Consider the following 71,232-nt stretch of genomic DNA (forward strand, 5'->3'; position numbering starts at 1 on the left):
GCAAAAGGAGGGCTAGGACTCTTCAGCTGGAAGACCTGGGGTCTGTGAAAAGGATGAAAGCAATTCTTACTCGGGCAGTTGCCAAGTTAGCCGTGGTTGTAATTCCTAACAACCATGGAAAGGATCGCTTGCAACTTGGGCAGTCCAGACACGCTCAGTACACACTGTGGCCTGGAATTAGGATTTTTGGTGCAGTCCAAGTATGTCTACTGACACTGCTGTGAGAGAAGAGTTCAGCAGAAGCAAGAGGATCATGAAACGTGCTGAGCCAAAGGAATATCAGGAGAAGTCTTTGAGGACAAGCATGCCATATGACACCCCAAACTCTGAGGACGTCAGGATATAAGGGAATCACCCAGCTGACATGCCTTGTTCCTAATTTTTGTCTTTTGTTACAATAAACATCCTGCCTTGTCCCTGTGAAATGCTGTGGGCAAGCTAGTGTTATTAGCATTAACTGTACTGTTAAGAAGGTTATGAAGTATCGCAGAAGTTGTGACCTGTCTTTTGGGATGAGTAAACTTCCTATGAGCGTGACAGAAATCTGAAACATCACTTAGGTCTTGAGGATGAGATATTAGCTCTGTGCTCCACAGAAGCCGAGAGAGCATTGCATCTGAATTAGAGGAGATGGCTTGATGGTTGTCCCACTTCCCCATCCACCTCCTCTTCTTTGGTGTCTCGTTCTGCAGCCCCTGAGCAATGGGCTTGAAAGCATTTGCGCCGGCCCATCTCAAAGCTTTCTTCTGCTGAGAAAGGAAGGAGCTTTTGTTTTGTGGAGTAAGACATATGCACAAGCCATGGTCGTTTCATGGGATCCTGGACACCCTCTTCAAAGCATGGGACCTGCTGCCAGGATCTCTGATCAGGATAGGGTTCAATGGACTAATTTACAACTTAGATGAAGAGTGGGGTGGGTTGTGCAAAGCCCCTGGGTAGGTGTATTGTTTTTGCTAATACACGTGATCGATATCTGAGTACCAGAAATTCCTACGATGCCAAATTCCAGCACGTAGAAACACTGCCGTATGTGTCTCTTCCTTGCGAATCAAATAAAGTAGCAACTGAAATTCAATTAAAAGCTCCTTGACATGCCATAGATAAAAAGCTAGGCACACTGTAGGTATGAAATATGTACTAATATAGACACTTGCTCAAATGGCTTTAAGACAGTGAATAGAGCAACAAGCAGTTGACTAAGAAAACTACCTGGTTTAGAAGAAATATGGCCATTGTGCCTTGGCAAATGTCCCTAAAACTGCTTTCAAAACAGCACAGATCAAATAATCTCTGAAATAAAATACTTTGACTGGGGGAAGATCTAAAAGGACAAGTCCTGAAGCAACCCTACCAGGAACTGGGATAAAGCAACACGCCAGGGCAGAAAACAACTGTTCTTCTTTCTCCAGTCTTTTATGTGTTTTACTGGCTTACAAGCACCATGACAATGACTTAGCCTTGGCCTTGCCCTGTGCAGTGGAATGAGTAGAGCAGTTAGAACAGTCTTCTCACCCATACAGATAGACCCTCTCAGGTACCCTTGCTGCCCTCCTATTTTCTCCAATTTTCCTTCCCCCGGTTTTCCTTCCCCTGATGTCTTGTGCCCTTCTCCTCCCAAGTCCTCTGCACAGCTGAGCCTCCGCCCTGACTCTGAGAAAGCCTTTTCCATTCCTGCTGTCAGCACAAAGGGTTACTCGGCCCATGTGCTAAGCCACCCGCACCCCTACTCTTGGGCTTGCTTCATGCCCACCTCCACCAACAACTTGTCCTCCTCCAGGTCTGCCCAGTGTCTCTCCTGACACCTTCTTCTCTGCTTCAGACACCAACTTACTCTTCACTTTATCCTCCCTCTGACCCAGCTCTTCCCTAATCAACCAAACTCCTTGCATTTTTCCCCAAGAGTATCTCTACAAACGTACTCTTCACTCCTTTCATGAGGCACCTGCCTTCCATGCTTGGCTCTATCATATATCATGCCCTAGATAGAAATTATGGGAAGATGCCCTGCTACAGTGGTTCCACAATAAGCCACGAAGGAAGAGAGGTCGGGGGACAAGATAACCTCTCATGTTGTCCCCCTTGCTGTCCCTTTGACAACTCCTGCTGGAGACTTAATTTCCAGTTGCCCTGCCACTGTGGCTTGGGATGAGAAAAGCAATAGGTACCGCTAGGGTTGTCCTTCCTTAGCCCACCACCTCTCTCAAGTTGCCCTTTGCTGTCAGAAAGGGACAGGACCAAGAAGGACAGGGTGCCTACGTGAAAGACCAGGGTACCAGGGCATCAGAGCATGCTCAGCTTGCCCAGAACCTAGGCCTTTTCTCCTGACAGCTCTTCACTGTGGACTTTGCCTCAGCAGGACTGTAAAGTACACAATCAGCTGTGACTTTATGGCCCCAACTCTAACACTGTGAAGCATGGCTGCTCCCTCTGTCTACCCTACTGTTCCCACTTCCTCCCCAGAGGCTTACATACCATTTGAAATTCCTTCCTTCACACCAGCCAGAAGTCAAAATGTCTTCTGCCAACTGCAACTCTCCCAATATAAAGATATACTGTCAAAGATGTGAAAAATCTGTCTGTAGTTGTGGCCTCCAAAGTGTATGAGAAGACACCTTCCTCACATCACAGACACTTTCCAGGGGGCACAAGAGAGGTGTTTGTGTCCTCTTCCCCACCACTGCTTGGCAGCTCTCAGTAAGCTGGTCTTCCCTTGTGTATTCATAGAATCATGGAATCATAGAATCATAGTGTCATAGAATGGTTCGGGTTGGAAGGGACCTTGAAGACCATCTTGTTCCACCCCCTGCCCTGGGCAGGGACACCTCCCACCAGCCCAGGTTGCTCCAAGCCCCGTCCAACCTGGCCTTGAACCCCTCCAGGGATGGGGCAGCCACAGCTTCTCTGGGCAACCTGAGCCAGGGGCTCACTACCCTCGCAGCAAAGAATTTCTTCCTAGAGATCTTCCAGATCTCATCTAAATCTTCCCTCTTTCAGTTTGAAACCGTTACCCCGTGTCCTATCATCACACTCCCTGATCCAGAGTCCCTCCCCATCCTTCCTGTAGGTCCCCTTTAGGTACTGGTACTCTCTGTCTGGGACTGAGAGAGTCATACATCAACACATAACGGTCTACTGCTGGCACTTCTTTGCCTGGATCCTGGCCAGTCCTTTTCATCCTTCCTCATCAGGTCCCCGTGGGATTGCATAGTCCTATGGGGTCTACCACTCTCTCCTTCCTCTACTAGGCTTCGTGGCATGCCTAGGAAACTGTCTGTGCTTCCCAGGCATGCTTCATGACATCCAAGAACTGCCAGAACTGCTAGAAGGACCTTATCTGTCACAGCTTTCTCCAGGAGCCACCACCCCTCCTGCCCCATCTGAGCTACTGGCAGAAGTGCTGTGTGAACTCTGCTCTGCCCAACAGTGTTCATCAAGTGGACTTCCCTAAGCCAGTTCCCTCGGACTGAAGCAGGACAGGGAACAAACATCCAGGCAGCTCCGTTGATACCCTGAGGGCTACAGGCAGTGCTGAGCACCTAGGAGTGGCTTGGTGGTGTCACAGCTTCTCCGAGGGGCTGGGAGAAGGGACTTTGGCTGCTTTAGTACTCAAGGGCTTGGGGACTTCAGTGCACCAGAACACCCAAATTAGGAGAACAAGTCCCAGCAGGAGGACTGCAGAGGCTGCACTGTAGCTGCCTTTGCAAAGACATCAAGATTTGGTTGTGACTCTGGTGAGCATGGCATGTTCTCCACGTGTTTCCACTCTCAGATTTGGAGGCAGGTGGTTTCCTTCTTCCTGAACTGTTCCTATGGTCTAGCGATGTCTGGCTGGAGACATCTTGGTGCTCTGGATGAAGACTGCATCTGAAGAATATTCACAGATGCAGAATTGCGTTCTCTGGTCTGCTCTCAGCAGGTACGAATAACCCTGCTTCCCTGATGCCCAGGCTTGTGTCCTCTGAATGCTGTCATGTCAGCAAGAAGTGACTCAAGAAATTAGAGGGTTTTCAAAAGCAACCCCCCACCCACAATTTGGTGAAAAATGGCATCAAGACATTCTTATGCAAACACTCCTAAACAGGGGTAACAACATCAGCAAGTTGCTGTGTCGCACCTAAGGAGCCCTGCCAAGAGTGGAAAAGGAGAAAATCTTCTCAGAGGGGTAGGCAAAATGGAGCTGTGCTGCTGGAACTTTGCTTTTGAATATTTGGGCAACTGGGTTAAGACCTGAGACTGCAGCAGAGCAGGTTCAAAGGGAAGGCCATGGGGAGTCAGTAGTGTCCTAGGGCAGTGAGGAGTACGAGGTGATGGGGAGCTCTGTAAGGGGTGAGGACAGTTGGGTTGCCCTTCTTCACCCCATTTTTCACGGTATCTGAGACTCTCATCTTACCCTCTTCATGAAGCCCACAGACTTTCCTGACATGCAGCCAGCCACGTATGTTCCTCTGCTTCCTTTCCCAAACAACCACCGTATCCAACCTCCTGTGCCTCCATGGCTGAACTCAACGGCCCAACCATTGGGCCCTCCATGGCCCAACTCAAGACAGAGCATGGGAGGAGGACAGGGATTTCTCTTCTTGCTGTAGTAGGACTGGTGTGAGACAGTGACTGTTAATGTTGTCCCTACTTACCTTAATCCCTCTCCTAAAACCATCAGTCCTTGCAGCAGGGTTGTGCAGGCAGGAGGGGTGACAGCCCGTCTCTGTCATCCAGGCAGAGGCATGGTTATAGAAAAAAATAAATCTATATATATATTGGGAAGGTGCCATGAACCCCTGTGTAGAAAAACAAAAAGAAGCCCAAGTACTTATTGGAGAACAACGTAGGTTTCAGTAGTAGAGAGTACTCTCCCCATCATCAGACGGTTGAGGATACTGCTGCGGGGATGGGAGTAATTACAGATTCAACTGGAGTTCTTTAAGTTTTGGTCATTAGGAGAATTTTCTTCACTGAGAGGGTGTCTGGTCACTGGAACGGGCTCCCCAGGGAGCAGTTTATGGCACCAAGGCTGTCAGAATTCAAGGAGCATCTGGACAATGCTCTTAGTCATGTGGTTCAGTGTGAGGTAGTCCTGGGAGGGGGAGGGAGTTGGACTTGATGATCCTTATTGGTCTCTTCCAACTCGAGGTATTCTTGGATTCTATGATTCCAAGTGTCACTAGGAAGTGCTACAGTTCCCAGCCTTGCACACACCTTTACACTGTTTGCAAAGCAAACTTCGCAGATACGCAACCTGCTGGAGGAGGGTGTGAAATACAGCAGAGCACCACCAGCTCCGCAAAGTTGCCATTCTCATTGTCCTGGAATGGAATGGAATGGAACAAGGAGTGGAATGTCCTGGTTTGAGGTATAACAGAACCAGCTTTCTGTTCAGTAATTTTATTTCTTAGCCAGGCTTCTTCTTACTCTCTGAAATAAACAGCATGTTGTGTTGAAAACGGTTCATTCTCACGGTGATAAGACCAATGTTTACAGTTTGTGCCAAGGAATGGTACACAGAGAGGCGCTTGCTTATACTTATTGCTGTAACAACCAAGGTCATTATTTGCCCCGTTGGAGGGTCGGAAACGGAAAAGCGTAGGGTGGTCCCACCTGCAGGGAGGAGCGGACAGGACAGGTGACCCAAAATTGACAAACAGGGGTATTCCATCCCATCTGCCCCATGCTCAGTATAAAAGCTGAGGGATCAAAGTGTCAGCTCTCTTTCCTTCAATGGCCGATGTCCAAGGAGGACCCTGTCTGTTCATCTGCCTTTGATCCCGATCCGTGCGTTCCTGACTTCATCTGTGGAACCCAGTTCCCACCTGTCGCTGAGCCCAGTCTGGGACTTCCCCAGTGCCTGCCGGTGACATAATCCTGGGAGCTTAATACGGTTTTGTATATACTGTATCTATTTAATTATTTTCCTTTTTATTTTATTATTAATATTTCATTAAAGTAGTTTAGTTCCTTCTAAACTTGTAAATCTCTTTATCTCTCCTCCTCCTCTCTGTGTATGAGGGGCTGGGGGGTAGCATCTCCCATTGGCCAATTTGGCCAAAACCACTACACTCACTTATTGCCTGGGTAGGTTGGTTTCATGTGGCTATGTGCATATCAAGAGCCCTACCACATACGTGTCACCAGAGTCCTGTGACTTTATGGGAGTGTTTTCAGAGCATGGGGGTTGCACCTTCCTAACATTGGGCCCAACAGTCACTACTGGATTCTGGAAATTTGTGGCCGAATGAAAGTTTGTGTAATTGCAGTTGGGAGGATCAGGCTGGGCATTAAACAATGCTTCCCCTGGAGGGTTGTGCATCCATAGGACAAGTGCCCAGAGAGGTGTGGGGATCTGCATCCTTGGAGGTCTGCAGGACCTAGCTGGACAAAGTCAAAGTCATCCTTATCTAGATTTGACGGCAACCTGTCTTGAGACAGGAGGTTGGTCTAGAGACTTTCCAAGGGTCCTCCCCATCAACATTTCTACAAGATGAATGTTTGGTCATACATGTCCACGGGAGCATGCTCCAGGCCATGCCTTGGGATGCCCCGTCCATGGAGGTCTTCAAGGCCAGGTTGGACAGGGCTTGGAGCAACCTGGGCTGGTGGGATGTGTCCCTGCCCAGGGCAGGGGGCTTGGAGTAGGTGGTCTTTAAGGTCCCTTCCAACCCAAACCATTTTATGATTCTGTGATTCCATGATCTACCTGCTATGTCCATGAACATTAGAGCCATTGGCAGTGAACCTAAGAAAAGCAGGAATGTGTTGGGTGGGTGCTGGGTGCCCGGGCACAGCAGGTGCTTCTTCACCTTTTCCTTCAAGCGTCGGTTGACTTCCCTGCACAAACAACTGCCCCCAGCCGTGCGGCACCAGTAAGGCTTGGAAGCGGGATGTTCCCACGGCTGCATCCAACCGTTATTATTCCATGTAGCGCCGTCGAGCATCCCGGAGCCCGGTATGGAGACTGCCGTGGTCTGTGAGCCCACCGAGCCCTCGGAGGCCGCAGGGATGGAAGGACACGGTGGGACGCGACCCGGCACGGCACGACCGCGGGCTCCAGGGGCCGGCGGGTCCCCAGGGAGCCCCGGGGGTGCCCGGCGCCGTCCGCCACGGCGTCGCCGGCGGCTGTGGGACGGGACGGGACGGGACGGGACGGGACGGGAGGAGGGGGCCGCCCCGCCTCTCGCTTAAAGAGCTGCGGCGCCGGGCGGCCGCGCAGCGAGTGCGGAGCGGCACCGCCCGGCACCATGGGCTCGGCCGCCGCCGCCCTTCGCCGCATCCTCCTCCTCCTCCTCCTCCTGCCGCCGCCGCCGCCGCCCGCCGCCGCCTACTTCGGGTCAGCGCCGCCCGCGGGGCCCTGGCACCGCCTCCGCCCGGGGCAGCGCGGGGGGAGCGCGCAATGTCCGCGGGGCAGCGCGGGGGGAATCCCGGGAGGGAGCGCGGATTCTCCGCGGGGTAGCGCTGAGGGACCGCCGGGAAGGACCGCGCAACGTCCGCGGGACAGCGCCGGGGAATCCCCGTGGAGGGAGGGCGGATTCTCCGCGGGTGCCCTGCCGAGAGGAGGCGCGGAGGCTCCGCGGGGTTACTCGGACCTTGGGGCGGCCCTGACCGGCCGGGAGGCCGGGGCGGTGCGGGAGGGGGGGTCCCGGCCGGGCCGGGCCGTTGTAGGGGAGCGGGGGTGGGGGTGAAAGGGGTGCCGGGTGTCGGCAGGAGCCCCCGCCGCGGTCCGAGCGCCCCGCGGAGAGGGGCCGGGGGGAGCATCCAGGCTGGGACTGGGGAACGGAGCAGAAGATGCTGGGAGCAATGGGGAGAAAAACCGGCTTTTACTCCTTGAACTATGCTCTGTTTCTGCTCAGGATGTGAAATTAACCCCGGATAGTGGCTTTGCTCCCTCTCTCAGGCTGCTTCCCTGGAGGGAAGAAGGTGGGAGGAAGGGGATGGAAGAGGGAGCCGGGGCTCAGCAGGGAGGTGCGGGGACATGCGGGTGCTGCGGGGACATGCGGGTGCTGCGGGGCTCCCGGGGCCGCAGGGGCTTCACGCCAGCCCGGGGGCGAGGGTGCGCTTGGGCGCGGAGCTGATGCTCCAGCCCGGGACACTGCGCAGGGCCATATGGGCGCGATCGTCACCGGGTGCGTGTCCTCCCCTCCCGTTTTAGTTTTCTTGTGTCAAAGGTGAAGATGGGTTTGTAGCCGGTTAGATCAATGCAGAATTTCCTGTGCTTTTGTTTTATTTTGTTTTGTTTTCTGAGAAAGCTGCTTCTCGGACAGGTTTCCAGACTCTCTTATGGTAACCAGAGCTGTTAGTTCCTCTATCACAGTGCGTGCATCAGGAGAGACAAAGCCGTTAACACGTTCAGACACTGCTGTGAGTGAGTGTAACACTCAGGACAGATCTGCGCTGACTTACACTTGTGGAGGGTCTTGGTCCCTCTCTGCCCACCCTCCCGTCACATGCCGGACACTTCTTCCTACATTTGCTGGCAAGCGTCTGCTGACTTGGCACTGCTTACCTAGGACAGTGATTGCTATTTCAGTTCTGTTGAAAACTTCCCTTAAAACAGCTGGATTTGAAATTTATTAATTGTATCATTTAGCCTAACTCATGTCTAAGCTCCGGCTGGCAGGGGAGGACCCTTCCTCTCTTGGTCAGAGGGGTATATCTTGGTGTATCTCCACACACCCTGTAAAGGAGTTGGGCGGCAGCGAGTATTTGGCTTTCCAGGTACAGGGGCACGTGCACACGATTGGACTCAGTGGAAGTGAATGTGTTTGTGCTTCCCTTTGAGATAGCCAACACAAAGCGGTTACTGACTATTGCTCCATTGTTAGATGATGCTTCATTTTGTGGCAATGACCTCTTTGGTATGAATGGCTTTCTGGGCATATGAAATCTGGATGTGCTGCCTTTTGATGATGCCTAGCTTAGGGTCTGAGGCTGTAGTGTCACTTTTTAATGTGTTTTTGGTTTTGTTTTCCTTTTCCTTGGGGTGGGGGTTGACAGGGGGTGGGGGTTGACACAGTGTGTGTCCTGCATATTCATAGAATCATAGTATCATAGAATGGTTTGGATTGGAAGGGACCTTCAAGCCCACCCAGGGCCACCCCCTGCCCTGGGCAGGGACACCTCCCACCAGCCCAGGTTGCTCCAAGCCCCGTCCAACCTGGCCTTGAACCCCTCCAGGGATGGGGCAGCCACAGCTTCTCTGGGCAACCTGGGCCAGGGGCTCACCACCCTCACAGGAAAGGATTTCTTCCTCAGATCTCATCTCATTCTCCCCTCTTTCAGTTTAAAACCCTTCCCCCTCGTCCCATGGCTCCCCTCCCTGCTCCAGAGTCCCTCCCCAGCTTTCCTGGAGCCCCTTTAGGGACTGGAAGGGACTCTAAGGTATTTTCACCTCTTCATTTAAAAATCCCAAGAAGGGATAAAAGAAGGAAATTGAAATCTAAGAATTCAGTGGGTGTTTGGAGGTGATTAATAATGGGATACATGGGTGCTTTCAAATACAAATTGGAGTTGATAAACTAGAGAGGAACTTGAATATTTTAGAAGTTCTGGTGTGAATGCCTGATATGGCTCATTTTGGGAGAAAAATAATCTCACATCCGAACTACTACTGAATAGGAGAGGCCCTTAGACTCTGGGTCAGTGGTCTGCCTCTAAGGTTTGCTGAGTGGGAGAGACTGAGGCACATGAGCCAGATCTTGGCTTTCCAAACACTTAATTGAGAAAACCTTGCAAAGATGTAATAAAAAGTGAAGGAGGCTCTTTGGGTAGCTATCTGCAGAGAGAGGACTGGGGTCCTTTGTACAGTGGATTTATCAAAGGTGAAGTGTTGCTGTTTTTACGGCAGTGAAGAAAATACCAAGTTTGATTCCCTCAGGACAAAGGGAAGGCAAGATGTGTAGAGAGTAGTCCAGCAAAAATGGTCCAAGGGCCCAGGAAAGATGAAGATCACCTATAAATATGCAAAATGAAGTCTTGCCAGAGTGAACACAGCCTTAGAACGGGGAAATAACCACAGAATCATACAGTCATAGAATAATGGTGGCTTGGGCAGATCTCAGAAGACCACATTCCCAATATCTGGGGTTGTTTGGCGCTCTGGTGCCTTGGCTGTGCTTGAACAGACCTTGAAATGCCAGTGCTGGGTCTACAGAGGGGTAAATTACAGCCTACTTTTAAGAAGTAGAAAATAAGGTCTGCCTGAAATGTGGTGGGGCTGTTGTTCAGGTTGTGTTGGGCTTGCCTGGCTCATTAGACGCAGGAATCCAGGAGTGGCCGTCTTCCTTGCCTATAGACAGCGTACACCTCCTCATTTCCTCTGGGCTTGTTTTGTTTTGACCTCTGCTTCAGTCTTACCCCATGCTGCAGCCTCCTGTAAGGTGTTCCCACCTTGTCTTAGCCATGCTTTTTCTTTCAGGATGTGCAGCTCCTCGGGTGGGTGGGAGTCTTTCTAGACCTCCCCAGAAGCTCTCAGCCTCCTGTTGCCTTCTTAGGGGCTCTGTTTCACAAAGTGAGAAGTAGTTTAGGATGTGCTGGAGGGCAAAGAGCTCCTCACAGGGGCGAAGGGGGCAGTAACTGCCCTCTTCCTAGAGTTAGGTCAGGGCAGAATTCAGAAGAAACCCACCTCAGGCAGGACGTTGTTGGGTAAGCAGAAGCAACAAACTCAATTAAAGCCTTTTCCAGGGGAGACCTCCGGGGAGCAGGCTGCAACATGTCTTCTCCATGGGCCAGTTTGGCCTGCGCTCTGTGGGCAGCCAGATCTGCTGCAGCGTTTCTTTATAACCTGTCCTGAAATACCTGTGGTAGGTGCAGAGGCGCCAGGCTTCCTGCAATTTCACACGACGCGCCGTCTTGAGTCGCAGCTCCTCTTCATTCAGCCTCCGGATGTACTGCTAAGTTCTGCTCCCATCAAAGTCAGTGGCACAACTGCTGCTCATGATGGAAGAATTTTTTGGGGGCCCTTAGAGAGTAAAACCAACATGGGACTTGCAGGTCTGTTGAAGCTTGGGCTTGCATAGCTTTGAAAATAGCATAAAATGTCAAATGACATCTTAATGTAAATATGAGTACCTGTATGAGATATCTAGATGTATGAGATGTTCTAGAGATGTCAAGTAAGCTTTGGTTTTTATCCAGTTATTCCAGTTACTTACAATCCTACATTTACTTTGGTAACTTTTTTATTTTACCCTTTCCCTGATAAATCTAATGAACCGAATCTACTTCAAACAGGGACTCTGATGTCCAGTTCTGATTGCTCCTGGAAAGATTTCTGAAGATGTTTCTCTTCCTGTTGAGCCAATAAATTAAATGCCCATATGACTTATAGGCTGCGTAATCATTTGTCAAAGTACAGAATATCAGGAGGGTTTGTTACAGCATCTTTTTTTTGTGTTGTCAGTCACACAGAATACTGGGATATTTAAAAAGAGTATATTGCAGAAAGAGAGCAGAAATGGAGAGGGAAGGCAATGTTCAGCTGACGGAGTCTGTAGATGGAGTCAGATCAGCAGAGATGATGTGGGACTACAGATGCATTGAGTAGGTACGGGCTTTTCATGGGTGCTCTTTGATTATCTGCAGTTCCCAGATTCTCTTTAGTCACTATCTCAGGGTATCATATTTTCTAAAAAAATCTTCCCACTGGGTGTTGACCGTCTCCTGTACGCAACGCTCCAGGGAATGTGGCCAGTCCGGAGTTAGACTGAAAATCTGATCTCCCATGTAATGATTGAGTGGGCTGCGGGCCTGGGTCGGACGGTCAGCACCGGGGAGTGCTCTGCTCCCGAAATCAAGAGCTACACGGCGATATTTCATGTCATTGAGTTGAGAGGTGGAGGGATTTAAACCAGGTATGTCTAATAACTCATGCCTGAGCTCCTGCTGGCAGGGGAGGACTTTGCCTCTCTTGGTCAGCTGTAGCGTGTATCTCCACGTACCTAGTGGGAGGTGTCCCTGCCCAGGGCAGGGGGGTTGGAACTAGATGATCTTTAAGGTCCCTTCCAACCCGAAACATTCTGTGATCCTGTGATCCTGTGATCCTGTGATGTCCAGACTGTGGGAGCCCAGAGCAGATAAGGATGAAGAACCCGGTGCTGTTAGAGTGACCCAGATCAACTGGTGCATAGGCACTAATTGCAGTGGTTCCCAGCTAAACCCCCACACCAGGTTACACGTACCTCTCCTCCCAAAACAGCCAGCTCTTCTGATGTAAGATTTGTATATGCTGTTCTCTGTGGAGAATTCTTTTTAAAAACCAAGTCAGTATCTGGGCACAGGTGTTGCTGTTCCCGAAAAGGTTTTGCAGAAAGCAGAAGAGCCCATTTCCAAGGATTCCAACTCATAACCTCCCTTAAACCTCACTTGAGTTTTTAATTCAAGGTGCTTTTTTTTTTAGTGAGGAGCAGAAAGCTTATCAGAAAACCCGGAGGGTAACAGGTATAAAAACACCTGCCAGAGGGTCTGAAATGACAACTCTGATGGAAAAAAGTAAAAAAACCCAAACCTTGAGATCAATAGTTTATCCTGAGATGCTGCTTTGGGGATCTCTGCCACCTTCTCTGTAGACAGCGGGTGGTACAAAGCATGGCAGACCGTCCCATTTAGTCAAGGCAGTACAACCCTGCTCCTGGCGTCCATTTGTCCAGGGACAACTGCTGAGGATTAAATAGTGTTGCTTCTGAAAGGCTTAAAACTCTATTCCATTGAGCTGCCAGGAGAGGAGGGCTGAGGACCCGTCGTGCACTGTGGTGGCCTTGATTTGATCTGTCATTGTCCCGTATTCTCTCAGCCTTTCCCGAATACTCGCTGCAGCTATCTGTGGGGTGTAGGTAGTTCGGTGGAACATGAAAGGCCTGTGAAATCAGATATGGAGCACTGTTGTGGCTCCCTTTGATTTTTCTCCTTACTTGGGAGAGGTAGAAAAGGCATACTTTTAGGGGTTTTTTAAGACCTTTCAGATCCAGAGGACATTGGGCATTGCACAGGAACAGGCTCTCATTAAAAGTCTCTTAAGCAGCTGGAATGTGGCTGGAAGGAGATTAAAGGAAATAGATGAATTTAACAAAGTGCTTAGACAGAAAAGTAGAGAGAAATAAAAGTTTGAGATCCTTATTGTTCTTTCAGATTGCTAGCAGGTGTGCATTAATTCAAAGAGTTTACTTTTTTTGCCGTATGATCTGTAGATAATAAACTCTAAATCACCTAACAAGCGATGTGCACTTTGCCTGACTGCAAATATCTGCATATTTTATATTTAATCTTGTAAGAATGTTCTCGTACTGTGATCTCGATCTGATCCTGTGTTGGTTTTACCCTAATAAAGCACAGTTCTGGGTAAGAGAGTGAGAGCCTGCAAGTCTCTACTCATACGGGTGACCTTAGCTGTGCCTGTCATGACTCCGAGAGTGGCTTCTGCTCCCAGCTGTGCCACCGCTCAACCCCGGGCAACTCCTTTAATCTCTCTGCTGACTTCTCTAAATTGAAAGTTATGCGAGACGCTAGTTTTGAGAGTGGTGTCTGTGCACCAATCTTGTGCAATGAACCCCCATCTCTGTAGGAGCCTCCAAGCACAGTGGTATAGTTTTTGCATGCTGACAGTCGCACGTCTTAAGTAGCGGGTGTGATAGTTCACACGAGGGAGACCTTCACAGAAAGGTGTATTCCAGGTAGCTTTAGTCACATGTCTTAGATTAACCCATTTACTGCTTATTTTGTCTATTTCTCAATGCATTATTTCCATCTGGTTATTTCTGTCCTCCATTTCTAGAGGGAAACCAAGTTACTGTTTGTGTTGCAACTTTAGAAATTCATAAATAATGAAAAAAAAAAAGTATTGAGTCAGTTAGCCTGGTCAACCGACTATTTGGGTAGAATGATGTATTACCTCTGTAAGAATTTAAAGTATTGCCAGATCCAGTTTTAGAAAGTATTTTTCATAGAATACAATCATAGAATCATAGAATGCTTTGGGTTGGAAGGGATCTTAAAGACCATCTCGTTCCAACCCCCCTGCCCTGGTGTCCTCCCACCAGACCAGGTTGCTCCAAGCCCCGTCCAACCTGGTCTTGAACACTTCAAAGCTTTTGCTTTGCATAGTGTAAAAGATGAATTAGACTTGTGTGTGGCCCTGGGCTGTATTTGATGTGCACTATTTCAATTGCTTTGAAAAGGAAATCAGCTTCTTCAACCAATATAAGGTTGTTTTTATGGTGCCTATCATTATCCTATTTGAGTTTTCCACAAATATTAACATCCAACATCCTTCAGGGTCTGGACAATGGCAACACCAACTTCTCCCAAACTTATTGGTCACTGGTGGGTTGTGGGACATCCTTGAGATGTCCAAGATTGTAGGAACAGCTGTCCTGGGTCAGACCAAAGGCTCATGTATCTTCACGACCTGGTTCCAACACGGGGTAATAATAAGCATGAAGGAAAAGCACAAAAAGGAATAGGATAGCAGAGAGTGCTATTCTCTGAGAATACTCTCCAGCTTCTGACAATCTGCACCTTGACAATTTCCTGTGACAAAGTATCTTTGTGTTTAATGGTCTCTTATGAATTTTTCTTCCATGGTTTTGTATGAATACATGTATATTTTAATACCCTTAGTATCCTTCATTAAGAAGGGCTGCAAATTTAACTACTGCCTCTGTACCCCATTTCATTTAATTTTAGTCTATTGATTAATAAGTTAATATAATTCCCCCTGGTTCTTGTATATTAGAAGTAGGAATAATCTTTCTTTACTCACTTGCAGATTAGTCATTATTTTACAACCCTGTGTTCTCCTAGTATTCCTTTTTCTCCTAGTGGAAATTGTGGAAGATATCCAGTCTATCTATTTGTCTTCATACACAAGCTATTTTGGAAATATGTCAACTTTTCAAGTCCAATAAACTGTACATCTGGCTTATTCTTGGTCTTTCTGTTCAATGACTCCTTCAAAGACCTCTAGTAGGTTTATGCAGCATGACTAATTTCTACGGAAGCTGTGTTGACTCTTCTCCACTGTTCTGTATTTAATCTATGCCCACGAATTCTACTCTATTCTTAGCGTTTCTAACAACGTGCCTCGTACAGCTCTTTCCTCATCACATGTCTTATAAAAATTTGTAGATCCCTTTGCCACCTTTTCTCCCTCTTACACTCATGCAGTTTTAAGCAATATTTCTTTGCACCATGTTTTCCTTCCTGAGTCAGCACTCTGATGTGAATATTTTGGCATCCAGTGAGCTACAGAAGAGCACACAGTCTTGACTTTACAGTTGCTACTTGAGGAAATGCGTCAAAGCCCCTGACAAACCTGGAAGAGTTAAATTGCATCTGCTTAAGATCTGAATTTCGGAGTTGAGCTTTCATCCTATGGATCTTTCTTTGCTGTTTACCACTACACTAAAACATTATCTATTATGTCTTTTCCCCATGAGAAGGGATTAATGGATTTTAGGCCAATATCTTAGCCCCTTGGGATGAGCATGTATAATGACAAGAACAAAAAGTGAGCAGTTGTCTTGCAATTCTCTGTTTTATCTCCAGTAGAGGTCATACTATTGGACTCCTTTGGAAAAAGAGCCACCAAGCCTCTACACTAGAGCTCCTGCTGCTTCTGAAGCCCTTGTGAGAAGGAAGGGCTGATAGCTGATCACATCTTTCATAGGAAGGAGATGACTAGCCTAAATAGTCAGTGAAGGTTCTACTGCCCTCTCAAAAGTATGTGACAAGGGATGAATGCTGGTTCAGTTGGGATGGAGGACACTAAAATGAGGACGGAGGCTGGCAGGAGGGGAGCTGTCTTTGTTCTGAGAAGGGATTTTGGGGAGTTAGGATGCTTGGCATGGGTGGTAGTTCTGTTGGTATGTGGACAATCATCAGCTCAGTATACAGGAGTTCAGTAAAATTGCATGTGTGGCTTTCCAGCAGTGAGCAATTTCAGTGCTGTTATGCGAGGCTCTTAAAGTCTTCTTTCCAGTGTCAGTTCCCCTCTTCTTATTTCTTCTCTCTGTGCTGTGAACTTGGGAAACTTTGCTGCATCTGAGCACAGATACTGCACAGCAAACGGAGAATAACCACATCTCACTTTTAACTTGTTGACGAGGTCTCTTTCCTGGGTTATGAGTGCTGGAATCCCACCACCAAGCAAAGTCCAGGTCTCCGACTCTCTGGGCAAGTGTTGTTCCTCCCCCAGCTGACGTAATAGTGACACCTCTTCCTGAACCCAGCATTGTCCCGGTGAGTTAGGTACAGTCTGAACATCCCTGAGAAGTCAAACTTCTGTTGATATCTAAGCCTCTCCCTGCCCATGCTGGAGTTGGCGTATCTTGATCTTGAGCTTCAGAGCTTGTGCAGAGCATGTGCTTCTGCACCCAGGGAAATATAACTCCAACAAACCTGTATGTCGGTTTTTAAGCACCACAGTGAGTCAGGCTAAGCGGTCAAGCTTGCTCATCATGTGCTGGTCTCACTTGGGTCAGTCTCGTGTCCCTCACCACGGTTCCTCCAGCTCAGGATGGCCATACGCCTTGTGCACCAGCTGCTGCTGCCCTCTCTGAGCAGTGCTTGGTGCCAGGTAGGGCTTTGAACCATGCAGTCTGAATTGCCCTCTGAAGTTCATCAAGCTGTGTTAATCACTGTTTCTGGGGCTGAACCTGGCCCCAAATATCTGTCTCTGCTCCCAGTATCTAAGGGCTTAAGTATTTTTAAGGGCTACCGAGATGCTGAGGGGACTGGAACACCTCTCTGATGAAGAAAGGCTGAGGGATTTGGGTCTCTTCAGCCTGGAAAAAAGACGGCTGAGGGGGGACCTTATCAACGCTGATAAATACTGAAAGGGGGGGTGTCAGGAGGATGGGGCCAGGCTCTTCTCAGTGGTGCCTGGGGACAGGACAAGGGGTAACGGGCACAAACCTGCCCATGGGAAGTTCCATCTCAACAGGAGGAGGAACTTCTTTGCTGTGAGGGTGGCAGAGCCCTGGCACAGGCTGCCCAGAGAGGTGGGGGAGTCTCCGTCTCTGGAGACATTCCAACCCTGCCTGGCCGCGTTCCTGTGCCACCTGCTCTGGGTGACCCTGCTCTGGCCGGGGGTTGGAGGGGATGATCTCCAGAGGGCCCTTCCCACCTCGGCCAGGCTGGGATTCTGTGCATTGCTTGTTTCTCTCTTGGCTCTCACTGGAACATCTCATATTTCTGTCCCCCCAGTTCAGCAGTGACAACGGGATTAAGAGATTGTTCTCACTCACTTGGTTTCTAAAGTTTAATACTTGCTGTGTGATTCACAATGATTCCTTCGTTCTTGGTTAGTTTGCAGGTCCCTGGGTGGTTGCCATGTGTTAGTTAACCACATTTGTGGCTAATTACGGATGTGTGAGTGCATTTGGAGGTTGTAGGCTAGTGTGAGAATGAATGCAGGAGTGCTGTGGGGTTAGGTCAGCTGAGCTGTGCTATAACTCCCGTGCCTGGGTAGACTGGACTGATCACAGAAAGATCTAGACAACTAGCTCAGAAACATGTCAAGCTGCAGTGCTTGATTTGCATCCTACATAATGAAGATTATATCCCTTATAAGAACATGGTCTTGAACAGTTGAGTGTCAGGAATGTCTGTCTTTTGTGCAGACAGGTAAGTTTTTGGTTTGGTCACCTCCATCGGTTAAAATTCTTTACTTGGGAACTGGAGTGTGGTAGACAACACGAACACTTGTCATGTTCACTTTTCTCTGTCTCTGCCAGCACAGACTGGCAATTTGCTGTGCAGAAACGTACACCTGGGAACACGACCAGTCAGACCTGGTCAGATAATTGAGCTGCGAAAGAGTTGTACTTTTACGAGGAACCCAGAAATTGTGCCGAGGTGGAGAATCTCACTGCTGTGAGGAATTGCTTGTTTGGCTTTGTACCAATCTACTAACTGGTGTCCATCTCCATCTGCCTCGGCTTCCTCAAGCACTGGGCTGTGCAGGGAAGATGATGGAGAGTCGCTGGTGGGGGTCCAGCAGCCAGAGTCTTTGTAGACGTGCTCCAGAGATTGCTCCCGATGGCATCCCTCCCTGCCCAGCTTTGCTCGTCTGACTCCCACGCTCACTTGGTGGAGCAGCACAGCCCAGTTTGCCCGACTGGGGGAGAGCAACAAGAACCAGCTGGCTCACCTGTTTGTCCCTGTTCAACGACCTGCGGACCTGCAGAGAAAACAACGGGGCTTGGGGGAGGGGAGCCGTGGTCTGGAAATGTTAATGTTGGGGCCGAGATGTGTCCAGATGTAAAGGTTTAGGAGGTTTCCATTTATCTGTCTGGTTTTGGTATTTTTCGGGATGAGGGGGTTGATGCATTCTGTGACTCCTGCCTGTTTGGTAATGAGGAGTGGCACTCCTGAGCAGTGTTGTGCAAAGGCGTGACTCTTCCCAGTTGGTTTGCAGCCCTCAAATCTTGCATCAATGTAAAATAATTTCTGTGTGTTTTCAAGCACCCTAAAGATATTACGGGAGATAAATTGTGCACGAAAGATGTTGTCTTGCCACGAAAAGTAAAATGTTTTTTCTCAAAAGTGAAACCATTTGTCTCACAAATTAGTGACACTTTTCAGCTCAATCACATATAAACACGTTGCATTTGGTAATACGTTTTTAGTTGACCTTTCCTTTATTTTTCCACCAAGAAAATATTTTCCAGCAAAAGTTGTGCTTGCTCTGGAAGGGTGATCGTTGATAATGTCTCCTTAGTGGTCTTTCCTAGCTGTGGTTAGTGGTATGGCACCAGTGCGCACAAACCGCTGAAAGGACGTGGTTAGTACTTTACGGAGCTGGCGCAGAGCTGTGACAAACAGTGACGCGCAGCACCACGAAGTAAAACGAATCTCTGTATGTGATGGTGGATGTACTGCGAAGGAAACAAAACTGCAGGGATGTAGACATGAACTCTTCATGGAGTCGAGAAACTTCCCGCCTGAGGCTGCTGGTGACAACACACCTGCGTTTCTTGTTTGTCCCCACGGTGTTAGTCTCCTACTTTGCCTTGGTGGAGATGGGATACTAGATCTAATCAATCTGTATTGATTAATCTTCTGAGATGGTCAAGTACGCTGACCAGCAGCTTTTCGAATATCCTTCCCTCTGATGTTTCTTCTTAGAATCACAGAATTGCCCAGGTTGGAAAGGACTTTTAAGATCATTGAGTCCAACCATGAACCTGACACTGACAATTCCACCGCTGACCCATGTCCCTCAGCACCACGTCTGCCCGGCTTTTAGATACCTCCAGGGATGGCGACTCCACTACTGCCCTGGGCAGCCTCTTCCAATGCTTGACAACCCTTTCTGTGAAGAATTTTTTCCTAATATCCATCCTAAACCTTCCCTGTCACAACTTGAGGCCGTTTCCTCTTGTTCTTTTACTTGTTCCTTGGGAAAAGAGACCGACCCCCCTGGCTATCCCCTCCTTTCAGGGAGTTGTAGAGAGCGAGAAGAGATGATCTCCCCTTAATCTCCTTTTCTCCAGGCTGAACAACCCTAGCTCCCTCAGCCATCTTCCATAACTCACTGTTTTTTCCGCTTTCTTTCAGCTTGACTGGGAAAGAAGCTCTGACCCACTTCCCATCCCTGGGACCCTCCACAAACGCTGCCCAGGGGAAGGTCCACGTGAAGCAGTGTGACTTGTTGAAGCTGTCCCGCAAGCAGAAGAGGCTTTGCCGGAGGGAGCCTGGCTTGGCAGAGACCTTGCGGGATGCCATCCGGCTTGGGATCATGGAGTGCCAGTACCAGTTTCGCAGCGAGCGCTGGAACTGCAGCCTGGAAGGACGGACCAGCCTGCTGAAGCGAGGTACAAGGTAGTCTTTTGTTTGCAGTACCAAATCTTGCTCAGTGCCGAGCTCCCGGATTATTAAATTCAATTGATCATTAAATATCAAATTAAGCAAAGTGGGGCAGTGACCAGGGAGTGCAGAGATCATCCGTTTTGCCTCGGAATGAGACCTGTGCAATTTTTTTGCCACAAAATATGCCTTATCCTCATTTTTCATGCGCCGTTTGTCACAAATTGAAAAGCAGAAGGAAGTTCACATCCTTGACTTGTGGATTTTTGTCCGAGACCAGAGTTTCCTAGACTGACCATCTTCCTTGGCTGTCAATCAAGAATGATGCTGTGAAAAATAAAGGGTTAGTGCCTTATGTCAAGGGACTTATTAAGAAAATGCTCTTTTTAGCTCTTTTGATATTTTGGTATGTAAATATCTGTTGTTCTCAGATACAGAATTTAATCCTAATACACTGTTTGAAAAAGCTATTTATCAGCCTTAAGTCATTTCAGTGCATGTTTACAAATATCTCCTCAGACTCTTTCACGTGTATTCGGAATTTCTGCAGAAGTTCACACAGAGTGGGCAGAAGAGCCACTGGCTTCTGCTTCACAGAAAGCTTTAGAGGAAGAAAATGTCCTCTAAGTTCTGTATTTGAGGTAGGAGGGAGCATAATAAATCCTTTACATTATAAGAGCTTGGGAAAAATAGAATAAAGATAGACCCTGAAACTGTCTTAATAAAAGCTCCCAGAGCATGCTCATACACTCTGCTGAACCTATCCTCATCCAAACAATGCCTGACCTGCCTGTTACCGAGTTTCAGCCCTTTGATAATGTTTAGTAGCATCTACTAAGTTTCAGTCTTCAGTATTACTGAATTTCAGTCCTTTGATAACGTTTAGTAAGTTAAGGTCTTAAAAAAGGGGGCTGAATAAGCCAATATTAACTTTGATGAAATAAAAATGTTAATTTTTTTTTAAATGGGATTGAAACTTTCTAACATTTCCATTAAAAATTATCAAATTGTGTTAAAGTAAATATTAAGTTAATATTTTAGTAACCCAGCAGATACAAGATCAGATTTACTTCATTGCAAGGCTCTATTGTGCATTTTTTAGCACACTGTGGAAGAAGCTGTTTGTGATCATTTTTAGTGACTTTCTGACATCTGTACCTCCATCAACCTCAAAGAACTTGAAAATGACAATTGAATAATCCTCATCTTCAAATAGCTGGAAAACATTTAATTATCTCATGGTGGCATGCCTCAACATTTCCATGGACTCCTGACTGACAAAATAAAATATCACCTGTAATTTAAAACCTGTTTTGGCAGATGAGGATAAGTGTTTGAAAACTTTTATTACACAATCTTAAGGATCAAATGATGATTTAATACAGAAAAGTATGCTATATACATCTCCTATATGAGAGGACAGTTGGCTGGAAGCAATGAGTAGTTCTCATTTTCCTTTTATTTGCAAATAGATTAGTTTCTTTCACAAAGAACATAAACATTTTCAGCTGCCACTTTTGATCTGTTTCTCACATATTCCTACTGCTGTTTTGTTGCTGCCTTGGAAATTGCTGGTCAGACAAAGGACTATGCTCCTTTCACCCAAGTAGTGATGAAGAGTTTTAGAAACGATTAAATAGTTTTATATTGCCGTAGTCCTAGAGAAAATGTAAAGAAAAATGCACTCTTTTTATCAGTCTTTAATGGTCTTATGAGTGCAAGAGGGGAAAAAAGACTATGTCCCAGTGAGATCGTTCAATTTTGTAATAGGTGAAAAGCCACGCTTAATTTGCAGTGACAACTGAAAAACTGCTATGACTGATCGGGATCACCTATGCGGTTCCTGCTTCGACACACGCCAGCTTTTTTCTTGTATTTGCATAGTTTTAGTAAGTAAAAAAAAACAAAACAAAAATGCCAAGGGCTTTCTGGTTTTTGGAATGCCAGGTTTATTTTCGCAGTCTGCACCATTTGTTGTTTTGCGTTGACACTCCTCTGGATACAACTGGGAAACTCCTTCTGCGTAACCTACAATCCTTCTATGACTATTGCAGTCACTTATGGTGGCTGTTACTCTGCACTGATCCATGCAAAATCCTTCTGCATTCCTTCTCCACTTCTTGAAGAAAAATCCATGAAAAGGGGTAGATTGAAAAGTATCCTGGACAGACATTTCAAGCCACCTTGTTGCACAGCGACAGTTGTTGTCTTTATAAAAGGTTTGTAAAGCCATGGTGATCTTTCGGTTTCCAAGGTGTGCCATAGAGACAGCCAATTGCGCTGGAGGTGAGGTACGCAGTAGTTCAACTCAAACAATGTGGTGATTTAGGGAAAATAAATACCTATAGCAAAGACAGCTCAGATCCAGACACTCAGAAAAATCCTTCTTGAGAAAGGAGCACTCTAGAATCCTCCCCTCCATCAATCCATTCCATGTTGGTCAGATTCTTTGACCTTCAAGCAGTGGTTTCATTGATGTCATGAGGAATCTAGGAATGGTGCAGCACAGGAGCAGTGGCTCAGAGATGTAGAATTTCCAAACCGGAGATTTTAAAAATACAGTTGGACAAACCCTGAGCAACTTTATCTTGCGTTGGAGCTAGCCCTGCTGTGAGCAGGAGGTCGTACAAAAGACCTTGAGACATCTTTCCATCCTAAATCTTTGTACAATGCTGTATCTTTCTGGTCTGCTCTTTTTTGTTTGCTTGTTTGTTTGGTTTTGTTTGTTTGGGTTTTTTCCCCACAGAGATGTCTCTTCCGCTTGCTCTGAAATGCTCCCAGTATCTTTATTGTAGCGTTGAAAAATCTTTGACTTTGAGCATCTTTCCTTTGGCAGAATCACCACATGGCTAAATTCCTCCTATTATAGATTTCCTTGTGGTCTAGAACACACCACACCACAGAACAGTGTCTTGCCGTTGCAGCAAACGTTTTTCTGTATTTATAGGCTGCTGAGCTAAGAAATAATTCCAGAGAGCTCAGGGGAGGACTTGGACAAGTGCAAGGATGCACGTTGGGGTTGTTCAGTCTGGAGAAAAGAAGGTTCCGAGGAGACCTTATAGTGGCATACCAGTATCTTAAGGGGGCCTACAAGAAAGCTGGGGAGGGACTTTTTAGGATGTCGGGTAATGGTAGGACTAGAGGGAATGGATTAAAACTAGAGATGGGTCGATTCAGACTGGACGTTAGGAAGAAGTTCTTCACCATGAGGGTGGTGAGCCCCTGGCCCAGGTTGCCCAGAGCAGCTGTGGCTGCCCCATCCCTGGAGGGGTTCAAGGCCAGGCTGGATGGGGCTCTGAGAAACCTGGTCTGGTGGGAGGTGTCCCTGCCCAGGGCAGGGGGGTTGGGACTAGGTGATCTTTGAGGTCCCTTCCAACCCTGACAATTCTGTGATTCTATGATAAGGACCTACGAGGGGAAGCTGGCTTGCTTCAACATCTTGAAATTCAACTCTGTGATGGGTATTTGCACCAAACTGACTACTGCCCAGCAAAGACATGTGCATTTAGATGTTCCCCCTCGCACCAAGTGTTTAAGATTTCATTTAGTCACTTGCAACACAGTCAATGGGGTCAAGAGAGTGGCTCATGCCTAAACCAGACCCTGAGAGCCTGGGCATCTGCTCAGGCCCCACTGGCTCTTGTCACAAGAGCTCCATTGACATAGCAGGAGGATGGATAACCAGGACACGTGGAGAAATCTGTATTTAGATCTTCTCAAATCATGCTTGTTGGAGCTGATTGCTGCTCATTTGTGCTATGTCCCACTGAAAATCCAGCTTCAACAGCTGCTCTATTGCTGGTTGTTATTCTACAAGGGCTTAAGGACCATTCAGCTTTTCCTTTACTCCTTGATTTGTGAATTAAACAATTAAACGGATGGTGGTCAGTGTCTTATGACAAAGTAGAAGGAATCATCTTAGACTTTTCAAACAAGCATTTGGGAGCCTGGTGACACTGGACCTTTGCCATAAAAGGAGGTGGGAGGGGGGAGAAGAAGGAGACGATTTGAAAGTATGCTCGTTATCTTCAGTTACTGCTGTCTGCAGTGGCCTGACCACAAGCAATGGTCTCTGATTTCAAGTGGGTTGAAATCTGGCCAGCACTTACGTGGAGTGCCACAGAAGAAACCAAACCATCACTGGTCAGAAATAGCAGAAGCAGTGTGGTATTCCACAAAGTCAGATTTAGCAGGGTATGTGGAGCTGACTGGTACTGCTAGCTTTATATGGTATGGGAAAGTGTTTTGAAAATGTTCTCCTCTCTTCTGGTATCAGTATGCCAGATAGGATATTGGGAATCTTGCAAGCATTTGGAGAAAGCTACTGGAATTATTTTTCAGATTTAGAATATCAAACATATCTTACCCTCTCTTTGCCCCTTCTTTTGGGTTAGCCACTGGGTGAAAATGTGTGAGTCACATGTTGCTATCTGTAATCTGTCTTGACTACGTCGCATGTCAGCTTTTCCAAAGCTTTTGACAGATTTGGTGACATTTTTTCATTATTCTTCCAGTGGCCTGAGAGATTTTATAGAGCATCATCAACAAGAGAGTTTAGTTGCAAGTTACTTGTCCCAGTGATACAGCAACTAAAACAGCGAGGTAGGAAGCAGTTTGTTGATCAATCTCCTTGACTTCCTCCTCATTTTCTTGAGTCTTTCATCCACATCCATACTGATGCTAGATCTTTCCTCTAAAATTCTGTAATTCCAATGAACTCTTATGATGTCTGCCTTCCATTTGCTAATGCAGCATCTCCATTATCTTGATGATTAGTCAATTTTTCATTCTTCTCTCTGATATCCCTCTTCTATCAGAAGGACTCTTTTTCCTGTTCTCTGGTCAGATTTATGGTGACCTCACCCAGATCTCGGCAGTCAATGGTCTGATCTATTATTACAGCTGGATAGAAATTCTTTGAGGGAACAGAATGATGGAAAGATTTGAGGTTGGACTGGGTTAATTCTAGAGCTCCCTTCCAACCTCTGCTCAGAGCAGGGCTAACTGCAAGACTAGATCAGGTCTCTGTGGTTCTCTCTGTCTTCCATTTTTGGGGGGAACAAACTTTTTCCTTCTGATATGGAAGGAAATTTTGAATTTTCGAATGTGGAATATTTGTTTGCTTCATTGTGTTTCCTTCCATGCATTGTACAAGTGCTCTATTTATTATAAACAGCAATTTTTCTATTTTGGCCAATCTTACCCATTCCTGCACTCTGAGTTCCTGATCAGTTGTCTGTCTTTCTCTTCCTTGCCCTACTTCCTAAATTGTGGACTTGTTAAACAATTTCCCATTAATAGTTTTGTTTTCTGCAAATAAACTCTGGAGGAAATATTAAGATTTTCACCTGGATTAAACAGGAGAGGAGGAAAGTAATCAAAACAAAATATTTTGGGATTTCGGTCAGATTTGTGTGAATCAGTGTTGATGTGTTGTGTGAATCAGTTGTGTGAATCAGTCAGTGTTGTGTGAATCAGTTGTGTGATGTGAATCAGCCATATCAACATACCCATTCCTCTCTGATCCCACATCTTCACATTGAAGACATGATGTTCTTCAGCAGGGAGCATTTCCCATTCAAACTACATATGATCCTTCCATTTGAAATACTACTACTGTGACAACGCAGTCCCACTTAAACACATTTTTAAACAACAGGTCAGATTTTTAAAATATTTTTTCAGTCTCTACTAAATATTTCCTGATTTCAAGCCACAGCATGATTTTGGTTGACGGCTTCTATTCACACCTATCAGCTCTGTGGTGAGGATGAGGACAAATGGAGTTTCATGATTGTCGCTTTTTGCAGTTGAATATTTTCCCAGGGCTGTTTGGCTGTTGCCACCCATCCCTTGATTCATGAGTGGTCTCCTGTCTCCATATTGAATTGGTCATAGCCACCAGGTGAGCCGGGGGTGTTACTCCACCTCAAACCTGATATTGAGATTGTCTGCTAGGAACAGTGTGCAGGTAATGGAAGAGTTTCGTCTCTTTGTATTTCCAAGTTTTTGACTTGGGTTTAGTTCACGGACAGCCAGGAGAGCCAGTGAGGTGGATGAACACCTTATTTTGCCTTTCCTGCTCCTACCCTCTCCTAATCCTTCTCCTGTGCAGGTTTTAAGGAAACTGCCTTCCTCTATGCAGTGTCTTCTGCAGCTCTCACCCACTCCTTGGCCAGAGCGTGTAGTGCTGGGCGCATGGAGCGCTGCACCTGCGATGACTCCCCAGACCTGGAGAACCGCAAGGCCTGGCAATGGGGTGTTTGTGGAGACAACCTCAAATACAGCACCAAGTTCCTGAAAAAATTCTTGGGTCAGAAGAGGATTGGAAAAGACCTGCGGGCCAAGGTTGACATCCATAACACCAACGTTGGCATCAAGGTGAGGAGCTGCATCAGCAGGCCCAGAAAGAAGTTAGGACTCAATGCAAGTCTTCTAACCAAGGCTGTTTGTGAAAGGGGTGTTCACTGCCCCTACTCACAAACCAGACCTGTTTACCTGTGTGTTGTGGACCTTATGGTACTGAGCGCTCCCTGGAAAGACTCCTGAACTCTGGTGTGAGGAGCTGCATGTTTGGAGTGTCAGAGTAGCATCCTGTATCCTCTGGTGGTATCAGAGGTGGAGTGACAGTAATAGGCAGCACAGTAACAGCTGTAAAACTCCCTGGCTGAATTACTCCATGGGTTGCGCCGTGGACACAGGGAGTTTTGAGAACAGTGAGATCTTCAGAGGTTGTGTGACATGTGAAGTAGATTAAGAGTTGACACTCCTGAGATCATTATGAGTCTGCTGGCAATTTGCTATGGACCTAGTCATGTCACAAGTTTGGGTCAGGGAGACCATTAGATCAAGCATTTTGACCTGCATGTTACAGGCTACTGACATATCACTCTCTTGATTTGAATCTACCAAAGGGAATCCACTATGCTGGAGATACTCAGTTTCATGGTTGACTATTCCTGCTATTCCAAATAGACTTAGTAAAAATTTATTCAGTACTCAGCATTCGGCCATATGTCCTCGTTCAGGCTTGCTGCTCTCTGTCTCACCAGTCAACTCTGTAGCCATTCCTCTGTTTTGTTTGTTTGGTTTTTTTTAGTTTCTCCTCCATAAAATAGGAATAATACCAATAAAACTGAAGTAGGGAACTGGGGTTGTTCAGCCTGGAGAAAAGGATGCTCAGGGGTGACTCTACAGCTCACTCTCTACAGCTCCCTGAAAGGAGGCGGTAGCCAGGGGGGGTCAGTCTCTTCTCCCAAGGAACAGGCGATGGGACAAGAGGAAATGGCCTCAAGTTGCACCAGGGGAGGTTTAGGATGGATATTAGGAAAAAATTCTTCACTGAAGGGGTTATCAAGCATTGGAAGAGGCTGCCCAGGGAAGTGATGCAATCACCATCCCTGGAGGGATTTAAAAGCCGGGCAGACGTGGTGCTGAGGGACATGGGTTAGTGGTGGACTTGGCAGTGTTGGGTTGATGGTTGGACTCAATGATCGTAAAGGTCTTTTCCAACTTAAAAGATTCTATGATTCTAAGTACTTCCAGGCTGTCTGCAATCATCTGAGGTGTTACCTATACCCAGAACTAGGCTCATGGTCCTGGCAGATAATGACTACCACTTCTCTTCCTTATCAGGCTGTGAAAAATGGTCTCAAAACGACATGCAAGTGCCATGGTGTCTCCGGCTCATGTGCTGTCCGGACATGCTGGAAGCAGCTTTCACCTTTCCACGAGATTGGACGACTGCTGAAGCTGCGCTACGATGATGCCGTCAAGGTCTTCAGCACCACCAATGACGCAGTGGGACACTCAGAGCTGGCTGGCCCACAGAGACACAGCCATTCCTCCAAGCACCCCGCTTCGCCCCGCTCTACCGACCTGGTGTATGTGGAAGACTCCCCCAGCTTTTGTCGTCCCAGCAAATACTCCCTGGGAACTGCTGGGAGGACCTGCTCTCGGGAAGGCAACTGTGACAGCATGTGCTGCGGACGAGGCTATAACACCCAGAGCCGGCTGGTTACCTTCTCTTGCCACTGCCAGGTGCAGTGGTGTTGCTATGTTGAGTGCCAGCAGTGCATGCAGGAAGAGGTGGTCTACAGCTGCAAGCAGTAAAGTAGGTCCTAGAGGGTCAAGGCAAGTCCTAGAGTACGAGAAAGCAGTAGGGAGAGAGAGAGAGAGAGACTCTCTCTCTGTGGGGTGAGGGCAAAGGCAAGAACCAAAGATGTCCGGTGCTCCTATTATCTCATTGTTGAGATCCTCTGATCTGGGGAGAGCCCCTGTTTGAGGGGTGAAAACCAGAGGTTTTGTCAGGTATCAGATCAGGAGGGAGGGAGAGAGAGTGGGGGGAATGTGGGGACAGCCGAAACACTGGAGCAGTCAAAAATATCTCTCTCGAGCTAAAACTTGTACTCACGTCTGCAGGAATATCCCCTTCCTCCATCCCTCACTTGCACTTATGTAAACGCGTTGGGGTGATGACATTGAAATACTGAGGGCTTTCGCCCTGGTTCCTGGAGACAAGAGAAGGGACCGGGGAGGCAACTCACTGGAGACTGGATCCTGAAGTAGCAGGGACAGCCGAGTTCCTGCACCCAGGCAAAATGACTTTGGCAGCAGGGGATTTTCACTGCTGTTCTCTGGGAGCTGGTTAAATCCTTCCTGCTTTGAACTCAAAGACACACTGTTGAGTAGTCTCATCTTGATGTAAGAATTGTGCCTCAGAAATACCAGTTTACAAACAAATGGACCTCATGTCCATCATCTCCCATGTCTATGGTTTGGACGTTAGACTCCAAGTGCATTTTAACCATGTTTTAGCCTTTCTGTACACAGGAGACCTGGAATTGCCTTTGTTACGGTGCGTGTATCACAGGAGCTCAGCTGAAGTTACCCCTCTGCAGCATGCTGCCACTCAAGGGGCTATTTTATGGTGGTGGATCCGGGGTGATGGTGCCAATTATGCACCTCCTTTTTTTTTTTGACCCCAATCAAACTTTCAGTCGCCTTTTTGTCTTACGTGTGTCTCACGTCTTTGCCCTGGTGCCCAAAATGCACCATGTCCCACAGTTCTGCCCTGTGCCAATGACAGGTAGAATTTCTAAAGGGTAATTAGGAACCACAGGAACTGGGGCATTCTTACAAAATTTGCAAGTCAGGAGCGACAATCTCTGCACTGAGACGTTAGATGTGTCTAGACAATGCAGGCACCTAGCATGAGAAGCTGACCTGGGGGAAAGACAGTCCGTCACAGAGCTGTGATCCCCTGACTCTGAGCCATGTTATTCTAGTTGACTTGAAGTTGGACAGAACAGAAACAGCCTGTTTTGTTTTTTTCTTTGGTTGTGTTTTAAAAAGCAGCCTTGGGAACGGCAGTGAGGCAGTCCCTGACCCGGCCACCAGGTACACAGAGGGGTGTAGCATCCCATGTCCGGGTGTTGAGCTGTATTACAGGATTTGGCAGTGTGTTTGCTGGATCCAGGGCACTCTCTGGTTAATCTTGCAGCAGCGGTTGGAGCATTTCTACTGTGAGAAGCTCTGGAGGACCCCTGAGATAACAAAGCTGCTGTATTTACTCAGTTTTGGTAATGGCTATAAAACATCAAGCAGGATGCTGTTGTGGAGACGGGCTGGTTGGGCTGAAAAGAATATGTATATCCTTAAGCTCAGATCAAAATTCATTGGCAATGTAATGGGTGAAGGTGCTGGTTTGGGTTGTTTAGATGGACTGATCCAGAGGCTGAACTGGTCAAGCTTTCAATGTGACTGAGGTCTCCTGACGAGTGCTGAGATCCCACCGGCATGCTCCAGCTCCAGAGTGTGGATCTGCTGAGGTCAGGCAGCTCATCCGTTCATTTACATACACTTTGAATCATTACGTTGCAGTGATGAGTGTGTACTCACACTCTCTTTATCTTGACCTTGTTGCCCTTTGCTTTTTACAACTATTTTTGATTTCTGCTTCATAAAACGATGGAAAAGAACTGCCTCAGAGCAGATCTAGCTGTTAACTGGCTGTTTAGAGGCCACTAACAGCTTCCCTTTGGCTAGCTACAGGGCTTTTTATGGGCTTATTCCTTTTTATCCTTCTTCTGGCTCAAGTTGACTTGAACTGAATTAAAGTGCTTATGACAGACATAATACTGCAAATTGGGTTAATTTGCCTTTTTTTTTTTTTACCTCCTAAATACCAGCAAAATTAATATTGGGCAGACCATTATTTGCATGTTGCTTTTAATCTTTTGGGAGTTGGAACCTTCCCACGAGTCTCAATGTCAAGCACTCAATGAAAAAACATTCCGATGAGTTAAAATTGTTACGAACAGGCATCATAGGTGAAGCAACAAAGGAATTAGCTCTGCTCTGCACGATTGATCCCAAGCCACCTGCCCCACTGACCTCCTGGCTTGTCCAGCATTGGAGAAGGAGTATCATGTCCCAGGAGGATTCCATGGGGATCCCATGCCATTGCATGGAGTGTTCTCATTTAATCAGGGACTGGGACTCGGTGGGAAGAGAGCGGAAGCACAGCTTTGGGAAGCAAGTGGCAGAGACACCACTCTGTCCTCTTGCTTTTATCAAAGCTGCACTTCTCAGTTGTCCACTGGACAGTAATTTCTGGGCATGCACCATCCATTCTCCACACCCAGAAGTCACAATTTGAGGGCAGCTAGGATGCTCCTAGGTGGTGGAAAGTGTTCTTGATGGTCTCGTTTCTTTTTATGTCCTCTTCGGGCTGATGTTGACGGAGTTAACTAAGGGGGTTTGAGCAGAGACACCGCTGCAGGTTGGGATTCATGCATTGTGCAGATCAGGCAACAGGACTTGCACAAGGTCACTGCAGGCAAGAACTCAGGATAGAAATGGTTTCCAATGGCTTAGTAAATTCTGTCTCCAGCTTTGCCATAATGTTGTTTGAGGAAGAAAGAACACTTCTGTAACCTCCTGGTTATTTGGGTCAGTGTCACCTGCTGACGGCTGCATCCCAGCAAGGGGTTATGAATCCGCTCTCTTGTTTCTTAAAAGAGCAGGCTGTTTATGTCACTTTGGGCGCTAGGGCTTCTCTTAAGAACTGTCTGTTCACCGAACTCCAAGTGACCCTGCTGAGCAGCGCTGTGTTTGACTCTTGCAGCAGGAACTGTCAGGCTGCACGCTGGGAGCAGGTCTACCCCTGCCCTCCAAACCCAATGGGGACCTGTTGGAGAAGTTCTACCACCCATCTTGCACATATGTGAAAAATCTGTTTTCTCCCCTCCCCAGTGGCTCCAGTAACAGCTTGGCTGAGGTGGCTGTTGGGTGACAGGCTTAACAGGAGTATTCCTGGACCTGGCTGGTCTTTGTATTTGGGGTACCCTCCAGGTACCTTCAGACTGCGCTCATTTCAAAGTGAAGCTTTTTGTCTTGCTCAAACTTACTCTTCTATATCCTGTAAAAAAAGAGAGGAGAAAAACACACAAGAACAGACATGTAGGTAAGTCTTTTAGTCTTCTCCAATGACCTGGTCCTCCTCTGCCGTGACCGTGGAAGGAAATACATGTTACTAACACCGTTCATTTTCCTGTCAGGAACATTTCAAATCTGTAGGCTAGTTCTCCTGTCCTAAATGCCAGCCTGGCTTCCACACAGCAAAAGGTGTTATTTTAATAATATCCTTTATCTGGGTCCAAATGTTGCAATGCTTCGAGTGGTAGATGAATGCATTTTGGAGGCATGTTAGGTGTTTTGCACAACAGACTCAAAACCAAGACCAGAAGGACAGTAAGGTGATTATTTAGGCAGCGAGGAATATCGTCAGACTAGTAGAACTTGCAGCTTCGGTTATTTGTGTCCTTTGCATCTGAAACGCTGATGTCAGTGGGAACTGAAGATAGGTTTGTGGCAAGGGGACTAGACACCTTTACTCAGGCAACTAGATCAAGCCCCTTCAGTGTGGGTGTTTTGGACTGGGTTGGTCCTTTGGCACTCTTTCAGGCAAAGAAGACACATTTAAGGCAGAACTGGATACTGCTTCGCAGCACTTGAAAAATAACTTCTTTTTTGTGTGCATTGTTGTATGGGCATTCGTGCTTTTGAGGTGGTGTCACCTTGCCACTGAAAACACTGGTGTCTGTGAAATGTGCAAGGTTTACCTCTAGCAATGGAGGTTTTTAGCAGTGATCTGTGTTACTGTTTGAGCTATGATCTGTTGAAACCGGCAGCATCTATGCCATACCATGTTTTTGTCCAGTCTTGCTGCCAGCAACTATGAGGTGGAGCTGCCCTTTGTCTTGAGTGTTGGGTTAGCACAGTCCCATGGGGACCTCAAAAGAATTTTATTGAAGTCAAAGAATAAAGTGAACAAAGTAAATGGAAAGGTGAGGTTGTGCCTAGAAGTCCTGGCACCACACAGGAATCGTTGAACAAGAACTGGACAAAAAGATACTTCAGGGGAAGATTAAGTACTGTTTTTTCATGTACCAAAGTGGGCTTTTGCACCTGGAGCTCCCTGCCCTGCATGGCCCAGAACTGCTTGAGAAATGGAGAATATGGAGAAGGTCTGAGGAAAAGACGGTTCATTTTCTGGTGTCCTTGGGGTGAGTTTGGACTCAGTGGAATGTGGAGGTTTGGCATTTGACTGAAGTAAATTTTGGTTGTGAGCTGTTAAGCCAAGTCTGGCCAAGGAAGTCTGATGTCCTCTGGCTTTGCTCTGCAAGACTATGTCAGCCCCTCCCTGTCACAGATTAAAAGCTTTCTGTTCAACCCTGCCAGCCAGAACAGGCAGCCTCTTGGTCTGGCAATCAAATGATGAAAACTGATGGGAAATAAATAATTTAAAATGCCCCATATGAGGTCTGGGGACAAGGCTTGAGCATATTTTGAGTTTGAAGCAATGTTGATATCACTCCTTTTGGTATCCTTCAATACTAAGCCTTTTAGAAATGGTGCTATGGATAAGGGAGTGAAAAAGTTTGCTTGAGGCAAATGGCTTGTTTTTCCTTTTTTTTTTTTTCCCATTCCATTATCCAGGGCTGTTTTAACACCCAAACTTGAGGTAAATTGGGTTAATATTCAGAAATGTGATTTACTTCAACTAACGGCAATGCACCACCTTTGTGTGACCAGGAATCAAAACTTGGGTCTGTTTGCCATTCAGTATTCTTAGACTTGAGTTGTATTTTCTTCAAGAATCAAGACTGAGCATCGTCTTGAGCAAAGCTCTTCCGCCACCTCCTGGAGATAGGGGATGTGAAAACCTGGGCCTCCATTTACAACCACTGTAAATCCAGTGGATGTGCCGCCTCTTTGGTTCTATGTGTAAAGAAGTTACTGGAATGACCATCTGGAGATACAAGGGCATCACACTTAAGTCTTTACATGGAAATCTTTTCAGCAGCAAAGGTGAAAGCTTACGCCCTGGCTATTAAAAAACTCTTTCCCAGGTGCAAACATACCTCAACGTGACTATTGATGGTAAAAATCTGAGCTGCACATGCTTTCCTGTATAGTTTTTTGATTCAAGATGAATCCTTTCCTCTGTACCTAAGATCCAGGTAGCCCGAGAACAGTGATAGCTCTAATACTGCTACTGGGCTGCGATCCTCACTACCCACACAAGGGCTACTCTGCAGACGCAGGTTACTCCCTGTCCCTGTGTGTAGTTCCTAATCCAGTTTTTATTGCCTCTCATGGTGTGTTGTGGTGCTGGGTTTGGTAGTAGTGGGTCCATCATGCTTACTGCAGGAGGGAAATAACAATCCACCAGAAAAGTTTTAGTGAAGTGTATAAAGTTCTGGTGTGGATGAACCCCCACCATCCCCAAGCGAAGAGCTGAACCTGCTTGGAAAGAAATCCTCTACCGGGAGGCCGCCCCATGAAATAAATGATTAGACACCAGTAATTCCTTGAGACTTAACGAGGGACCCACGCAGCGCTGTTGCTGTGACGGATGGGCAGTGCAATGCTGGGGTCAAGGGTGCTTTATTAGATCAATACACAGGGCCGTGTAAGCCAAGAAACACTAATGAGCAGAGTAACACACCCCAGTCACGCAACCGCCACTTCTACACCCCCAGACACCATGTGTAAGACTGGAAGGCCAATTTGCGACAATACAATATGTCACTTGGAAAAAAAAGGTAAACGGCTGTGCTTTAAGGGAAACAAAACATTTGTCTACCTCAAGTTGTACAACTTTTGTGACAAAAAATTATCAATGTTATTTATATTTATGTATCCTTTAGAAAGAAAATGGTGCTATGGGTTTTAAGTTGCGTTTCAGTCCTGCTTGTACCTTGTCCTAATTTTTGTATAATCCCTTTGATTAAGACGTGTATTTGTGTAGCTGGCTGTGTTGTCCAGTATTGCACTAGTGTCTGCACTGCTGGTGTTCTTGTCAGTCAATAAATACCAGTTGTTTTCTAAGAATGTACATTTCTGCCTTTCAAGGGACATTGGACACTCCTCCATTGGCACATTGATGTTATTCCTTTAGTTTTCCTTTATCTGCACCCTCTCCAGAAGATAACTAGAAATCAGAGAATCACAGAATCACAGAATGGTTTGGGTGGGAAGGGACCTTCAAGCCCACCCAGTGCCACCCCCTGCCCTGGGCAGGGACACCTCCCACCAGCCCAGGTTGCTCCAAGCCCCGGCCAACCTGGCCTTGAACCCCTCCAGGGATGGGGCAGCCACAGCTTCTCTGGGCAAGCTGGGCCAGGGGCTCACCACCCTCACCGCAAAAAATTTCTTCCCAATATCTCACCTAAATCTCCCCTCTTTCAGTTTGAAGCCATTCCCCCTTGTCCTATCACTATGTGCCCTTGTAAAACATCCCTCTCCAGCTTTCTTGTCGGCTCCCGTAGTAGACTGGAAGGCCACCGTAAGGTCTCCAGGAGCGTTCTCTTCTCCAGGCTGAACAACCCCCAACTGTCTCAGCCTACCTTCATAGCAGAGGTGCTCCAGCCCTTTGATCATCTTCGTGGCCTTCTCTGGACTTGCTCCAACAGGTCCGTGTCCTTCTTGTGCTGAGGACTCCAAAGCTGGAAGCAGTACTCCAGGTGGGGTCTCATGAGAGTGGAGTAGAGGGGCAGAATCCCCTCCCTTGACCTGCTCTCCACACTTCTTTTGATGCAGCCCAGGATATGGTTGGCCTTCTGGGCTCCAAGTGCACATTTCCTGCTCATGTTGAGCTTCTCAATGTCCATTTCTGCCCACCCAACAGTAAGGGTTGCCCAGGTGGGCTGAGCTCAGGTATGTTTGTGGTAAGGAAATATGACACTAGTGAGCCAAATCCCATCAGGAACATGTCAGTGGCATATTTCCTGTAGCAGCAAAACAAACTGGATGCTTGTGTACTTGGTTGCTCTGCTCTGCTGCTGGTGTCTCTGTGGTAGCCGTTTGGATGTTTGTGGAACTTGGCAACTGGGTGTATGCAGTTGGTGCAAAAGTTTCTCAGCCTGAAAGACTGTGGGTGCCCTGTGGTCCTCGGACTCTCCCTGGAGAGACAAGGGCGGTGGTCTGAGGGAAGCCTGTGGACATGTAGAGGAACACCAGATCATACTTTTTGCAGGGAGGGATGATGGAGCTGGAGGGATGATGGAGCTGGCCTTGTCCTGCAGTGATGATACTAGACCACTGTCTCTTCTTGCCCTTCAGCTTGGGCATGTGGGAGCTGCCAGCTCCAGCCGTCCTGAGCTATGGCGGAGAGTGACCAGGTGATCCCAAACAGCTCCCCCAGACCCTGGTCTGGCACCAGGCCACCACAGCATGGTGGCACCTCATCACATTGTGGTGCTCAACAGCGACCACACAATGTCAGAGGAAGAGCCATGGCCACAGGCTGTGTCTGATGCACATGCCAAGCTACGCCCCACAGGAAGCATGGTTAACTGCGGTGTCCAGCGCTCAGCACACTCCATAGCCAGTGTGTGCAACTGCCCAGGCACAGCACGACCCAGAGCTGCCAATCGTGGGCCACAACAGAGCCACTTCACACTGTGGTTTGCTTTCTGGTTGGGATCTTGTTGCCCCATCCCTCTTTGCCCGCTACCAGCGAACTCTGCTCTTGAACATCACTTCTGAGTTTCAATTCTGGCCACTTAGAATTGCCCAGCCCTAAGGTCCACACAAAGCTGTCCAGCTCCTTGACGTGCACTGAGCTGAAATACTGTTCAGAGCAGTTGGTTTCTCCCGGGTAAAGCATGGCAGTGCACTGGGGAGGATAAATAATTCAAGATGCTCATGGGTCCTCTCCCAAGGGCCCTAACCAAGCAAGCACTTTTCCTGAGATCATCTTTTCCTGGGCTAACTGTGATTTGAGGTATTCGTTTTCTCTGTCCGATTGAGCGTACACAGAGTGGAGGGGTTGTGCCTGCACTGGGTGGGTGCAATGAAACCTCCGCGTGCTGCTTGCTCCTGTCGCGTTGGGATTAAAATGTCATGGGAAAGAGCTTCTGGCAAATGAGGCAAAGAGGATGCCTGCTCATTTGTGCGGCCACGCTGAAAATCCCCCGCCTTGCTGGATGGAGGAAAGCTCAATATCCCAATACCCATCCTAAACCTCCCCTGGTGCAACTTGAGGACATTTCTACTTGTCCTGTCGCCTGTTACTTGAGACAAGAGACCGACCCCCACCTGATACTCCTCATTTCCTATCAAGGTGCATATGTTCCCCCTGAACTTACATTTCTCTGCTGTTTTTTAACCCAGTGTCACAAACATTTTCCAAAGCATTTTGGAGATTCTTCTCCTTGTTGCCTCAGTAGAATATCAGGTCTGCAAATCTTGATGCCTCGGATCTATGAGATATTATTGGAGATATTGTCAATATTTGTTGGTAAAACATTTTGGATGTAGAAATAAGTCCCAAGATGACATGGGAAAGGTCCCTTCCAAATGGTATGTTAAAACTCCTCAGCTGCTAGCCCTGCTTTAGAGACCTTGCAGAATCAAGATATACTACCTACGGGGATGCTTTTAATTGAATGTGCAACAGGGCACTTAGGTTTTGGCACCTTTGCTCTATCTGCTGTCAACTGCTTTCCTATATCACTAGAGGCAGCTGGGAATTGATATTAGATGTTAGATCCTCAGCCCAGCATGTGTTGAGCTATAAGACATTTGCTTTAGCGCCAGGTGCAGTATCATTTCTAGAGGCATGTGTGTGCTCACATTTCAGCTGCTTTGCACCTCGATAGACCCCTGCTTATGTAGAGAAATTTTAGATGTCTATGCAAAACTGTTTAACAGCTTTGTTCCCGCACCCCTACCCCAAGTCACCTCCCCAGCTACACACACTGCCCCAGGTGTGTGCTCTTGGGGGTTTTGCAGGTCTCCTGTCTGACCCTGATAGGTCTGGTGACACCTCTCTGTATGGACAGGATGAAGAAGCTGACCAAGACAGACAATTTTATGTGCTGCTGAAATGTCCCCAGGACAAGGTCTTCTTGGATTCAGCTCTTACCTATTCCATCAGTTGTTCCTCTGAGTCACCTGTTGGCCCTTGGAAGGGCTCTGCTGTGAATCTAAGCTTCCCTGATCCTCTTGTAGAGACACAAATCCATGCTCTGTGATTGCCTCAATACCACCTTCTTCTTGACTGCTCCCTGACCCTATTTGCTGGCTTTCCTCCAGCGTCCCTTACCTCACTTTGCTTTTTATCCAGTTTCTATTTCCTCCCCCCACCCCTGATTCAACCCAGATTCTTTACCCTTCCCTCTGTGCTGCTCTTGCCAAAACCCTCTTCCATTTCTCCATCCCCTCTCGCTTTTAGTAAGAAAGCTATTCATGGCATTGCACTGCCCCAGGCAAGCTCCAGTGCAAACATACCTTGGGAGCATGGGGGCATGGCTGGGGTTAGCAGGGTGAGCAGGGCCAAACCCAGCCATACCTTGCAGCAGGCTGCTCAACCACGCGGGTAAAAGACGTATTACATGTGGAAAGGGAGAATGGTGGTTGGTCTCCCAGCTCCCTGTGTGGCTACAGGTATGGTTTATGCTCATCTGCAGGGCACTTCTCGCCAGCTTTTGGGTCTTGTGCTTGTCCCGAGAAGAGCCGTCAGCAGGGTGTGAGCTGGAGTACTCATATGGTCACTCCAGTTCCCGTCAGAAAGCCACCCGGTCTCTGAGAGCTGTGAGATGTAAAAAAGTATTTGTTCCCTTTCATGTATCTCAGTTACAGTCCAAAATCATGGCTTCTTTTGATTTTCCTCTCTCTCTTTCAATTCTGGGGTGAGTTCCCCTGGTTTTTAATCCTTTTACCCCTCCCAGGTGTACAACGGAAAGGAGGAAATGGAGGAAATGAGAAAGAGCAGCAAGAACACGACTGCGAAACTGTAGCATCACCCAGCTATGGGCACAAGTGACCCACAGGAGCGCAGAACCCAGGAGACAAGTGCAGATGAGGTGGGAAGCCCTTTCCCAACCACGTTTGCCAACAGATGCTTGCCTGGTTGCCTGGACAAGCCCAGCAGCATGGAAGACAGAGAAATAAAAATCAGCAGGTTGTGGCTGCTGTGCTACTGACTTGGGAGAGGGGGAGAATGATCCCCTCCCCTCCAAAAACACCCTGAGGTCACCTGAAACCAGCACACTTTTATTAAAAATAATAATAATAAAAAAATTATCTCCTTAAACATGGTTTCCCCTCCTCCGTGCTGAGCTGCTCTGCATCTCGCCCTCGTGCCCAGGGGCTCCGAGAGCCACAGCCCGCGCAGGTGTTGTGGAGGACAGAGGGCTCTTCTCCCACCCTGGCTGCAGAAAGGACGGGGGAATTGCCGAAGGGGGAGGGTGACACACATCAGGAACCAGAGCTGCCAGCATTGCGTCTCACGTTTCCTCCCGCCCGGGCTGTGGAAAGAGCTGGGTCAGGTTTGAACAGGAGGTTTAGTCTGTGGCTCATAGCCCAAGGTCAAATGAGATTTCTGCAAGACAGACAGTGGCATGTCGTATTAGGTTGTTTTTACAGCGATAACCCAACGCCCTCCCCAGCCCTCAGCCCCCGGCATCCAAGCAAAGGTTTTTGGGGAGACAGAGCAGCATGGCCATCCTCTCCTCCGACGCACGACTCCAACATCGTCTTTCTGGCTCTGCTGTTGATGTGGCTGTGGGCCCCATTCCCTCAACTATCATGTTTTGGGCAGCGCAGTACAAAGGTGCCCAGGCTTCCAGAGGTTAATGTAACACAAGCATTAATTGCCATTAACATAGTAAGTAAGGGCATGCACATTCCCAGGGAAGTTTTGGAGTATGAGTCTGAATTCCAGATGAAGGAGTGATGCTGTCCCTCTGTGTAGAGGCAGAATTCAGTCTGACCTAAGAGCATGCTGGGGCTTGGGAAGAGTGATGAACAGTATAGAAACACTTGTTCCTGAGCTATCTTCCACCGCCATTGAGTTTATTCCATCATTTCAATGGGAATTCATGTAAACTTCCAAAAAGCTCAGCTTCTAGAGTGACCAAAGAGGTTTTGATTGGGAAAGATGACCACCTTCAGAGCATCACCCATCAGCCGTCAGTCTGCTGTGAGCCAGCTCCCCAGCCTGTCCGTGAGGTGCAATTTTCCAACCTCATCTCCCCTGAAAGTTTAACTCTGGCTGGTCTGGCTTGGCTGCAGGGTCCATGGTGTCATCTCCTTATGATCCCACAAGGCCACTCCTGAGAAGATAAAGCCTGTCACACAGTCGCTTACAAACTTGTGGCTGGTCGGGATACTACTCTGGCTGCATTGCTAATCCCAAGGGATGAATTTGGTTGTTTAAAAAGCAAACAAATGTAAAAAAAGAAAGATATAGATTCTAAAGCGTGAGACTGAAGAGGTTTGTACCGACTGGAGGCTGTTCCTTAATTCTGCTGTACCTCAATTTCTGCTTCTTTGATACGAAGAGAAGTAAATGAATACTGACTCACTTCTCATAGATTGAAATAATTCTCTACTAATAAATTCTGAATGCAGTAATTCCACACCCTCTTAGAAGCCAGAGTTGCAGACCAGTGATGTGATGACGCAGTTATGCTCAACTGCAACAATTAGCTCCTTCCTATCCCTTTGGTTTCTACGCAAGAAGTTAATGTCTTTTTGTAGTGACTGGGCCAAACAAATCTCAGTTGTGAAGTTACAAGGAATCAGCTAGGAAGCTTGGAGTCATTAGCAATGATGTTTAACAAATCTTGGGTTACTGGAGAAGCTATAGGGAGCAGGGGAAAAAGTTCTGTTGAATTGTGGACTGGTTTCGTTGATGCCCAGAGAATGATGGAAAAGCTGACATGAGATGTAATATAAGTCTGTCTAGCTTCAGCTGCAAACTGCTAACTCACATTGCCCATTACCTATTAGAATAAACAGATATCTGTTCTTGGAATTCTCTTCCTTCCATGTCTGCCGTTTATCTCCCTCTTTGATAAATTAAGTAGGATATGCTTCTCTTTTCTAGGTATGAAGGATACTTTCCATATCTAGAGTCATCCATTTTATGTAGTGACAGAATATGTTCAGTTTTTAAAATCCAAAATAATTATTGCCCATTCTGAATTAATATAAATCAGAGTCACAAAGCAATTGCAAGGGAATTATTCTCTAATAGGGGTGTTCAGAGAGGGTTTTGCTCCTGGCACGGGAGCAAACATGATGGTGATTGAACTAGTGCAAATTATTCAGTTGCAGAATACCTAAATAATCTTGTGTGATCAAACCCAGAAGCCAGGTTTAAAGAATACTCTGGATTAGACTGGAACGAAGCTTATTTAAATAGCATGGCTGGGACTCACGCAAACACTGTGCGGACCCTTCAATACGGGCTTCTGGACTAGGTCCCCAGCAGAGAGGCAGGCACTTCTTGAACTCAGCTCCCTTATTTCTCCATCGACTGTAAAAAGTACTTGGGAGTGGGTTTGATCAAAGCACACGGGTGTGTAGAGTGTGGAGGGTGAGTCCCTCTCCAGCCGCAGTGTTGCAATGTTCATCCCCTTTCTCACCGTGGAGTGCACCATGCAGGTGTCTCGCTCGGCATTTCTCAGCTCTGCTTCTAGCGGAATCATCACCAAACGATACAGTGATGGCACAACCTGCTACTGAAGCCAGCAGGACACACAGAACCTAAAACTACGCCCAGGAGAGCACTGTTAGGAATAGGGCCCTGTACTAGTAAAAATCTTATATTTTGAAAAAAGAGTGCCTGCCCCGCTTTTTCCCCTGCATCAGTGATCCGATCAAAGCATTCAGACTAGGCTCTGAAGAAAAGCAGATGCTGGGAGTGGGGGTGCTTCAACACCGGGTGGTCTTGTATCTCCATTCCTACAGTTGCCTTTGGGGACTGCTGTGGTGTCCTCTGGGCGAGAGGCTCTGCAGCCCATCCGCGGTGCCCAGAGCTACCTGGGAGCCCCCTCCCAACACCATCTCTGAGCAATCTGCTCTGCTCAGCCTCTTCTTCCCTGATTAATAATGTTGCTGTCAGTTTGGATTACAGACCTCTACTTTCTTTGTCTCAGCTTAAAATACTTGTGGTTTCGTATTCTGTCAGAAGAGATATATAAGAGGAGAGCTTTTCTCAAAGTGCAGATGATGACGGAAAAGGAATGTGTTGCTGCAAATTCCTGCAGAAGTCTTTATTGGATTCCTCGTTACTTATCGAAATACAAAAACGTAGGGAGGGAGTGAACAGGATGGGGGGAATGGAGAGCTCATAGGAGCCGCGTATTGTGGGGAAGATAAGACAAGCCTGTGGCTTGAACAGAGATAACAGGGAAAGAGTTTCTACAGTTATCTAGGCAATTTCTTTCATTGTCCTGGTAGGGGAAAAAAAAAACAACCACCCACCACCCAAAGCAAAACTGAATGCCCAACTGAAGTTGATTTTATGGAAATTTAAGTGCCTTGCTTCTTACTGCAGTTGTGACAGGAAGAAATTTCCTGTGGCTGGTTGACTGGACATGGTCCTTCCCACGTCGCAGAGATCCTCATCAGCTTCTACTGGAGGAACATCTTTTTTTCAGCCCTGACTTCGCAGTATCAGCTGCCCCTGCAACTCCTGCAGCTCAGCAAACTCACTTCTAAAAAACATAAGACCCCAAACTCATCTCAACTCGAAGGCAGAACCACTTCTTTATAAATCATACATCTTAAGCACCCACATGACATATACCTCACGGGATTTATATCTTCTAGCTTTCTTGAAGGAGACAACATGGATGCGACATTTACTTTTTTAAAACATCATTTCCCCTCTCCTTATTTTTTTACATTATTTCTCAGTCTCACAGATATAGTTTCCTATGAAGGGCTGTCTTTCACTATAGCCGCTACCCCTCTAGATCTCTGTTCCCTGCACATGAGGGATCACAGAATCATAGAATGTTGGTCTTAACTCCATTTCAGTTTGCCTTGCTAACTGAAACAACAGGTGTTCCACTTATCAGTCTAAGATTTTGATATTGGCTTAGACTGGACACCCATGTCTTACATAGCAAAATCACCCCTGATTTAAACTGATCTCTCTCTACTCATTCTATTGCATTCTCTGTGCAATGGAGATTATTTTCTAACCGGTAAATATTTGATGACTTGGTAATTCTCCAAAGAAGACCCAAAAAATAGAAGTGTTACATCTTCTAGGGATAAAATATGAAATGTGGATTTGGGGCTGACAAAAACTGTGGTGGGGCATAGAAGTATCCATCACTGTCCTTTGCAATGCTGGGATGGACTGAAGATGCTCCTACCAAAATAGGGCATACACAAAGAGAAATGGAGGTGGAATTCTTACCCTTCTGGGAAGAAGGGTAAATCATGATAATAAAATCAAGGTCAACAGCTAATTTCAGAATTGATGATACGAGAATGGTTTTTGATGTTCCACTCTCAGGGTGCATTTAGTACACAGTAACAAAGAAGAACAATTTCTTTCCAGCAGATAAATCTAACAGTAGGGAATCCTTTTGAGCTAAAGGCTAGCATGACTTAAGATGTCAAACCGAGAAATGGAAGAGAAAGTTGGGAGATTCTTGTGTGAACTCCACAGTTGGAAGACATGGTCAGATAAAGGAGGATAAAGTAATGGACAAATTACACCACGTGGGCAAGCAGGCGGAGAGCAAAAGCAAGAAAATTCCTACGTTGGTGGACAGCATGGTGCCGTGGGCAATATGGACAATGAAGCAGCATTCCCTCAACCTTCTTTCAGATATGGCTGAACCCCTGCCCTACTTGTTCTGCATTATCCACATCCAGGAAGACGCTTATGGAACTGTGCTTGTCATCCTAAATCATGCTCGGTCTGGGTGGTTATATCGCACCACCATTCAGTTCTTATCAAACTGCCCTGCATGCCTTGAAAATATCAGTGCCTTGGAATAAAAAGGGAGAGAAAAAAAAGTGATGCGAGTGGCTGTAGGTTTGTATATTTGATCTCAGTACCAAGCAAAGGAGTTTGATCAAACTGAACAAAGAGAAGAAGTGGGATTTGTCTAAAACACTGATTTATGAGAGGACAATTGTGATAGACCAGTTGAACAGTTTGATGAAACAGCTGTTTTCCTAAAAACCCCTGAAATCTGAGCTCATTTGAAATGAGTTCTTATCTTGGCTTTTAACATGGAGGAAGACTTTGCTTGGTTGCCATCACCTATAGGTTCAGAAAAGGTATTCTTTATTCCAGTATCCTTATCATTACCTAATGCAAATTCTCATAATACCGAAACCAGGACTGAACTAGGAGCGTGGCATGAAGTTTCATAATGAAACTTCATAATCACTCCCTGCAGACACCTTATTGTCATTGGAGGTAACCTGTGTTTTTCTAACCCACTTTATTGACAAGTGAAAACACGATATAGGAATCCTCTTGCTTCTCTCTTAGCCACCAGGCTTGTTACCCTCACACTGGAGCTGAGCTGCTTTGGTATGATCTCTTCTTGAAAAGTCCATGTCAGCAGTGTCTTAATTTAATGTGTTAATAGCACAAAGCTGGGAGGCACTGCCAAGACAGAAGTAATAGTGATATCCTGGGGCATGTCTCTATGTCCTTGACAAGGTGTAATAGAAAAGAGATGTAATTCAGGAGGACAGAATGGAAAGATGTACATTTACAAACTCCTAACAGTGCCTTCTGCTATCAGTTTGGAGTTTGTCTCTGGAAAGCATCAGGGGAGAAGAAAAGCTTATGAGTAGAGTCAACCCCTGAACAGATCTGAAACTTCATATGAAGCAGCCATGAAAAACAGAAGTGAGATGTTTAGAGTGTGGGAAGACTAGGGGGGAGAAAGAGGATGGGAACTGCACAAATATAGAAGGCTTGTTGCCATCAGATTGCTTCAGTCTGGTAGCGGCTAGCTGTTAATAAGTTTGGCACCCATAATGGTGCTACTTAGGAGGGTAATTTCTTATGTGTGTTACCGCTCTCTGGTACAAGGAGAGGGCTATAACCCTGAAAGAAATTTTCTGAGCATATCGATTCTTGCTTGTCAGAAATTACAAATAAAAGACATAAATATTTTTAATCCAGTATGTAATTGCTCCTGTGTTTTGCTGGATGACAAACAAGGGCACAGCCATCAGCAGCCACCCTTTCCCATATGGAGGAGGAACAGAGGAGCAGATGAGAAATTCATCTGTGGCCAAGAGCTAGTGTGGAGAACCCAGAGACTACGGAGCAAATTAGAGGATATGCCCTGCATATCCTCAGGGGCTTCAGTCACTCCCCCTGGAATAGGCACTAGCCTTGTAGTAAGTGTCCTCTGTTGGATCTGACATAGGTGGAAAAGGTCTACCTCCCCATCCCAAGCCTGTCTGCCTAAGGCTGCTTTGAGCATGGTGATTTCCATGTATCCATTTCTATTTCAGCGGCCAATTAATTGATTCAAGTGTTACTGATCTTGGTACTACCACGCATGACTTCATTAAGTCTCTCAACAAAGTTCTTGTTACTCCAGGCTCTTGCACTGGTATCTTGAATGATCTTTTCAATTGAGTAATTTCTTCCTGCCATGTAAGTCTATTCTCGTATCACCACTGAGGCTTCATTCATACACAGAGCGGTGCCCACCAGATGGACCCTGGATGAAACCTGGACAAAACCCAGTATTGTTTAACCAGTTGCTTTCTCTTATAGAAATTATTTCCCTTAGGGAAATTTATCTTTATTCTGGTCTCTAGGAAGCACTGCTGGTATCTAGTCCATGGGACATGATAGCAATGGAGCTATCCAGATATCTTCTAAGCTCATTCGTCTTTTAATTTTCTTTTTGCTTTCTTCTTCCACAGTTATGTTCTCAACCCCTTCTTTTGTTGTTCCCAAATGCTCCTTTTACTCATTGGTCAGAGAGAAGTTCCCTTATTGGCCGTAAAACCCATTTCTATTGCTATTTTCTGTTGTCTGTTCTGGTCTGAGTTCCCTCGCTGTTGTTGGCAACCCCACTTTTTGTCGTATATGAGGACCTCAGATCTTGGATTGCTCTAGCTTTGGAGAAGTTCATCTTTGGTGGGGGCCAGTGATTCTCCTGATCTTTTCCACTCCCTGTGTGCATTTCCATTCTAGCACAGTCTTCCATCAAAATTGAGCATAGATTTTAGGGGTTGGGTAAGCAGTGAAATGCAGTTGTCTCCAGATTTGCACCTGGAATTTCTAGGATCTTGCGCTAGTGCCTGGGCAGACGCCAGGGGTTGTAGACAGATTGTAGAGAGGACAGTTGTCCTATTAGTGCGAGAGCAGCTTCTCTGTGGCACAGGATGGGTATCACAGGAAGAAAAGGATCTAGGCAAGCACCAAAGGGGCTATGTCCAGGGCACACTTTTTCATCCCTCCCCCCTTCCTTATTACACTCGATACCTAAGAGCAGCCAAACTGAGAGCCAGGGGAGCAAGAACAGGTAGGACAGGTCTGCTGTGCCTGTGGCTTTTTCATGTGCCTACACCCAGCAGAATGAGAGGTATTGCATACCCCTCCATCGTAAGCTGCTGCTAATGATTTCTTCTGCCCGGAGGACACAGTCGGGATCGATGGAGGGTCAGCCGTTAGACATACATTTCCCAATGCCCAGCATAGCACGCGGGGTCAGGGAGCTAATCATCACTCCTATCTCGCCTGCCCTGCTGCGGTGTCCAGCCTAGGGCAATTGGAGGTGCATTAAAGATTAAACAAGAGGTGGGGGGTCTAGTGAGTGTGTTGGAGTAATTCCAGGGTGGGTGGGCAGTGGTTGGCCCAAGCAAGCGGATTTCTGCTGCAGCGGCCCCTACTTTAGATCTTTCAGCCGAACAAACCAGCGGCATCTCTGTTGAGACAAAAAAATGCCTCTAGCTAAAATTCCACTATCTGACCTCAGAAGGGCTCCAGCTGTTTCTACCACCAGCATAGCAGCTAGAAGAAGTGTTTTAAAGAGGTTGGCCATGCTGAAAGAGAAGACCACTTCTTCAGAGGGCCTGGCAGGACTGAGCCTTCCTCTTCCTCCCTCACCAATTTCAGGATAAGAGTGAACACAGTGTGTCCCGAGTGTCGGCTACTCTCAGATGAATGTCTGTCACTTGCCAGCACCATGCCATGTAGATTTACGGCAGGACCTTGATGCCTCTTCTAAGGTGGGAGGACTAAATTATCGCCTTGCTTGACATACTCATTCCTAATGCCTCCAACCTCTAAAATCAGTACATTGCATCTCCCATCCCTACTCAAATAAAGACATTTTCATGGGATTAAGAAAACACCTTCCATTTGAAGCGCTTAATGGCACAGGGTCTCACCCCATGGCTCTGAATACATTGGTGTCAGTCTCGGAGATGATTGAGGCAGGCAGTTCACACACCTTTCTCCTTTGCAGGGCTGATCAGCATAGCTTCTAGTGTTAACGTGTCTATTCTGACTCCAATGGTCATGGGAGTGCATTCATATCTGGCTTGGGCACCCACGAGTCCTCACCGGTAGCTGTGCCTTTAGAGGTGGACCGCAACGCTTGGCACTTGAAGGAGGTAGGAAAATGGCATGGCTGGCACTCAGCGATGCTGTCTGGAGCTGTGTGGGCTCAGGAAGCAGTGCTGGCTGATTGCCATCCTGCAGACCCTGCCCTTCGGTTCCCCAGATCCACAGCTTTTCTGTGAGCCTTGAATTCACCACCTTCATGGTGTAATCAGTAAAAGAAGAGCAGAGGACGAGACTTATCCAGCCAAGTCAGAGTTACAGCCAGGAGGAAAAGGTGGGATTCCCCATTCCTTCTGGCAAGCATTAAAAACTGTACACTTCAGAGATAATCAAATTCAAGGCTCGCCATGTAGTCAAAGATCCTTCCTAAGGAGTCCTAACACAGTGAGGGCTCTTTGTCAGAGCTTCCTCAACTAATAATTCAATGTCCACACCTGAGCTATTTACTCTGTGCTCTCTTTATGGTCAGTGGAATAATCAGGCCCCCAAAGGGTGCGTGGTCACTAAGAAAGGCCAAATGAATTGCTCTGAGCCTGTTTGTCTTCACTGAGTAGGAGCAGAGCCTAGGGTGACTGGCTCACATCTCACATCTCTCCAGAACGCAGATGAATCCCATCCGCGCAGTCTCAGGCCCTGGACACTCACCTGCATGCTCCTCTTGCTGATTGGCGGTAACGTTTTCACTGGCATTAACGACTTCAGTTGAAACAATTCTGAGCTGTGCTGATCATCTAGGATTGCTTTTGATCACGGAGCTTCATACTCTTCAGCTAGACTCAATGGTAAAGTGTCCTCTCAACAGGCTCCCGGCCAGGTTTGCCATTGCCAGAAAAGCAATTCAGAACATGGGCTGCGGTTGCTATTCTTATAAACTGAACATTATGTATTTTGTGTGATACAACGAAGGAAGTGTTATTCATTTACTGGAATTATCCTTTTATCAAGTCAGTTTCCTATTGCATTTCACCCTTCATTGCACTGGCAGTTCCTTCTTTTAACAAGGCCGTTTCTATTCTTGAAAATATATTTAAGAGGGTTTGCAATTTTACCGTGAAACACAGAGCGTTTCCTTTTCTTTTTAAAAATGTGTTCCAAGCATCCTTAAATTCTGGAGAAGCAACAATGAACAAAAATATCATGAAATTAAAAGGTATGAAAAAGGGCCTCACAAGAACTTTCCCTAAATTGTCTTTGAAAAGAATCTCTTTAATTTAAAGCACTTTTTACGTGTCAGGTTTTGTTTTCTGTTTCCCGTTGTAGCCGTTGTTTCCCCAGTCCTGATTTGTGCTGGAAATCTGCTCCTGGTTCCTTTTGTAAACTTCTGGTAAGACTCATGAGAGGGATTCAAGCAGCGGTGACCAAACTCTGCAATGCACGATCCGAAGTGTTCAGTCACACACAACCCTGAATACAGCATTTGTGAGGAATCATAGAGTGTGTTGGGTTGGAAGGGACCTCTAAAGGCCATCTAGTCCAACCCCCTGCAGTGAGCAGGGCCGTCTTCAACTAGATCAGGTCGCTCAGAGCCTCATCCAGCCTGGCCTTGGATGTCTCCAGGGATGGGGCACCAACCACCTCTCTGGGCAGCCTGGGCCAGTGTCTCACCACCCTCACTGTAAAGAACTTCTTCCTAATGGCTAATCTAAACCTGCCCTGCTCTCCTTTAAAACCATTGCCCCTTGGCCTATCACTACATGCCCTTGCAAACAGCCCCTCCCCAGCTTTCCTGGAGCCCCTTTAGGGACTGGAAGGGGCTCTAAGGTCTCCCCGGAGCCTTCTCTTCTCCAGGCTGAACAACTCCAACTCTCTCAGCCTGTCTGAGTGGATGGCCTACAAAGCAGGACAGCATGGCGTAACTGATCAGGCAACAGGTAATGCGAGAGCAAAGAAATAAGGCTTGATTCTGCCTCTCTGGGGGTCACAGGCAGACCATAGGGACAGCACAGAAGCAACGATCCAAGGCAGGACAGGAATCGGGAAGTGGGGTTGAAAGCCAAGAGTGAAACCACATGTGATCTTGGCACTTTGCAGTAGCTCATTGTGAATTAGCAGAAGAGAAGCCCCTGCTGTGGGTGTTAGTCAAGCATGGAGATAAAGCTGCAGGAAGGGCAAATTTGTCCCTGGTACGAGTGAACCCTCAGTAGCTCCACTGGATCTGCTGGGTCCCCTCTGAGTGGGCTCCTCTGCACACATGAGAAGAGATTTCATCATCACAGCTGCATCCTGACTATTTCATAGGGGTTTGTGTAACCACTTTTTGATTCTTAGCTCTTACATCCTGGTCAATTACAGATTGTTATTTCTATCAGATTTTTTTTTAAGATCAATCAAATTCTCTTCCAGGGCTTGATCAGTCAGTGGTTGGGGTGGGGGAATCAGTTGTGTGGGCAAAAGCTTATCATGGGAGGTTTTAGGAGCACGAGGGAAGTTAGGTATATCTTCATGGAGGAAGGTGAAGGGAAGAGGGTCTTTTTTAAGCTAAGATTTTAAGATGATTGACCACCACGGTGGAGAGCAGCGTGTTCGAGATTTTGTGGGTGAACTTCAGTTCCGGCAGCCAAGCCATACTAGTAAATACATCCCGTGGATCTTTATGCATTTTTTGCAGTTCCTCTTGACCCATGTCTTGAGTTCCCCCCAGCCTCTCCAAACATTGCACCACATAAGCAGAAGCAACAACAACAACAAAAAGAGATGACTTTAGACCATTTAAACCCACAGATGAAAATTACACTTGAAATAAAAACCTGACTTGCTGCACAGAGGATTATATTATAATATAATATAATATAAGAAAATTCAGCTAGAACAACTCAGGTAAGAATTCAATTTTTGACATTCTTCTAAACCCAATTAACCTAATCCAATAATTCTCTCTGTATGGGATGATGAGATGCAGTCAAATTTTCTCCCAAGGACTAGAAATAATCTGCATGTGTGCTTGTCAGAATAAGTCTCATGAGTAAACAAAGGAGACAGAAGAACATAACAGTTATCCTGGATTAAAAGTCCACCTAAAGATACTCAGGGATCAACATGTGAGCAGGACAAGCAGGTAGGAGACTTGCCCAGGATGCTCTTCCGGTCTCCAGAACTTGCAGTTCAGGGGCTCATGGAGGAAGACATCTCTGGAGTAACTGATACCTCTTCAGTAAAGAGAAAAAAGAGATCACTTTAGTCAAGAGATCAGACTTGGGAAGGCAGGTGAAATTGCCTGTGAAAGTTGACGTTAAGAACCAAATTAATTATTTGGAGTGGTTAGGGTGGCTGTGGAGAAGGGCAAAGTGGAGATGGTTTGTAGCAAGTTGATCAACAACCACGCTGCCCTTGTAGAAGCACAGCAAGCTGGATGTCATCCCTGGGTCACTGGAAGTTGTGAGTCACCAGCCAGGCTGATGAGACTGAAGTGTTCAATCAGGGGAGAGTGATGACACAATGGGCTGTTGGCTTGGTTCTTGAGGTGGCAGCTGCCAGATTAGCTTCTACCATACTGAGGTACCCTATCAGGAGAGGTGTCTCAGGGGTGGACAGGCCAGCACAGCTGGATAGTCCTCTCTTGAAACAACCACATGAAAGATATGGGAAGTTTTATGATATGCCAACAGGAGGTTTAATCTCCGTGCAGCCATGCAGCTCACACTGCGTTAGTTCAAACAGGACTGTATCCACTCTCACGGTGTGAAAGCACTGTGCAGAGGGCACCATGAGGTACACCACATCACTAGACAGCATCATGTTTGGTTCATAACACCAGGATTGCCAGTTCTTCTACACTGATATTTCATGAGACAGGAGGTCCTGTCACCAGGGACAGGTAGATCTCTGCTGACACGTGGGTAGCCCTCTTCTGTGTTGGTTCTTTCTCAAATACTGGTACCTCCTGCTATGCAAGCACACAGGTGCTTCGTTGACTGGGCTTCATTCTTTACTCATCCTGTTTTCCTCCATCTTCTTTAGAGATTTCTCCTGGCCACAGTCAGGGACACAGCACAGAGCCTAAAAGTTCTTGGACTTGATTCAGATTTGAAAATCCTGTGTCCTCATGTCTAAACCAGGAGGGCTCTGTACAGTCTCTTCATCTCTCAGCTATGTTTAGGTATACTGTGCACACCATGTAATTCTGGGAAGCAACAGACAGCTGTCTTGCTGCTATTAAATGAGAATGGATTATAGAAATACATAATTTGTGATGTAGTTCAGCAAACAAAAAGAGCAATCAGGTTAAATATATTCCATTTTGTCTAAACGAGAGTGAATGGCTAGTTGTCAACGAAGTCAAAGACAAGAGAAAAGCCCTCCTACTGAACTGTACCAAAAATTAAGAGTTAAAGAGAAAGTAGGTTCTTAGACAGCAAGACAAATTGAAGATCCTACATCTGCATTTCAAAGGCTTCATTGTCCCAAGGCAAGACAAACAAAATTGTATTTGCATATTCACTGACACTGGAACGGTATCCAAAGGCATCAGTCAAATGCAAGAAACTGAGAGAAGGGAGGCGAAATTAGCATACAATGTATTCCTTCAAATTGAAAAATTAGATGGAAGGAGTAGGAGGGGAAGCTCCTAAGAGAGTCCTTTGATGCTTGTTTTTTCCCCGAAAGGAAAAAGTACATGGGGAAGTTGTGATTTAAAACTGCAGTTCAGTGATACGCCAAATCTAACTTGAGGGCTTTTAGTGGCACAGCAGAAATACCACAGCCTCACGACTCAGCGTGCTGAGCTGGAATAACCCTTTTGTGCCAGTTCAGACCTGTTCAAATAGGGCTGATTGGCTAACTTTGAGCCAGCGTATTTCATGTCAGATAGGCCAACAGCATGCAAACAAAAGTAGCGTTTTGTTGGACCTCCCTTATCTTGTTTGTAGGCCCTTCTTGCTCCCTTCCCACCCATATAATCTTCACGTTGCTGCCTCCATGCATCACCACACCCTCCATATGTAGCTCAGGGATATGTTTCTTTCCACTTTGGATATTCAGCATCTTTGGTCCTGTCCTTGTCACGGACCTTCACATGGACCTTGCCTCGCTCATTGCCTCCACGTCAGGCTTTACTGTCACAACAACATTGACCCTCTGATACTGCAGTTCAGCATCCTCCCCAAGACAGATCCACACCCCCAGCCATAGTGAGATCCACTGCAAGCGATGTGTCCTCCTTTTATCTCCTGCAGTCACTGTTCTGTTCACCGCAGTTCTGACGACAACCAGGCAGAGGCTCATGTGGGAGGGCTGCCGTCCTGCGGGGTTGGAGAAGTGTGGGACCAAGGTCAAAGCCCTGGAAAAAGCCTATAGGAAGGACAAGGATACCGGCGGCCCCGCATTACCAAAGAGGAATTCTGTCTGTGCAACAAGGATCTTGGCTGGAATTTGTGACAGGGCAGAGACCTTGTATGGAGCATGCGGGGAAAATCTTGCAAGAGTGTTAAAGTAACTTCTCCTCCATGAAAAAAGTGACAACCTGAAGAAGAGTGTACCTCCGTGGGAAAGCAGCTCTCAAAGAAATTGAACCATAGGAATCACCACAGTGCTGGTGGAAAGAGACCCGTGGAAGTCTCCAGCCCACCCTTCCCTGGAGCAGGTTGGTTGGACTTGATGATCTCAAAGGTCCTTTCCAACCATGAAGATTCTATGATTCCCAGGACTAGATCAGGATAACCAGGGCTTTGTACAACTGAACCCTGTAAATGATGAAGGATAAAGACTCTCTTGACATCTGGCCCAGGGCTGCATCACCCTCCTGCAGAATCACTGTTTCCTAATGCCTAACCTGAACCTCCTAAGCTCCAGTTTGTGTTTGTTGACCCTTGCTGTAGTGCCTGGCACTAGTGAGAACAGTCTGCCTCTGCCATCCTTGTAATGGCCCTTCAAAAATTTATATACTGCTCTTAAGACACTGCTCAGTCTCTTTTCAACCTGCAGAAGAGGTGAAGCCTTCTCTCTGACTCTCTGCTAAATCAGCCCTGCTCCCTCTACCTCTCCTAGCAGATCTTGTGCCCCAGGCCTTGACCATCTTGGTTGCCTTGACTGATCCCTTTCCAGTTTCTCCACATCCTTTCTGAACTGGGAGCTCAAAATTGAATGCAGTGTTCCAGGTGCAGCCTTCCCAGCACCGAGCAGAGGGGCAATACTTTCCTTCTACTATCTGGCTGTGCTCCTCCACATACAGTCCAGCAAGAATTTTGTCTTATTTGCAGTGAGAGTGACTGCCAGCTCACCTTCACCCTGGCATCCACCACCACCCCCAGCCTTTGGCAGCAGGATTCTTGCTCAGCCAGTTTGCTCCCAGCCCATAGCAATGCACGGGTAATCCCGACCCTGGTGCAGAATGAGTGAGGAGAAGACTAAGGGGTGACAGATAGTATAACAATGGTTGACTCTTCCTGTATTAACCTCACGAGGTTTTGGCTTGGTCTAGGCTTGAAGTTTAAGGTCCTCCTGCATTGAGGTTCAGCCATTCTGAGTGTCAAACACCCACCCACCCCCCGTCACCCTAATTTAGCATCACCCACAAAGCTGTTGGAAGTTTAAAGTTTGGTGCAACCTGGTCTGATCTCATAGCTGGTGCTGCTTTGAGCTGGGTGTTAGACTAGAGACTCCTGAGATTCCTCGCACCTCGAATGATCCCGTGATTCCAGGTGAGTTCATATCACAGTGGAAGTCACCGGCAAAGCGTTTGAGCCATATGGGCCCACATAGCAACCCCTGAGGAGTGACCCCGGCACTGCCAGCCACCAGCTGGGCGTCATGTCATTGGTGACCATCCTCTGAGCCCAGCAGTTCAGCTGAATTGTCTGCCTTTCCAGCCCATATTTTCTCAGCCTGACAATGAGACTGCTATGAATCACGGTGCAAAAGCCTCTTCCGTTTTTCATGGCTAGATGTGTTCTTCTGTTTCATCATTTTGCATGCCTCCAGCACTCTTCACATGCTTTGCAGCTCCCAGAGCCTGTGTCAGGCTGGAGACGGGGCTTCTGTGCCCGTCCCTCCTTTGGGCTTTGGTCAGGGCTGTGTCACATCCTACTGCCTTTCACCGCTATCAGCAATCCCAGACTGAGAACAGCAAGAGCTCTACTGGGAGCTTTACTTTTCATCCCTTTCCCAGAAAAGCTCCTCTTTCTTTCCTTACATGTGCACACCCGCACCTAGATGCAAAGGTAGGCATGACCACACACGCGCGTGTACGCACACTCATTTGTACACGTGTGTGCACATATATGCACATATAGGCACACTTGCAGTCAGTCATTCCCACGTACACACGCATACAGGCACCGGCACGTATGGATACACCGCCTCTTGCACACACGGACACAGGCACATCGGCATGTATACCCACTCACACAGGGACATATACGTACCTGTGGAAACGCCTCTATAGAAATACATGTCCTCAGCACAAGAAGGACATGGACCTGTTGGAGTGGGTCCAGAGGAAGCCACAAAGATGATCCAATAGCTGGAGCCCCTCTGCTGTGGGGACAGGCTGAGAGAGCTGGGGGGGTTCAGCCTGGGGAAGAGAAGGCTCCGGGGAGACCTTGGAGCCCCTTCCAGTCCCTAAAGGGGCTCCAGGAAAGCTGGGGAGGGACTCTGGATCAGGGGGTGGAGTGACAGGACAAAGGGGGAACAGTTTTAAACTGAAAGAGGGGAGATTTAGCTGAGATCTGAGGAAGAAATTCTTGGCTGTGAGGGCGATGAGCCCCTGGCCCAGGTTGCCCAGAGAAGCTGTGGCTGCCCCATCCCTGGAGGGGTTCAAGGCCAGGTTGGACGGGGCTTGGAGCAACCTGGGCTGGTGGGAGGTGTCCCTGCCCAGGGCAGGGGGTGGCACTGGGTGGGCTTTAAGGCCCCTTCCCACCCAAACCAGTCTGTGATTCTATGATCCACCCCCCAACCCCCCTCCCATGGAGACACACAGAGCCGTGCACAGACTGACCCGTGCAGTTACAATGATCGTTCATTGCCTCATCTTCCTCCGTATTCATCCCACGTGGTGTAAGGGGGCATCAAGTAGATCCCAGTCTCCAAGTAATCGTCCACCAAGCATCTGACCTCTGTAAATATGCCAGGTCTTAAAAAACTGCTGTGAAACTTAACAGTGTACAGCAGCAATGCCCAAATAATTCCTGCGACAAGATACATTCTTATCCTGGTCATCTTTTCACCATGCTAGATATTAGTGTGGACCAGTGCCATGGCATCCAGCCCCAAGGGTGGCCTGAAAAGCAGTAGAGATGTCCGCGGCAAGGCACAGGGTATGTGACGATATCTCTGTCCTGCCAGGGATCCATCCCATGTGCATCTTGCAGGCACAGGCCATAGGTCCAGGCCAGGTACTGACTCTCCCATACCTGACCGAGGTCTACTCACTTCAGGGACATCCAAATAGGACCCACTACCACCACAGCTGATGAACAGTGCAAAGAAGGTCATGATGAGGAACCCATTGACTGCCTGTAGGAAAGATTCATTTTCCAAGCTGTGAAGATACCAGTGACCACTTTTGTTCTCTTGCTTAGGATCTGTGATACCCGCGGCTGGACTCTAGAGGATATGGATGCACTGTCCCAGAGTGGATGCTCACTCTGTGATGAGGACATCTGAAGAGCAAGGAAGAAGCTACTTGTGATGGTGAGTCCATGGGAGAGTGAACTTAGGCGTTATAAATCATGGCTCTGCAGACAGTGTGTGTAAGAATGAGGACTCATTTTGCATCAATGGCTTTGCCCCAGGTTATCAGAATTATTTTTGGCAAGCTGAAAGTCTCTTGAAAGTGTTAAAATCTTTAAAGAGGGAAAAATTTAAATGTCTGACACGGAAGACTAGTGAAGAGGGCACCGAAGTACGGCTAGTGTGAGCAATATTTTACTTGGGGGCTCCAGGAGTTTCCAGTCTGACAAAAACTGCCTGTGCAAATTTCTGCAGTGAGAATTCTCAGAATATCAGCACACGTGTCGAGGCTGAATGTCTTCAAGTGTGAGATTCTTAGGGGAATTTGAGCCCAGTGGTATATGCCAAGAACATGGAAAGCAACATGTCTCCTTTCATGGCTTCCTCAGAAAGGCCCAGACAGGATCCAAGTCCCAGACACTTGATTGCTTTCGTATCCTTGCCAGGAGCAGATGAAGCTACTGACAGTGACCAGGGCTGAAACATGTTGTGAAAAATCAGGAAAAAAAGCATTTTTGGAGGCATCCAAAGGTATTCAAGGTATTCTTGCGTCTTCTCCAACTCAGCATGGTGCTCTGGGGCGCTTTGGCAGTTGTACAGAACAAGTGCGATCCAAAGCCAGGTCTAACCCCCTCGATACCTGCTCAGTTGCCCCCTGAGAGGCGGGAGAGCTCGCTGGGGGTTAAGCAGCAAGGTTTGACAGTTATTGTCCGCTAAAGTGAGCAGCCGAGCCTAATGCGTGGTCATTCATTACAGACTTTCTGAATGGTCAGCTGCAGTATTAGAGCTGGTCAAAGGTCTCTCCAAACATTTACCATCCATTAAAAGCTAACCTTTCTGTGTGTATGTTTGAGCTTTGAGTTCTTAAATAGCTGCGGGCTACGCATAAGGCTCGGTGCTTCTCTGGGGGTCTATTACACTGTCAAACACAGCTCAGCCTTCCTAAACGCCCCAGCAGCATTCCTGAAGCGGACTCTCCCTCCCCGCCTCCCATCACTCCCCCCGGAGCCTGAAAGCCGTGAACAGCTTGCCGGCAGCTGGACATTCCTTATGGGCACTGTCAAGTTTGCTGGTCTTCTCCCTCCAAAAATAAACAGCCGAACGTATTTGGGATCAGGGCTTAGTAGGAAATGGTTTTCTTTCCTTCCCAGGGCAAGCTTTCAAAGATGTGGAATTTTTCCCATCATATATTGTGATCAAAGCAGAAATTGTGGAGTGTCAGGGTGAGCTGGCAGTCTGATTTTTCAATGGGGTCAATCAGATTTGTCATTTTGGGAAGGAATGATGAGAACTTCTTTTAAAACCAGAAGAGATGCTGTTTCAGGGACAGTGACTTTATCAAAGCTTGTGCTTTCCGCGCTCTCAGATGACACCTGGCTGTCGATGCTGTGTGCCAGAGCCGGGCAGTCCTCCTACTTTTCCCCAAGTCCAAAGTTTACTCTGAAAAAGCCAGCAGCCTCAGGTTCACCTCTCCTCTCTCACACGCTCAGCTTTACGTTGTTTTTTTAAAATCCTGTATCAAAAGGCACTCTGTCACCTTTTGCTTCGCAAATGGGATTTCTTTTGTCTTTCCCTTCCTTCCATTTCTCCCCTATTTTCTTGTTCTCCATCATTTAATCACCTCTTTCCTACCTTGAGGTAGGACAGCCTTCTATCACCTGTGATTTCATGGCTTCTAGCTTGCCTTTGGTGATTTTGGCTTGAAGTGTCGGCATAATGAGCCGGCATTTGCTTGAAATTAAAGCATAACATATATTTAGGACTGCTTACGTGTGACAAAATTTTTTTTTCCTGGACGCTTAGGAGTGCTCAAATTATGGCTACCTTGGGAGGCACCAGGATACTCTGTGTGCAATGGTTTTTAATCTAGGTAGTCCTCAGACCTTTGAAGCTAGGGGTTTTGGGTCTGATTCATTCTCTTCTGGCTTTTAAAAATTTTGGACTGACAATAAAGCACTTGCATCTATAAACAGGTACAGAAACAACATGTTTGAGTTTCAAAGCTGCTGTTCCTCACACTGCTGCTGCTGGTTTTCCCCTCACAAGGGGAGAAGTCAAATACGCGTACCAAATTCTTTGTACAGCTTTATGTTAACATTGCTCTGGGTGAAGTGAGCTATAAAGAGGAAGAACAGGGGATATGGAAAATAAGAGGAACAGAGAGCTCTTCCTTATTGAGGAAGTTTCTTCCAGAGGACTAGCACTTCCCTGAACAAAGGAGACAGCAGCCAGCACCAGCATCTATCTGAGGTCTGGCCAGGAGAGATCAGTGGAGTTCAACCGTGGGGACAACCAAGGCAGCCACAGCATTAAATCAGACTCACGAAATAAGCAGAAAGTATCTCAGAACGTCCCCCATCAAAGCCTAATTATCCGCTGACTTCTTAGACATGAGAGAATTTTCTTTGTCTATTTAATTTCATGCTTATCATCAAACTAGTCATTAAATGGCTGAGTATTAGGGGAAAAATTCAAGGCTTTCTGGTCTGTCTTGTTTAATCCTTCAGCCCCTCCCTTCCCTCCTCCCCGTCCCACTTTCTCTCTGGCGTAGTCGGGCGAGGGGAGAGGAGGCAGCATGTCCGGCTGGGCAGCGTGGCACCGTCTCTGCGTTGCGGTCTCGAAACAGGCAGGATGCGAGGGTGCATGATCCCGGGTAAAGGCAAGGATGGAAAATCCTCCAGTGCCACACCGGAGCCCAGCAGTGCCACTCTGACTGCTGGCAATACGCACCTCGCACCCCACGGGACGGAGCAAAACTGCAGAGGCCTCTCAGGGTGGGATGAGACCCAGAGGTCTGAGCATTATAAGGAAAATTAGTTGTCTGGGAGTCAGGTAAATTGTTAAAAACACAACCAAAATGATTGAACTGCAAATGATACTGGGCTTTCCTGTCTCATATCATTGGGGGATATTGCATAAAATTGAAAATAAAAAAAATTCAGCCGCTGAAAGGCTTTTGTATGTAGGACAAATCAAGGATGGAGAGTTGCTGCTTTGGGCTATCTTTGAAACCAGGAAGACAGAAACATTTAAGCAGAGAACGGCTACTTAAACCGACGACAACACCATCCCATGGGAGTGAATTCCTGCTTTGGGTCTCGGCTGCTTGGAGGCAACAGGGGTAGGATACAGCCTCCAACAGGTACCTGCAGCCTTGTTTGAAAAACCTTGTCCTGGCCATGGTGGGATTTCGGCTTAGCTAGACCAGAACCCACCCAGTCAGGCAATTCCTAGGTTCACAAGTCTTTGTGGGAATGTCCTGCCTGCTTCCCCACCGCGGTGTATTTCCTTCCGAGGGGACAGCACTGCAGCGCTCGCTGGCCGGTAAGACTATAGAGCAGGACAGTCCCATCTGCAGGATCTTTGATTAAGTGTTTTGCCTGGATGCCAACACTGCTGCTTTCTGCAGTTTGGTTTCTAACGTCCAGGAGGAACCATTTCCCCAGCTGCAGTCTCCAAGCCATAAACTTTTGACCTGAGCTAATTACTGAATTCACTTTATAGCAGTAATGAGGTTCTGAGCCTCTGCAATGCCTTGGAGGCTCTAGAGAGTCCGAGCCAAAACCTGAGCTCCCTAATCAGTTCTGACTCTTGGTTTTTTTATTCATTTACTGAGTGCCCTGAGGCACTGCCGCTCCTTCAGCTCTCTGGGAGGAGCTGCGGTGCTGCTTCTCCCCAGTTTGCAACTGGGAAAAACGTCCCAGTTCAGGGCTGCAGGAATACTCAGCACATTAGTAATGAGAGGAGGAGATACCAGTGAGAACCACTGGCCAGAGCAGCAGGGACTAGAAAGTTGCGCTCTAGTCTTTCCTCAAGTCTACTATTAGACAGCTTGAGTCTCCTTCTGCCTCAAATTCTCCAGCAATGAAACGGATAGCACTTTGATATCTGTGGGTACTATAATGACGAAAGAAGGTGAAGCGTTGCTGTACAGGACCAGATATGGACACTGGCAGTGAGACCACAGCTGGGAACAGGCTCCCACGCTGCAGAAATGTGCTCCTGTGCTCTGGTCAACTTGTGCGGTCACCATCTCCCTCCTTTTGCCACACCCAGTATCGAATCATAGAATCACAGAATCACAGAAGGGTTCGGGTTGGAAGGGACCTTAGAGATCACCCAGTGCCACCCCCTGCCCTGGGCAGGGACACCTCCCACCAGCCCAGGTTGCTCCAAGCCCCGTCCAACCTGGCCTTGAACCCCTCCAGGGATGGGGCAGCCACAGCTTCTCTGGGCAACCTGGGCCAGGGGCTCATCGCCCTCACAGCAAAGGATTTATGCCTCAGATCTCATCTCAATATCCCCTCCTTCAGTTTGAAACTGTTACCTCATGTGCTATCATTACACTCCCTGATCCAGAGTCCCTCCCCATCATTCCTGTAGGCCCCCTTTAGGGACTGGAAGGGGCTCCAAGGTCTCCCCGGAGCCTTCTCTTCTCTAGGCTGAACCCCCCCAGCTCTCTCAGCCTGTCCTCACAGCAGAGGGGCTCCAGCTATTGGATCATCTTTGTGGCCCTCCGCTTGAGCCGTTCAACCAGGTCTATGTTGTTCTTGTGCTGAGGACTCCAGACAGGCCTTTACCAGCAGCCCAAAACTAATCCCATCCTATTTTTCACTGGGAACATCCAGGATCTCTCAGGAGCTGAAGAAGATCTGGAGACCTGCACTGAAGACCTCAGTCTCCAAGTCCACCACTGGTCTCCAGTTGCTCACAGAGCTCATGGTCGTGCTTTTCCCTCTCAAAGGATTTATCTTGCCCTTGTGCTTGCTCTGTTTCTCTGTCCAACTCTTACATGCAGTAGCATCCACAGAGCTCAAACCTTGTTGAGGGGCAGGAGAAGGTGACTGTGTCGCCCAGGGAAAGATGCTGCTGACCAAGTTCTAGCTCCAGCCCTCAACTCCAGCAACCACCTCCCACTCTGGGGCAGCGTGGTGAAAACAGCATCCTTGTTTCCCAAGAAGGTGGTGGAGAGGGGAAGGCATGCTGTTGCTGGCTACCCTCATGACCATTTTGAGGGAAGAAATAGCTAGTGGTTCTGCAAGAAAATGTGATCTGATGCCAAGTCACCCGTATTGCCATGGTGGTCTCCTGCTGAGCCTCAGTGAGTCTCCCCCTGGGCAGTGTGGGACCCCAAGCTGAGCCAGGCTCCACAGTGGGCAGTGTTGGACCCCACAGTGAACCACCCACAGCCACGTCATAGAATCATAGAATCATAGAACCATAGAATGTGTTGGGTTGGAAGGGATCTCTAAAGGCCATCTAGTCCAACCCCCCTGCAGTAAGCAGGGACATCTTCAACCAGATCAGATTGCTCAGAGCCTCACCAAGCCTGGTCCTCTCTGCTCGTGGCCAAGTACATGCAGAAAGAGCTTGCATGTGCTTGACAAATGGTCCATCCCGTATGTGTTCGCCCCTGCGACGTGGGCGAGAGCAGTGGCGGCTCCAGCACAGGAAAGGCAGGGCTCCTACATCACAGCTGCCAGAATGCAGGAATGGGCCTGATGCTGCTGTAGACAGAAACAAAGCAATCCTGGTTGGGAGGAGGGAGAGAGATTTACATTGCAAATCTGTCCAAGGTTGAGCGTCAAGCACACAGTCATTAGCGTTAACGTGGCCTTGGCAAACACAGCTCCCCTTGCTGAGAGTGATGTGGCTGGTAACTACAGAGTGATGCCGCTTTTATTTCTGCTTTTCCTCTGTCTCATTTCAGAGAGATGGTCAGTGATTCAGAGAAAAAGTGGAGACTTCGTGAGCATCCTTGTGTTCAGCCTTACAACTGAAATAATGTTATTTTAACAGGCAGGTTTGAGAGAGCACCTTACCTGACACAGGCCAGAGGAATTAATCTCAGCATTTGCAATAAAAATGATAAGATGTTTTTCTTTCTAGCATAAAAAGTCCCTAAAAATAAATGTTATATTTCTAGTTTGAACTCATAATCATGGAATCAAAGTTTGTGGCATCTGAAATGCTGGAAAAGCAGGTGTTTTGCAACAGCTGTGGCAGGAAAGTGAAGCGGGCTTGGGGAAGCAGGAGTGGTTCTCCCAACCAGCCTGGGGTATGGACACTGGGGAGAAGAGTCTTGGCAGGTGGAAATGCACCAAAGTCTTCTGCCACCAGCGGAGACAGGCTGGTTTTGCATCACTTGCTGTGAACAAAGAACTTATCTGGTTTGGAGGCTGCGGGGAAGTGATGCAGAAATGTCAGGCAGAGATAAGCTGTGAATTCCTGTTACCAGCACAGTTTTATAATATTCTATAATTATGTATAGTATTATATAATTTTTATAATTCACCAAATCATCCAGCAGGAGTTAAAACTATCTCTTGGGAAATTCAGAACCACAAGGATAGTAAGCTACCGCCAGTTCAGCGATGGATAAGGCCAACAGAAAATGATCTTGAATTTCAGGTACTTTTCCAAAAACGGGAAGAAAAAATGGTAAAAACTGTGTTAAAAAAATTAATCTCTTCATGATGCGTTGCTGACCTTTCATGTTCAGCCCTCCCACCTCCTCCATTGACTCCCACACCTTTCCCTTGCACGTTGTGCTCAGTTTGGCTTGCTGGGCATGTTCCTTGCTGTCAGCAGAGCCGCCCTGGCTGTGGGCAGCACGACCAGGGAGGTGAGCAGCCCTCGTTCATCTCACGAGACACCGGTCTAGCAGGGACTAAAGTGATTATGGATTCCTCCCAACACGGACAATCCAAAACCACATGTAGAGTGCAATGAAACCTGGAGCTCTTGTGCCACCCGTCACAGCCCCAGCTCCTGAACCACGCTGCAACTAACCGCACCATGATGCTCCGGTCGCCGGAACAGTGTTGGAAAACTTGAATAAGCAATGAAGTAAATCCATTTCATTAAGACAGGGAAGACTGGTAGATGTAATTTTGCAGTTTTTGTTTATTGTTAAACAAACCTGCCTTGTACTGGGGCAAATAAACCCCTGCTGCCAGCACAACCAATGACTGGAGCGGGCAAATGCAACTGAACCTGGGAGAAGACTGGATCGTAACACAAGAGGTGCAAGGCTGGCTGCTGGAGGTAGATTTTTTTGCAATTAGACCATCTTGTCTGGTCAGAAAAAGCAGATAAGCTTTAGGAAAAACAAGCCCTTCTTTGAATTTGAAATAGAGGCAGCAAATTGACAGATAGCTCAGGGGAGCGAAGACAGCAGTGCAGCAGGGCCAGGCTAATCACCGGAGATAAGATCTCCAACACGGCGGTGCGACAGGCTGTCTGACAGCTCCTGCTCTGGCATCTTCCCTCTCCCTCCAGACATCCTGGCAAGCGGGTAAATGCCACCGCACCAGTGGAGTCACCTCGCTTCCAAGGGGACATCTGCAGCTCCAGCTGCCTGCATCCATGCCCGGCCCGCTCCTGCTGCCGAGGAAGCCGAACCAAACTGACACAAACGATGCTCCTCAGCCTGTGACCTGAGCCTCACCCTTAAAGAACAGAAAGGCTAACGAGACACAATCTGCTTCTCCATCCCTTTTCAGGTATTCTCCAACCCCAAAGAAATGTGGTTTACGTTACCTTCAGGTACCAAAACCGCCTCTTGAGAAGACGGCAAAATTAAATTCCCAAGAAGAAAATCTGCAAAAGCACCAGAAAAGTCGGTGTTAGGGCTGGGTTTGCTATATGGCACGGTGTATTGGATGATGAGTGCAGAGTTGGTAAAAAGAAACCCCCCTGAAGAGATCCCTGTCTGGAGGCTAATCTATACGTTCCTGAATGCCAACATAGCCCACAGTTATAAGAAACTCCGGGGACCCCCCTCCGAGTAAAGCATCAGTCTGATCTGGGCCTTGGAAAACGGCCTGAAAAGCACCACACTGCTGTAATTACACTCAATCTGAGCAACACCCAGTCAAGCTGGCTACTATGGACTTTTTGGCACGGGAACTACCAGGCTGGACCGAACAGCAAATCCCATCTTTTATTCGCATTCAGTCCTCACACTTTCTCCTGGCCTCCGTTAATGGCAAAAGACTTGATACGGTTTTGTTCAGATTACTGGAGAAGGTTTTAGGAAAATTCCTCTATGACATTCTTTAGAGGACTCTCCCCACCCTCCCCTCACCCATACAGACAATCCAGTTTTCCCTCTTGGGGGGACTCCAGCTGGATTGACAGAAGAAGACATCTATCCTGTGGATGCATGCAGCTCCCGGGGCTTCTTTGTGTCAGGCTGTTTTAACAACAAACATATCACAGCCCCTGGAGCATCCAGTCCAGCGTGTGAGAAGCAGGGAGAGGTAGCCCGGCACGTCCATCTCTTTATGCCTGGATTACCCGGTTGATGAAACGTGGATGAAAACGGTTTTTGCAATTTTTTTCTTTGAATTTTGAGATCCCACATATTGACAAAATGTGAGCGTGAGGCAGACTGACAGCCAGATTTGACTTGGAACGCAGTTCAGAATTAACTATTAAAGTAATGAACAAAGCAGTATAGTTATCTGGATCGGTTTGCCAAAATTAGACCTAGCAAATGGGTGTTTATTCAGTGGAAAAGAGTGTCACACAACAGATCTGCGCTTAAAATTTCCCAAAGCAGCTGATGATTTTGTCTAATTCTGATGGAATTCTTAACCTGACACATTTCAGCGAGACTGACTGTCAGGGAACTGAACCCTGGAAAAATCAGGATAATAGCACATGTTTTCGCTCACACATTTTCAGATTTTCCTATGTGAGTGTTAAATTATGCATACAGTTCAGGGCTACATTAGTGCAGAAACAGAATTTGTCCTTATACATTTATGTATCAAACAGGGCTGCCCAGTAAATAATTCAGGTTGTCAAAGCCAGAGCTTTTAAGGCCTGGACCCAGAGATTGCTACAGATTGCTACGGGATTTGGGATTCAGGGGGGAATGCCATCCCAGCAGAAGGCAACTGAGGCTCCTAACAAGTTCCTGATGCTGGGCACATGGACGCAAGGTGCTACATTTCTTGGCAGGATTACTGCAGTTTCATCTCATCCTTGACTGGGAAAGGAAATGTCATTTCTTGTCCCTTCTGCCTCCTTGGCTTTGTTGGAGGAGACTCTTCTGTTTTCTGAATTTCATTGATAAGGTCAAACTGAGACATGATCAGCAGGGAAAAGGCACAAAAATCTCAGTCATAGAATCACAGACTGGTTTGGGTGGGAAGGGACCTTCAAGCCCACCCAGTGCCACCCCCTGCCCTGGGCAGGGACACCTCCCACCAGCCCAGGTTGCTCCAAGCCCCGTCCAACCTGGCCTTGAACCCCTCCAGGGATGGGGCAGCCACAGCTTCTCTGGGCAACCTGGGCCAGGGACTCACTGCCCTCACAGCAAAGGATTTCTTCCTGAGATCTCATCTAAATCTCCCCTCTTCCAGTTTGAAGCCATTACTCCTTGTCATATCAGTAGTGGTAGGACATCAATAGCGATGCCCTTGTAAAAAGTCCCTCTCCAGCTTTCCTGTAGCCCCCTCAGATACTGGAAGGGGCTGTAAGTCCTGCATGGAGAACTGAGCCATGTTTAATTGTTATTATGATAACAAACTGCAATGGAGGCATGGAGGTACCAAACATACCCAATGCAGTGCATGTACCAGAAGTCCATCAAGGTCAGTATTTCATCTCTGGTAGTGACCTGTGGTTATCACCCGGGGAAGAATAAAAGCATGAGGCAAATATACTTGCCCGGGATATTCTAAGAACCTCCAGCCATTTGTGTCTCAAAGACCCCTAAGGCTGGGGGATGCTACAGTGTTTCTCACCACTTGGTGATTATTTTTTTTCCTTCTGTCTCTATTTCCATCATATTTCCCTGCCATCATTGCAGAAGGGAGGGAGCTAGTGAAATGGTAGAGATGTTGCTTGACTTCTTTTCCCATTGGCCTGACCTTCCCCACCCTTGCCCGTATCCCTTCACCTGGTCCTTATATGAAGAAGGGAATGATGTTCCAACCATTTGTGACTCTTCTGGTCACAGATCAGTCTCAAAAATGACTGTGATAGTAGTGCAGAAATGTTCTTACTTTGGGAAGATGAGAAGGAAGGTGTAATGTGTCTTTAAAAAGCTTACTGCCCAGGAAGACCTGGGTCCAGCACATCACCCAACAGCCCAAGAAATTTGATAGATGAGTCTCCAACATTCTTGTCGTGTCTCCCCTTCCCTTTTTCTCCACTTCCACAGCCTCGAAATGCTGAGAGGCGCGCTGTGAGGTCTGGCTTGTGTAAGGGAGTCTGTCAGAGCTGGGACATGCAGCCCCATGGCCTGCAGCTGGACTAAGTGAGGAGCCTCCATCAAGCATTCATCTAAATGTCTTGCCTCCGCGGCATGCCCTCAGGTTCGGCACTCCTTTGTTTTTAAAGCCACAGTTATTAGTATCAAGAAAGCATGCAAAGAGCTGGGGAATACTTTGTGTGCCCGAAAAAGAGAGGGAGGGAGGGAGAGAGGAGGGGGGAAGACAGTTTCTGTGCTTTTTGGGATCGTGCTTACAGAAACAGGGAGAGACACATTATTAGGGTCTGGTTTTAAATAGAGCATAAAGGTCTGTTTTTTGGGAGAGAGAACAAAGTCCCGTAGCTGTGAGGGGGAAACGGGCTGGTACAGGCAGAACAAAGGAGACCCTACAAGGATCCAGGTTTCCCTTTGGTGCTGCAAGGCTTTAAACTACAAGCCAGAGGGGAGCGATAGGGAATGCCCTGACGGGGGTTTGAACGCCGCCGCTGGATGCACACGCTGTCTGTAGATTGTGTGATAGAGAAAATCCCCACAGTTGGCTGGCTTGGGGTTTCTAAGAGAGCAGCGAATATGAAATCCTTTTTCTCCAGTAGACGCTGCACAGGAATGACCTGGGGACACATTAGACAGTGATAAGTGACTCTCTCCATCCCCTTTTATCCTGTTTACAATACAGAGGCTTTCCTTGAACAAAACCCCCTTTTTTTTTTCACTCTCCGTGCTCCTGGCTGTTGTGTCTAAATGAGCCAATTTGCTGAAGGACTCCTCCTGGAAGGACTTGAAGTCTAACAAGAACAGAAGCTTGCTTGCAGCATGTTGTTTCTGGCAAAAATAAATTTCTTCACAAAAGAACAGAAATTCGTTGTTGTATTTCAGTGCTTGCCACTTCATCAAAACTCTTGTGATACTTCTGAAAGCCCTGGCCAGGAGGGAAATCCCGGCATCTATTTTCATTCAACCTCTCTATTTCCAGAAAGTGTTTGAAAACAGGGTATAATGACTCAGATAAGGGAGAACAAAGAAAAAAGGACTGAAGGTATTTGTTACCGCTGTGGTTAATTCATACACTGTTTATTCTTAGCCTGATGTGATCCCTTTGGTTTGAGTCACTATTGGACATCGAGGGGATAATCCTTTGCCACAGACCTGGCTTGCTGCATGGCAGGGCAGGGCAGACAAAGAAAGTTTCATACATCATCTGAGATGAAAGTTGGACTTGGTTGGACTCGATGATCTTAAAGGTCTTTTCCAACCCAAATGATTCTAAGACGACGTTTAAGAGATGGAAGAAATAGTGGAGAGAGGAAAGAACCCCATACCCTGACTGCCTGGTCCATGAGGGCAGAGACTGCTCCTACTAATTTTTAAATGATCGATGTTGTGGTATTAAGTTGAACGTTTTACAGAATATATAACTTTCCCAATTTTTCCCAATCAAGCTCATTGTCTTGTTAGCACGAAGTCGTGTTTCTTGACAAAAACTTATTTTCCAGTAAAGTCCACTGATCAGAATGAGTTACAGTCCTAATTTTTTAATCAATCAGTTTTTGTATCAGCATTTCTAATGTCCTGGTGCCCAGACTACCTGGCTTATATCTACACTTTTTTTGATAATCCACCTTCTCCCTGATTCTCCCATAAAATCGAAAGGTTGCAGGAGATCAGATGTCTCAGCAGACTACAACCATAAAGCAGCCAGGTTTTGTAGCCCAGCACATACAAGAAAGGTTTGGGGCTTCAACTGTGGTTGATTATCTGGTCAAAACAATTAATGAACTATGTGCAGATGAGCTAACTGAAGGCAGCCTTTCATCGAACCCCAGAGCAAGGCCTAAACTGCCAGCCCTGTGGAAAACGGCAGAGGAACCTGCTGTTACACAATGAATGGGTGATAACCTGGGGTAGGGAATTTACTGTGTCTGAAGGCAAGGGGAAAAAACAGGATTATTAAGAAAAAAAAGCTATTTGCACAATGGATGCCCTGAGCTGAGCATGGCCACTCGTGAACAAACCTTTGGAGTTAAAGTAGTTCTATGAAAATGAAGGACTGAAAGGGACAGCAGGTCGACGGAGGGGATTCTCCCCCTCTGCTCTGCTCTGGGGAGACCCCACCTGGAGTGCTGTGTCCAGCTTTGGAGCCCCCACCACCGGCAGGACATGGAGCTGTTGGAGCGGGGCCGGAGGAGGCCCTGGAGATGCTGGGAGGGCTGGAGCCCCTCTGCTGTGGGGACAGGCTGAGAGAGCTGGGGGGGTTCAGCCTGGGGAAGAGAAGGCTCCGGGGAGACCTTGGAGCCCCTTCCAGTCCCTAAAGGGGCTCCAGGAAAGCTGGGGAGGGACTCTGGATCAGGGAGGGGAGCCATGGGACGAGGGGGAAGGGTTTTAAACTAAAAGAGGGGAGATTTAGGTTAGAGATTGGGAAGAAATTTTTCCCTCTGAGGGCGGTGAGCCCCTGGCCCAGGTTGCCCAGAGAAGCTGTGGCTGCCCCATCCCTGGAGGGGTTCAAGGCCAGGTTGGACGGGGCTTGGAGCAACCTGGGCTGGTGGGAGGTGTCCCTGCCCAGGGCAGGGGGTGGAATGAGATGATCTTTAAGGTCCCTTCCGAACCATTCTCTCATTCTATGAAGTGGATGCAGTTCAAATGACCAAAGCCAGATATCTTCACTGACATCTTCACTGACCATCATGGGAATCTAAAATAACTACTTCACAGGGTCCACACCTGACAGACTCATGGATTGGTTTGGGTGGGAAGGGACCTTCAAGCCCACCCAGCGGCACCCCCTGCCCTGGGCAGGGACACCTCCCACCAGCCCAGGTTGCTCCAAGCCCCGTCCAACCTGGCCTTGAACCCCTCCAGGGATGGGGCAGCCACAGCTTCTCTGGCAGAGGCACCACATGGTTCAGGTCGGTTTGGGTGGGCTCCAAACACCCACACTGGGATGACCCCTCCCTCCCTCGAGCCCGGTGGAGCTGACCATGAGCGGACGCGGAGGCCAACCAGGGGGGAAAGAAGACAACTGCCGGCTTCTGGGGGTCAGACGGCGGGTAAAAGCACGGCACCCATTCCACAGGGCCCTGTGAGGCCACATCCCCCCGTCCCACAGCGCCCCCCGCCGCCATCTTCTCCCCGCCCGCCGCGGGCTGTCCGGCAGCGCCCCCTGGCGGCCGCGCCGGGAGCTGCGGGCGGCGCAGGCGCCTGGAGGGCGGTGGTGGGCGTGTCCGCGGGCGGCGGAAGCGGAAGTCGGCGGGGCCGGAAGTGAAGGGCGGCGACGTGGGCGGCGGAGCGGCCGCCGCGATGGAGGGTCTCTACCACCAGACCAACAAGTGCGTGAGGCGGCGGCGGGCGGCTGGAGGGGGTCTGAGCCCCGCGGGGAGGCGAGGGGTCGGGATCGGCCCCCGCCGTCTGCCCGGGGAGGGTGGGGTGGTGCGGTGCGGGGGGAGAGGGCGCGGGCGCACGGCCTGCCGGCGGCCCGGCGCCCTCCAGAAGCTTTTTCTCTCATAAAAATTCCCGTCACCCGCCCCGAAGCGTTGTCCTGAGGGCTGTGCTTCGGCCGAGGAAGGAAGGAAGGAAGGAAAAGCCTGTCCCTCCGGGCTGTCCGTCTCTCTGTCCGGAGAGCCAGCCCGCTTTAGCCACGTCAGTCCCAAAGCAAGCCAAGCCTGCTCGCCTCGGGATTTTAAAACACAGGATTGCAAGTATTCACTGCAAACATGGGATTCTGTGCTACTAGGTGTACATACACTTAAGGCATGCGAATTTGATTGGGGTTTTATGGCGTGTAGGGGTTTTCTGGCGGCTAGCAGACACAATTTAAGCCACCTCAGGAACTGTGTGACCCCATGACGATAAAACCCGCTCTGTTTCACAGACAGTGCTAATCTGGGGAGGTAGAAGTGGTATGAAAATTGCAAAATAAGGCAAAAAATCTTGCAGCTTAGTGTGAGAATGCTCACCCAAAGCTTGTGAGAAAGAGCCAAAGGAGACAGTTAGTATTCCAGCTTTTAGTGGTAGTGGGTTTCTCTGTTGAGCTCTGTTGAAGGAGGTGGTGTGGTAAGAAGGAGTCTTTAATTGAACAACACTATAGAGTGACCTGTAGGGAAGAGCAGGAAATCCTGCTGTTGATCTAGAAATGCACACCCATAATAGGAACTCTTATTGATATGGGGAGTAGTCTTGTCTTGTTCCCATTTCCATATTCCCTTATTCTGTGATCACAGAATGGTTTGGGTGGGAAGGGACCTTAAAACCCACCCAGTGGCACCCCCTGCCCTGGGCAGGGACACCTCCCACCAGCCCAGGTTGCTCCAAGCCCCGTCCAACCTGGCCTTGAACCCCTCCAGGGATGGGGCAGCCACAGCTTCTCTGGGGATTGTAGTCACTGAGTTGTGTTTCTGTTGTAGTTTGTTGTCAGTCTGAGGTTACTCTGAATTTTTAAACTCTCTTCCCTATATTTACTCTATTTTCTGGCATGGGAAGAATCCTGGTGGGCATGAAGTAGTTTTTCTGATCCAGTTGCACATGATCTGATTTGTCTCCTTCTCCTGGCTTTCTAAACAGGTATTTTTTAGAGCAATGCGAGTCTCAAGCTGTCCTAGGGCATCCTAGAGAAACTGATTGAAAACCAAACTATAGAACAAGTATGCATTGCAAGATACCAGATATTGAATTGGTTCTCTAGTTAATTCCAAGTAACACGGTACTTATGACATACTCAGTTATCTCTTTAGCAGCACAGTGTTGGGATTTGAAAGGTTGCCCTGGTAGTTATTAAAAAAAATAAATCTCATAACTGAAGAAGAAATATTTTACTACTCTGTAAAGTAAGTTGGTTTCAGAGGTCTGGCTTCATAAATGTTTGTGCTGCAGTTATCAAACAGTACATATACCAGAAAAAGAGTCACTAATATGACCAGAATTATGGTCTCTTAAATTTTTTTTTAAAAAGATAACGATAATTTTGTAACTTTTAAAGTGTATTTCTTGAGTTCTGAATCCCTGCTGCTGTGAGGTTGTTCACACCAAGTATGACCAAAGGTCCGTCTGTGGGTGTTCAGCATTGCCTAACTGAGGTCTCTAGGAAAGACAGTAAGAAGTGGGCAAACATCTGTGATACTTCTGTTGAATATTGTCCCGATCTCCCAGAAACGTGTGGCTTGGGGACTTCTTGAAACAGAAGAATTTAACAACCATCAGTGCTTAGGATTTTTGGTTTTTTCCTTTTGCTACTGCATGTTCAGCATCAGGAGTTCCTTCTCTTCAGTTTTAAGCTGTCTTTTAATTTCATTTGATACCTCTGTAATTCATAGGTTGTAAGAGACAGGGAAAGTCATTCCTTATTCACCTTCTCCTGTGCCATTTATGCTCTAGGGTATCGCTCCGCTATCATCTCCAGTCCAGACTGGACAACAGTTTCTTACATAAAAGCTGCTCTGTAATAAGAAGTTTTCATAATCTTTATTGTCCTTGTCTGATCCTTTGCTGCTGCTTCGGTTTTCTTTTTGAGAAGGGAGGGACAAAACTTGTGTTTAGTGTTGAAGATGTGCACTGCCCACTTACGCAGTGACAAAAAGGTGTGATATCGTATCAGCAGCCTGGAGTTTAGTGGTGGACGTAGGTAGTATTTCACTGCAGATCTATTATTAAGGTCTCGCTTGCACCAACCCTTCTCCCAGTCACATCT

At 47.5% G+C, this 71,232-nt stretch overlaps 2 protein-coding genes across 3 annotated transcripts in view; both read left to right on the plus strand.

Annotated features, from left to right (window-relative positions):
- Positions 1 to 19,546: 19,546 nt before the first annotated feature.
- On the plus strand, positions 19,547 to 27,900 carry LOC134524505 (protein Wnt-9b-like). Its single transcript, XM_063354603.1, has 3 exons — positions 19,547 to 19,796; positions 25,904 to 26,169; positions 27,424 to 27,900. The coding sequence occupies exons 1-3, from the start codon at positions 19,721 to 19,723 to the stop codon at positions 27,898 to 27,900; spliced, it is 819 nt and encodes a 272-aa protein (XP_063210673.1). The 5' UTR covers positions 19,547 to 19,720.
- Positions 27,901 to 68,785: 40,885 nt separating this feature from the next.
- GOSR2 (golgi SNAP receptor complex member 2) overlaps positions 68,786 to 71,232 on the plus strand; it is a 17,045-nt gene continuing 14,598 nt past the window's right edge. For both annotated transcript variants that reach the window (XM_063354574.1, XM_063354575.1), the window contains exon 1: positions 68,786 to 68,878. In XM_063354574.1, the coding sequence (XP_063210644.1) occupies positions 68,850 to 68,878 (29 nt within the window). In that variant the 5' untranslated portion in view covers positions 68,786 to 68,849. The remainder of the gene's footprint in view (positions 68,879 to 71,232) is intronic.

This window comes from Chroicocephalus ridibundus, chromosome 17 (genome assembly GCF_963924245.1).
Source record: "Chroicocephalus ridibundus chromosome 17, bChrRid1.1, whole genome shotgun sequence".
Taxonomy (NCBI): domain Eukaryota; kingdom Metazoa; phylum Chordata; class Aves; order Charadriiformes; family Laridae; genus Chroicocephalus; species Chroicocephalus ridibundus.

Excerpts from the sequence above, each read along its gene's own strand:
- LOC134524505 (XM_063354603.1), top strand. The coding sequence starts at position 19,721 with ATGGAGTGCCAGTACCAGTTTCGCAGCGAGCGCTGGAACTGCAGCCTG. Across the intron at positions 19,797-25,903 it reads GACCAGCCTGCTGAAGCGAG|GTTTTAAGGAAACTGCCTTC; the intron begins GTACAAGGTAGT and ends TCTCCTGTGCAG. Across the intron at positions 26,170-27,423 it reads ACACCAACGTTGGCATCAAG|GCTGTGAAAAATGGTCTCAA; the intron begins GTGAGGAGCTGC and ends CTTCCTTATCAG.